Here is a 65,175-nt window from a genome sequence, read left to right on the forward strand (position 1 = left end):
TCTCAACAGCCAATAATTATAATTCTTATAAAAGCTTAGACAAGTGAAGATAAAATATCTCAACATCATTTTTTTTTTTTTTGTAACTTCAGCAATTATGCTAGGGTGTAACATAAGATTCCAACACAAGGTACAACACAACAACGTCGGAATTTTCATTATATTATAATTTGTTGGAAAAACTTTATAGTGTGAGGGTTGAAGCAAGCAATATATCTTGCCGGAATTGGAATAATATGTGAAGCTAATTTATGTAAAGAACTTTAATATAAGCAAAATATAGGAATAAAAATAAATAAAAGAACAAAAACTTGCTTAATCATATTAAAGAGAAGATACATACCAAATATCAAAAAGTTTACTTATTCTTCCAATAATTCTGCAATAATTTTTACAAAAAGCATTAGAACTTCTGTATTTTCAGTGAATTATTATGCAGTCCACGATCTACCTCATCACAGCCATTTATATGATTTTCCACTTGCGAAGATGTATTAATAAATATTTCCCCCTTCACAACTCATAAAAAACTAGAGCTTTACATGCTTATCCTTTAACTATGTGTACAACTAAATCCTTTTTCTTAGGCTTTAAACAAAGCTAACCATTGCCTTTTGTTTGCTTGAATTAATTGTTTACTAAATTAATTAAATTATATTAATGTATTTAATAAAATAATCATGGATAATTTTAAGTTTTAATTATAGTTTATATGTCATCCAAAAAATTATCTTGATCGGGCACGAATCTCGAGGCAAAAATCAAGTTGGAAACTTCAAAAATTAAACAAGGGACCATTTGAACTCCGATTTCAGCAAACTTATAATCGAATTAAACGTCTCGGAAATGCAAACCCAACGACACCAAATTCGACCCAATCCGAGCTAAAATAGGTCCAAATCAAATACCCAAAGCCCATTTGGAAGGTTCAATCCATAATTTGGATTACCAAACTGTTTCCAAATGTGACATGCTTATAGTCAAATCAATCTGCTCGATGAGACAAATCCAACGAGCCAGAGATTGTCAAATTCTCACATCATTGAGACATTAAAATGCCTAATAAACAGTCAATGATCAATGAATTCAACATCGGTCATCCATTCAAACCACTCCCAATGTAGTCTTGATCTCCCTCCTATTTACTGGTCATGCCACTCTAAAAAAACTAGAAATAGACCCCTCATTTCTCATGAGAGGGGATCTCAAGAAAGAAGAGAAAAGAAGGAAGCAAGGAAGCAAGAAGAGAATGAAGAAAATGGAAGAGAAGGAAAAGAGCTATGTTGCCACCAGACTCCTCCACGACCACCGCCGGACTTCCACCCAGCAGCTGACTAATGTAGGAGTTCTACCTGATAGCCAACTAACACTGGAGTTCTCCCTGGTCACCGACTGACAGTAGATTTCTACCTGACAGTCAATTGAATCTGGATTTTTGCCCGACCACTAAAGGTCGCCAAATTTTCGATTTTCGTTTGTAACTGAATTTCAACATGATAGTTGATTTATAATCTAATCGTCCTCAATTTTAGGGACGAGTCAGCCACTTATAATCTAAGCAGCACTAGTATAATCCTTTTAACTGTGTGTGGCCCCGTGGTTTTCCCTTTTCCAGGGTTTCCACGTAAAGATGCTGGTGTTACATTCTTCTTTTATTTATATGTTGGATATCCATATAATGCCGAGATTAAAATCTTCTAACTCTATCTCCGCTTATATTCTAGCCCACAATAATTTAACACCTTCTGCGAGAAAAATTCCCATTATTCTAAGCATTTCTTCAATGGGCAATAGACGTACGTGCATAGCAATCTCATCTTGGGAGCCTCCCGCTCCAACACCCATCAATCCAAGAATCAGTATATGAATCATGGATGTCAAGTATCTATCTCTTTTTATTCTTGGGGAGGTGTCAAATATTGCTATTGAAGGAAATTTGGGACCTTCCATAGTAGAATGTATCTGAAAGAAGGAAGAATCTCAAAATGGGATCCTTCAACTCTTGGAGAGACCCGGCAACTAGCGCTAGCACCATAAGAGGATGTTCTTCTCCCTCAAGATTTACCACTGGCCGAAGATGAACAATTGAAACATCTTCATGCAGAGATCCCTCTTCCTCCACCAAGGAGGCATCTGCAATCACATCAAGATAACGAACTTGCAGACACTATAAGTTCTACCCATCCTTCACATACAAGTCGGCAACCTCCATTCCTCCAAACACCCCTGAAGTCTTGGTCCGACTGAACATTGTTGAGATCCCTCATAATGTCCTACAACATAAAATATGAAGATTAGTTTGAGAAGAGTATCTCGTGGGAGGTATAAGACAACCTCTTAGTTAATGTGACTTCCAAGAGTCATCGCCCATGACTAAAGTCATTCTTCAACATCCCATTATGACAAGATTGAAACTACTGAGCACTGACTCCTATGATGAGACATCGAACCCTAATGAGGGTAACGATCACTATAAAACTATCATGCATATCCAACGAGCCTCAAATGCACTCATATACTAAGTTTTTCCTACTACCCTTAAAGGATAAGCTCAAATGTGGTTTTATTTACTTACAGCTAGAATGATCCCAACTTTTATCAAATTAGCCAAATTGTTCGTCAAACAATTCATTGTCAATCGAAGAATTGCTAAGGATTTTTCTCACCTCTTCAGGATCCTCTAAAATAAAGGAGAATCATTGAAAGGAGTATTTTCAATGATTTACCACTGAGGCTCAGTAAATTCAAGGAGTAAATCCTGAATTGCTGAGAGGAGTCTTTCTTGGAGGCCTCTATTCTGGCCCCTTTTATTTGGCACTCAAGTGAGACATGGTTCATTCATATGCTGACCTAATCCATCACATATAGATATAAATCTCTATAAATGAAGTCATAAATGTTTACATAAAGCAATTTGAGAAAATAATTAGAAAGCATAAAAGTGCACCTGTGATAGATAATTCATTCTCACAATAAAAGAAATAAGGGAAGAATAATCTACCTCCTAGGCCTCCAATGTCACGACGGGAACCTTGACAGGAGAAGGAGTATACACCACTGAACGTATCTCGAGCAAATGTGTTGATGGTCATCCGAGATCAGGAGACCGTGAAGTGGCCTAATCCTTTGAAGCTGAATACAATAAATCAAGATCAATATTGTCATTTTCATCATAATCGTGGCCACACTACCAAAGCCTATAAGCAGCTCAAAGGTGGAATTGAAAGGATTATCCACCAAGATTATCTTTGACAGTTTATTCGAGATCCACTTATTTGATAGCAAGCTTATCCCACTAGGGGGCAAAATCAATAGCAACTGATATAACCGTTGCATAATCGTCTAATAGTTAGTGAGATTGAGACCATTGCAAGAGGCCTCTTATTATCTAATGATGTCTTATTGGTTGTATATGAAATTCCGACACCAAAGAAGGCTCATATATATCATTCTATTAGTTTTGACGATTCTAACTTGGATGGAGTAAAATCCCTTCATTAAGATTCACTTGTGATTAATGTGGGGATACGTGACCCGTGTTATAGTTTCAAAAGAATTCTGATGGATAAGGAAAGCTCCGTGGATGTCTTATTCTACTCATTTTTTCTTAATATGGGTCTCACTAGAGAAAAGCTTCAGCCTACTGTAGGTCTGTTATATGGGTTTCACAATCAACCTATACGAGCGAAAGGGACAATCAATCTCCTAGTTATACTTGGAGAATTTTCTCCACAGATTGTACACTCCATCCAGTTCATTATAGTAAAATCGAATTCGATTTACAATGCTATCTTTGGAAGGACACTCCAATCGATCTTTGGGATTATCGCCTCTATCCCTCACCTTAAATTGAAGTTCCATACCATTGCAGGAGTCCATGTGGAGATCAACAAGTAACACAAACCTACTATCTTAGGCAGGCTCAACCACGTCCATCAGTTACCCTGAGCATTGAGGATTTTGATCTCCGGAGTGAGTATATATATCAGAGGGCTTATCCTGTAGAAGACCTCACTATTGTATAAATATCAGAAGAACACTCTTTAAGGATTATGCAGATCAAGTCTCTTCTCTCAGACGAGGAGAAGAAAAAAATACATAGATTTTTTACGAAGGAATCAGGATGTTTTTGTATGGAGTCCGACAAATATGTTTGAAATCGACCCTGATGTGATCGTGCACTCCCTCAAAGTCAACCTGATGTGCAAGCAAGTAATCCAGAAGAAATGAAACTATAATTTGTTAGTATTTGAGGAGGAAGTTGATAAGCTTTTGGAAGCTGGATTTATACTAAAAGTGCACTACCCCACTTGGTTGGCGAATGTCATCCATGTACAGAAGGAAAGTGTAGCTTGGAGAATATGTGTATACTACACATATCTCAATAAAGCCTACCCAAAGGATAATTTTTTGCTTCCTCGTATTGATCAGTTGGTCGATATCTCCTCCAAAAAATAAATGTTGAGCTTAATGGATGTTTATACAGGCTACAATCAAATAAAGATGGATCCTGCAAATCAAGAGGTAATAGCTTTTTAGACAGATAAGGGTTATATTATTATTTGGTTATGCCATTCAGGCTCAAAATGTCATAGCAACATATCAATGTTGTATGAATAAAGTTTTTAAAGATCTTATTGGGTGTACTAGGGAAGTATATGCAAATGATATAGTAGTGAAATGCCTTGAAAAATCTTAACATATATCTAATTGGAACAGTGCTTCCACCTACTATGACGCTACAACATGCAACTCAACCCAGCTAAGTGTGCTTTTAGAGTCGCCTCTGGAAATTTCTTAGGGTTTATGGTAACCCACAGAGGAATTGAGGCCAATACTAAAAAATCAAGGCACTAAAGGTCATGGTGGCCCCGAAGAATATCAAGGAAGTCTTAAGACTGAATGGAATGATTCTAGCACTATTTCATCTTCTAGCCCATTTAGGAGATAAATTTCTGCCCTTCTTCAAGATACTTAGAGGTTCCCATTGCTTAGGATTCTAATTGACTGATGAATGTCAAGAAGCCTTCGTATAATTACAAAAACATTTGGCATCTCTACCACTACATTCTAAACTAATACTGGGAGAAAAGTTGTATCTGTACATAGTTGTTTCTGCCCAAGCTACCAGTTCGAGATTGGTATGAGAAGAAAAAATTATACAACGCCCCATCTATTATGTCAGTTAGAGAATATTTGAAATATATAGACGTTATCCACTAGCAGATAAAAACAGTCTTGGTGTTAATTTACTCCGCTAAGAAAGTGCACCCTTACTTTCAAGCCCATATAATTGGAGTCCACACAAATCTATCATTGAGAAGTATCTTATAAAAGCCAGAAGGATCTGGAAGGCTCATCAAATGGTTTATAGAACTGAGAGAGTTTGAAATCCACTATCTACCTAGGCTCGAAATAAAATCTCAAGCACTTACAGATTTTGTAGTTGAATGCACCATCCTCATATCTAACAAGTCATCTAGTGCTTATGCCTCTCCCCCGTTTTGGGTATTATATATTGATGGAGCTTCAGGAAGTTCTAACACCGTAGCAAAAATTTTGTTGATCTCTCCACAGCAAGTTACCTTGGAGTATGGGCTCCTACTTAAATTCTCTGCAACGAATAACATAGTAGAGTATGAGGCTCTTATTGCTAAATTGAGGCTGGAAATCAATTGTAAGGTGAAGAACTTGGTAGTCCACATTGATTCATAATTACTCACCTCTCAGGTGGAGGGGGAGTTTGAGATCTACAATCCGCAACTGGCCCAATACTACAACATCATAAAGTCGCTCTTAGCCCGTATAAAAGATCATCAGATCATTCATAGTCTCCGAGGGCAAAATGCACAACCATATGCTCTTTCTAAACTTGCTATAGCAATAACTTAAGATGTCTATAACATGAAGCATATCTAAGAGATCTGTTTTCCAAGTATCCAAGGTCCGTGGGTCATACAATAAATTGATAAACAAAGAGATGCTTCTTGGATCGATCACATATTGTCCTTTAATAAGATGGAGTGCTGTCTGAAGACCACATAGCTATAACACACCTTCAGAGACAAGCATCAAATTTCACTATTATTGGTGACGAGTTGTATAAACAAGCCTTTATTGGACGATAAATCAAATGTCTTTCACCTTCAGAAGCTGATTACGCACTCCGTGAAGTCCATTCAAAAGTATGTGGAGAACATATGGGAGGAAAAATATTAGCCTATAAGTTAATGAGGCATGGATTCTATTGTCCTATAATGAAATATGACGCACTTGAGTTCACGCAAAAGTGTGAAAACTATTAATTGCATTCCAATCTCACCCATATACCTGTTTTGGAGCTTGCAAAACTTAAGGGCCCCTAGCCTTTCACCTAATATGGAATTTATATAATGGGACTCTTCCCTATAGTCACTAGAAGACAAAAAAAATTCATTATCTTGGCTATAGATGTAAAGGCCATTTTTCTCCCAGGATCGTCCGGGACGAAGTTGGATCGTCCCGGGACGATCGGTACAGGTTGTGCGGGAACTGTTTCTGGCTGCATGGTTCGTTTAGACGAAATTTGGATCGTCTGGACGAAAATTTTACAGAGCCAAGTCATCCAGGGACGTTCATTAATCTCGTCTGGACGAAATTCGTCCCGAGCCGAATCGTCCCGGGACGAAGTTGCGATCGTCCGAGACGATCCGTCTGGATATATATAGAAATGAGATATTTTGAAGAGAGAGAAAAGCCCAGGAGAGAGAAAATCAAAGGAAAAAGAAGAAAAAGTAATTTTTGGGCGACTCCGGTCCGTTTTCGTCCGTTGCTGTAGTTAAAGAAGTTGACCGACTCGAGGTAAGGCACATTCTGCCTTTCTCAATTTTCATAAAGGAGGATTTTGACGAGTTTTCTGTTTTGAATTTTGTTTCCGTTAATGAATTTTGGGTATTATTTTTGTTTGACAAAGGTTTTACCGTGTAACTTTTGATATGTCTTTGAGATGATAATTATGCACGTTTTGATTATTTTCTGGAAGATTTTTACCGGATATTTTGGATTCTGTGATGTTTTAAGTAAACTACAAATTATCAGGATGTTGAAAAATATTTTGTCAGTACAATGAAAGTCTTATAATGTTGTTGTGAATGTTCTGTGGTAAATTGGTAAATTTCTGAATCTGTGAATTTTGTGTAAATTCCGTATACTACCGTTATGCCGCTGAATTTTCGTACGATTTCTGAATTTTCTGAAATAAGATGATTTGAATATTTGATGTGTTTGTGCTATCAGAAGGGAGGTATAAGGGGCCAGAATCCCATGTGATTTCGATGTCTGGGTCAGGAAATTCTGAAATCTGAAATGAGCTCTGAAATCTGAAAAATGTTCCGGGACCTCTGATATATGTTCTGTTCTGGTGCTATAAGCACAACGGGAGACATAAGGGGCCATAATCCATTGAGATTCTATCTGTGTCAGGGAGGGAGGCATAAGGGGCCAGAATCCGTTGAGATTCTGTCTGTGTCAGGGATATCTGAAATCTGAAATCTGATGTTATCTGAAATCTGTTGTTTGATATTTGATAATCTGTTCTGTAACTTATCTGATCTATTTTATGAATTATCTGAATCTGTTCTGTGAATTATTTGATTTCTGATTTCTGTACGACTCTGATTATTCTGTACGATTCTGTCTGCTTTGTGATTTGAAAGCTTTATGATATCTCAATTGGGGATCTAATTCTACGCAGCATCGAGGCAACTGGAAAGGATTACTACAACTAGAGGCAATTGGGGATCTAATTCGAGTCGATGCATATCACAAAAGAGTTACCCATTACTACAATTGGAGGGTGAAATCTTAATGTATCTCAATTGGGGATCTAATTATACGCAGCATCGAGGCAACTGGAAAGGACCCTCAATGCAACAAACTCTCTCCTCTCTGGAGATTCCTTTTTTGGTGGCAGCCATGGTCAAGCCTGACACCTTCAAACTGAATGATGCTAATGGGAAGATGCTCTCTCGAACTTGGAATGTTGGAAACCTTCAAATGTATTATCAATAAGTGATGATAGTACTATTTGTCTTATGTTATGTGTTCTCTCCCAAGTTATTGTATAGTCCACGTATGGCTTTTCTTTGTGTTGGGTGTGGTAAAACTCTTATAGCAATTATATCCCTAAGTTATACTAGGGAACTACTGTATTATCTTCTATAGTGCAGTAATGTGATATTTACTTTGTTCTAATATTGTTTACTCATGCAAAAGGATAAAAAAATTAATAAAGAATCTATCTTCTTTATCCATGATTCAAGAAATACATAATTTACATTATATCTAAATCCCTAGATGATCAATCCCAAGGTGGTTTGATCCGACCTCTTCCATACATGTTAATGTCATCAAGCAAATGCTTTAACTAACAATCTCAAATATGTCAAATATCTTATAATCAAGCAAATGCTTTAACTAACAACCTCAAATAGGTCAAATATCCTATAAGGATGTCTTGAATCTTAAATAACTAGATGATCAATCATAAGAGCATTTTATCTGACCTCTTTCATATAGATTTAAAGTCATCAATCAAATGATTTGACTAACAACCTCGAATAGGTCAAACATCTACGGAGGATGTCTCTCACATTTGCTTAAGTCAAAAGAGCCCACTAAAATATTTCTTATCATCTAAATTAAAAAAAAAAAACTAAGTAAATTTCACATGCATATGAGAAAGAAAAGAAAAGAACATCAATAACTTCTTAATATTTCATCAAGCATATTATATACATTATATGAAACCATTAACATCAAATACATGTAACATGTAAAATAATACAACCAACAACAACAAAACACTACAAAATCAAAATATCAACATCCTCCTCGAGGGAAAAGGCCTTCTACAACTCACTCTTTATCTCATCACCATCATGATATAAAGAAGAGTCACCAAAAGTCTGGCTTGGTGTTAACCCCTCGATCTCAGCTCTAGTCTTACGCTGCACTTGACATACATCCTTTAGAAAACCTCTAATAAAGCCTTCTTCAAAATACTCAAACTCCAAGGCCTTCACCTGCACATCATATATGTGATCATGAGCTTCCTGAATCTAATCATGGATGATTATCTTGAAGGCAAAAAACTTCTTAAATTCTTCTATGACTCTAGAAGGTGACTCTAGAAGGCAAAAAACTTCTTGAAATCTAATCATGGATGACTCTAGAAGGTGACTGTTTTGACTTAGACCTGACTTCCTTCTCAGACAACAAACTCTGAAGCATATTATTCTCATTTTCAATGGTTGCAATATTCTCTTCAAGACACTTTCATCACAAGAAGCTTGGCTAAGTAGAACTTTTTCCTAAAAATAATCAAGAAATCATCAGTTATGGTAGATAAAATATCATCAGCTTTGGCCACTTTTTTAGTCTTCTTTAGACTCTCTGATTGGACAACAGGACGATCTCCTTTGGCTGGAGGGACTTTGGTGGAGATGTGCTCACCCATTTGAATTTCTACACTAATGAGAGGCACAGAATTTGAGTAGGTGATGCCACCTACCAAAAATAGTGGAATGCCTCAATAATAAGAAGAAAGATGGGGGAGAAAGAAAGGTTAAGACTAAAAAATTCTAACTTATACAAAAAAGAGGGGAAAACTATTTTTGAATAGGGGATGCCGCCTACCAAAAATAGTGAATGTCTTAAATATAAGAAAGTTAGAAGGCAAAAGGAGAAGAGGATTAAATTCTTCATTACCCTAGGGTTATTTATAGGAACAAAAGAAAGGGAAATTATTTAAAGGGGGGGGGGGGAATTTCCCTCCTATTTTGTTTAACAATTTTTAAAAATCCTTCTATAAGCTATTTCTAAATTTTTTCGGCCCAAATATGACAATTTATTTTAAATTAAAAACAAAAAATTACACAAAAAAAAAATTAAAAGAGGGACGGTTGGAGCAGCTGCCCCTTAAAAAATTAAAGAATTTAAACTACCGACAGTTATAGTTATGGCCCGCCCAAAGAGGCGTGTCAAGAATGATGTGGCAGCGGCCAGCAGGTCCAGCCGCCAATGCACATTCGGGCAAGATTTATTGGTCCTTCAGGCAAAATTGGACATTTTTTGGGTCCCAAAAATCATTTTTCGATATTCTTGGTCCAATTTTGGCACTTTTAGAGCTTAACGGAGCAACTATGATCCAGTTTGAGCAAATTTATATTTTTTGGAACAAAATGTTCTGACATTTTTTTATGATTCAAACAATTTTAAATGTTGTGATACATATTTTCGAACTTATAGTGCTTCGACGTCCGAAGATAGAGGGGCGACTAATATATTATCCAAAATTTATATTGATTAGACACAAATCTTGAGGAAAAAATCAAGTTGGAAACTTCAAAAATCAAATTTGGGACCATTTGAACTCTAAGTTGGAACTCTAAATTTATATTGATTAGACACAAATCTTGAGAAAAGAAGAGAAGGAAGCAAGAAGAGAAGGAAGAAAAGGAAGAGAAGGAAGAGAACTCTCTTGCCACCAGACTCCTCGACCACCATTGGACTTCCAGCAGGCAACCGACTGACGTGGGAGTTCAGCCCAATCACCAACTAATGCTAGGGTTCTGTCGGCCACCGACTGACATCGGAGTTTTGCCTGACATCAAACAAACGCTGAATTTCTACCTGACCATCAATTGAAGCCAGATTTCCACCTGACTACCAAACATCACAAGATTTCCAATTTCCATTTGTAACTGAAATTTGAAAGTTTGTGAGGGTTGTTAAACCCTAAAGAACTAGTCCCGAGGCTAATAAAGAGGTGGAGAATTGGATATTTAAAAATTCTTCTTTCAACAAAAAGAAAACCCCCCATCTTAAAGTTTTTCAACATCTAAAAATAGATAATCAATACAATGTAATAACAATCACAGATTTTCAACCAAGTAGTTATATCCAAAAATAAATATGAAAAATAAAGTGAAAAAAAAAATAAAATCAGAAAGAACACACTAGATTTTATAGTGTTTTGGTCAACTTGACCTACGTCCACTCCTCAGAGGCACCATCTGAGTATTACACTAAAACTATAGTGACTCTAGCTCCATTTGGCCCTACAGCAAGGCAAAGAAGCCTTTATAAAATCTTTCCACCAACCTGGTGAGACAGAAGAGCCAGGTCCTTTGACACAAAATAGATCTTCTTCTTCCCAAAACTTCCCTCAAGACAAATCTTGAATATGATGGTAGTTAGGCGTAAGCTTGTTGGAGCAACTGTGTGAAACCCCCTCCACACTCCCTTGAAACCCATTCCAAGGATCTTCTCCCTCTCTCAAACTCCACCCTTTTCTCTCTTCCTTTCAAGTTATCTTTTCAAGTTTTCTCAAAAAAAAAAAAAAGTTTCAATGGCTGCAAAAGACACTTATCAAGTGCCTTGTTAAAGCTTAAATAGAGGAGCTCCAAAAAGCCCTAATTTTCAATTCTGCGCAACCAATAATCCAGGACGAACGGTATATCATCCTATATGATTAGTTCAAAATACCCCAACCATCTTATATGATTAGCCTTGCCCTGTACAATTAGTTCAAGAATTTACACAGATCGTCCTAGACGATTATGCGATTGCCAGGACGATTAGTTCAAAATGGGTAGCAATCACGAAATCGTCCCACAATAGTCTCGGGACGTCATGGACGATTGACCTGGACGATTAGAGGAAAATCATGGTTTTCTTCCTGGACGATGGGTATTATCCAACAAAAATATAATAGACCGTCTAGGACGATCAAAGTGGATCTTCATGCATGATCGTATTGAATAATTTAACAATAATTACTCTCCTAATTATCAAATCAATTTAGGCATGATTGTCTTGCATCGTTCAGGACGATGTAGATCATCCGAGAAGATTAGACAAAAATTGCAATTTAAAAAACATGCCTAAAATATGATTGTCGGTTGAATTTCATACATATAACTAATCGTCCTAAATTATCTAGATAGTCTAATATGATTAGTTAATTATCTCATCTTAACAGAATGCCCTAATTAGAGTTTTAATTTTTAACTAATCATCCAAGATGATTTTAAATTGTCCTGTATGATATGATCAAAAATAGAAAACTCTAACTCATCAAATTTTTCCTAGAGTGTGTGTGTGCAAGGTTACTTAGCTAACAAACACCCTTACAGGACTTGACTCAAGAAATAAAAAATACATCAATAAATATTACAACTTTATCCAAATTTAATGAAATTTTACTTAGCTAACAAAGAGATTAACAACTTGTGAAGGAGACATAAAGTTCATGATGAGAGTTTCTTGGGAAAAAAAGCATCGTTGGATAAGTAAAATTTGTTGAAACTCTAGATTTCTTAGGGGTTGTTTAGCAATAAGTATGATTTATTAAATCCTCTAAATCCAAATTTAATAAATCCTAAGTGAGTTAAATCCCGAAAAATGTTTGACAAAATAGTTATTAAATCCTGTCAAATCCTATGAAACTAAGATTTAAGGGAGCTAGTTCATTAAAAATTTCAAATTTATTTAATATTTTAAATTAAAAATTGTTTATTAATTTTTAATTTTAATTACCATAAATAAATTATAACTTAATTAGATTAGTTCCTAATTAAAAAATTAAATTAATTTAATTTCTTCCAATAGGTTAAGAGGCATTATTTTTTTTGGAAATTAGAGACAAACATACCCAATTTCATTCAAAAAATGAACGGTTACAAGAGAAGAACAATAAATTTGTAAGAAAAACTTACAAATCTCAACAAACTAACAAACTCCTTATTAAAACGAGAAACAATAAAAAGAACATAGATTACAAACAAAACTAATCCACAATAAGCCAGGTCCAAATGACACCAAAAATAGAGAAGCAAAGAGGAAGATCCTCCATATCAAAAAGCAGCTCCCATAATATTCTCCAGAACAAGAGGTTGGAACAATTCAGATAAACAGAGCCACAAAACAATTAGCCAGCAAAACCCAGTCCACCAAGATGTCTTAAGATCACCAACTAGAAAACAACGAAAAATCACCTAAGCCACCAAACAACTACAAGATAACAAACAAATGAAAACACCAATACAGAAACCAAGCGACAAGAAGCTTCCAAACAAACCTTCCAAACAAGAGCCCCATGCCACCAACCATCCGCCAACCAATCAAAGAACAAATCAAAGATGAACAACCAAACATCAAGCAATGCCATCAAACATCAGAAGAACAACCATCCACAGTTCCAATCAACCTACAAACAGAGCCAACCAATAGAACTAGAGGAAAAAAGAAATACCACAAAAACCAACACCCCTAAGAACCTAAAAAAAAAATAAGGAGCAACTCAAGACCACAAATAGAAACCAACCCAAATGCAAAGGAGAACCAACAACAGACCCAAAAAAAAAAGAAGGATAGAAGATGAAAAAAACCCCAAAGCAGCCCCAACACAAAGGACTCGGAGAAAGGGAAATCCTTTAATAGTCCCCTAAAACCCAAATACCATTAGTTGCTAGATCAGATCATTGAGAAAAAAACATGGTTACCAATCCAACCTTCTAAAAATAGAAAGATCAGAAGGTGCCAAAACATCATGGTCAAATGAAAAAAAAAATAATAATAATAAAATAAAACCCACTAGGAAGGAATACTCCCAACCAGAACAAAACAATAAAATAAAAAAACCAAACCCAAAAATATAAAAAACCACATTAAACAAATAGATGTTGGATGTTGGGAAAAGCAACCCAATTAAAAACTTTAGCTCGAACAGCAAACCTAATAATCTTACAAATAGAATTATGACAACCAATTTTATTTTCGTTCTTTCTGCATTTTCTTTCCTACCAAATGTAATAAAGGGAGCAGCAGGTGTATAGAAGAAACAAGTATTTACCATCAGTATACCAATTTGAGTTCCAAATAAATTCAAGAATTTGGATTAAATTTGGTCTAAGACAAAACGAAATTTAACCCAAGCACAAATTTTGATATGATATTAAATCACATTCAAAGAATAAATGACTATAACATTCAACCCCTTTATCACAGAGGATATAATTTAAAGGCACGTTAATATTCCTTTTAACTAAAAGATCTGCTGTTTTCAAACCATTTAACATAGCCATTAAAGAAAAATAAGTGAACCTTAAAGCATACCTTTTATGTCAAATATATGAATGCCAATCTACTCTAGAAAAATTCTTATAAAAAGCATTAAAAAATTCTTGAAAGTATGATACTTCACCTTATCTCAAGATATAAAAGATAAGACCTGATTATGAATAGAAATGCTCAAAATAGCCAAAGCTATATCTTCCATAATATGCAAGGGAATTTCCCAATTATCAATATTAATCCACTCCAACAGATCTAGAGTTATGCAAACTAACCCTAATTGAAAAAGGACCTTATGAAGAGCTTTCCCTTTAAACCAAGGATCCCAATATAGAGATAAAGGATAATTAGTAGTAATATTAAAAAGAAACATTAACTTTAATATCCCTAGCAATACCACAAAGATCTTTTCAGAATTTTGAATATTTTTTAAAGCAAGGCTTCCAACAAGAGATATAATAAAATTTAACCGAAATAGTATGCCATATAAGGGAACAACCAAAAGCAAAGCTTAAAGCATTCAGATCTAGAATCCCTAAACCACCAACCTTTTTAGGCTTACAAACTTTCTTCCATGCCATCATATGAATTCTTTTGATACCAACTTCACCATAAAATACAAAATTAGAACAACCTTTCTTGATAAAATTGAAACAAGATTTCGGCAATGAAATCCCTCTAATCCAATACGAAACAATATTATAAATAGTGAAATTAACATATTGAATTCTTCCTACAAAAGATAAAATCCTAGCTTTCTAACCAACAGGAACAACAACAACTTTGTTAAGCAAAGGCTGAAAATATGAAATTAAAAGCCTTTTGCAAGAAATAGGCAAACCTAAGTCATTCAATTGGATAAACTGCAATTTTGAACACAATAAAGATGCAATCAACTTTAATTTATTTGTAATTCATCTTATGTTATTGTTGTATTTCAAATGAAACTTTGTTGTATTTTATTTGAACTTATCTTGTTCTACTTTAATTATTGAAGAAATGCATATTAAATCTCTTATCCACCTTACATCTTGACTTGTATAGCCAAACAATCACACATGATTTAACTCTATTTATCATGAATGTTACCAAACAGTTTTAAGGATTTAACCCCCCCCCCCCCCCCCCCCCCATTTTATAAATCCAGATTTGGAGGATTTATGAAATCATACTTAAATGAAATCCTAAATTCTATCAAACAACCCCTAAATCTGAATATACAAAATTTATTAAATCCCCCTAATTTCTAAACAACCCCTAAGAGAAATAGTTTGACAAAAACCTAAATCGAAAAAAGCCCCCAATACCTAGAGGTCGACCGTCCGCGAATGTCAAGCCATAAGTGGCATGACCTAATCTACAACCCTAGTTCCAACTTCCTTTATCCCCTTTGATCCGAAAAGCGGAGTAGATCAGTTGCGACACCCCAAATTAATTTCTTAAACCTCGACACCAATTTTCTTCTTAGAAGGCATCTCAGATGGTTTTCTTTTCCTCTCCTCTATTTGGTGTTGCACAGTTTGACATCGTTACTGCGCGTGAGGTAGAGTTTTGCATGAGTCGCTTCTTCGGCTTCTTTCTGCATTGCTGGTCGACCTCGCTGCAACGAGTCGCTTATTCACTTCCTTCGACGACATTCCCTTCCTGTTGGATCAGAAGTCACGACATTTCAACGACGTTCTTCCCACTGGATTGGAAGTAACGATGGATGCTCGCTCGTAGTGAAGGCAACTTTCTTTCTCCCTTTTGTGTATTTCTTCAGCCAACTCTCATAAATCCATTATGCCGTGAGATTTACTGGGTGCTCAAATTCCGTTTGGCTGGATTTTGCATAAATCCTACTCAAATACTGCATAAATCTTTTTGCCAACAAGTGGGATTTATCTTTAGTGGGATTTATTAAATCCTTTAAATCCGGATTTAGTAAATCCTGAGGGTGTTAAATCCTGAAAACTGTTTGGTATGACAAATATTGAATCCTTTTAAATTTTGAGAAACTGTTTGATAACATATTTGAGGATTTATGGCTGTTAGAAATTTAAATGTGAAGAATAAAATTATAAATAAATAACTAATTAATTATAATTAAAAAAATATCGTGTTATGAAATTAATAACATGTTAAGTAGGAGTTACTCATTAATTATTATTTACTATTAATTATATATTTAATAATATATATTTTAAGTTATATTAATTAAGCATATTATATAATATTTAATTACTAATTATATTATTAATTAATTAATTAATTTACTTAATTATAATATTTAAATTATATTAATTAAGTTAATAACTAATAACTTAGAGGCGTCTAGGTTTGCCTTCATCTTCTCTTTTCGTCGCTGCTGTTCAGCTTCGTTGCTTCGCAGGAGGTGTAGAGATTGCACTCCTCGCTTCGTCGGCTGTTCGACTTCGCTCCTTCGACGACTTTCCCGTCCTGTGGGATCGGAAGTTACGACATTTTGATCGGAAGCAACAACCGGAGCTCCCTGGCTGTGAAGGTAACTTTCTACCTTTCGCGCGCTTCATCGGCCAAATCCCATAAGTCCGCCGAACCGAGGGATTTAGTAAATCCGGGATTTAAGCCGTAAATTTTTAAATCCCGGATTTACCCATCGCCGGGATTTAACGAGCGCACAAAAACCGTTTGGCTGGATTTAGCGGAAATCCGACTTAAATCCCGCTGTAAACCCGATACCAAATAACCCCTTAAATTCGTATAATACGAAGGAGAACGGGATTTAAGATTCTGTTGGTTTTAAGTTAATTTTGACTGTTTGGCAACTCCCGCTCAAAACCTTCCATCAAACAGCCTCAGGAACCCAGAGTACGTGGAAGGATGAGGCAGTCGGTGGCTGAGGCTGAAGCGGAAGCTTTGATGGGAGTGAGTTCAAAAGGGGAGCTTAAGCGCAAGCAGAAGCAGCTAAAGAAGGCCAAGTCTGGGGGATTTGAATCATTAGGACTCTGCCCGGAGGTTTACCGGGGGGTTAAGCGCAAGGGTTACCGCGTGCCGACACCGATTCAACGCAAGACGATGCCTCTGATCCTAGCTGGTGCAGATGTCGTTGCCATGGCGCGCACTGGGTCAGGAAAGACTGCTGCTTTTCTTGTACCCATGCTTCAGCGTCTCCGCCATCGAGTACCCCAAGCGGGGATTCGCGCTCTTATACTCTCCCCAACCAGAGACCTTGCTATTCAGACTATGAAATTCACCAAAGAGCTTGGAAGATACACTGGTTAGAGTTTCCACTCTCCCATTCTTTCTTCCTTTAGTCAAGCTTTTTTTTTCCTTTATGGTTAGCAAATTTGTCATGTTGGCTGTGTTGCAATTGTATGTCAGCTCCTGTGTGAAGGGGATGAAAGTCTTTTATTTAGTTGACTTATCTTGATCGATTGATGAAAATTTTATGTGGAGACCCTTCTATGATAATGACTAAATAGACATTTTGCGGCTGCTTGTTTTGCTGTTACTGAAATTTCAGCGTTATTTAGATGTAAATGTTATTAAATGTTTGTTCTATCTATAAAATACTATGTGTTCAATTCAATTTTATTGTATTGTATGATAAAATGATAAATTTTTATATACGAATGAGTAAATAATATATAAAACATAAACATACACAAGATATGAAGTGAAATCAAAATATCACAATAATAAGACAACATGAAATATAGTTCAACTCAAACTCTATCTTTCCCAAATCACAATATTCTTTTCATTAACATATAATTCCAAAAATAAATAGCAATGACATATCACATAATAACTCATAAGTCATCAGCAATGTCATCACTAAGGTGGTCTTCATTTGAATCATCATTATGATGAACTGCTCTCGCCCTTTCCTCACATAAAAAAAATAACCTAATTTATACGCATATCTATTGAGCATCTTATACTTTTTATAATGCATGCCTAAACCACATGTCCACATAAACATAAATCTAAAAAAAAGAGATCTAAATATTACATAAATAAAAAGTCCTATTAGTTTGATTTTCATTTTCTTACACTATCAATGACAGCCATTCAATCAAATGACATTGAAAATTGTATATAAAATATTTTGCCAAAAAAGAATGAAAACTAAAGGAAAATATCGATAAATGCAATGATATAACAAAAAAATCACATTTGAGTGAAAAGAAGAAGAGGAAGTAAATCTATTTCACCTTTGTCAATAAACCCTCAACTCCAACCACGAAGAAGAAGAGCTTTCAATGGTCGGTCGAAGGAGACTCCAAGCTAACCTGCGGTAGAAGAGAACTCCAAGCAAGAGGCGAAGAGCAACTCTCGGGGTGGAAGGAAGACGTTGTCGGTCTTGAATGGAATGAAGAGGGGGAAATGTCGCTCGAAGGAGAAAAAACCCTCAGTTCGACGGAAGATGAGTGAGGGGGTCTCGAACCGAATAGATAAATATTAGGTTAGGTTTTGTTTTTTTTTTTAATTTTAAGAGGAGAACGCCAAGGCGCACCTCATTAATTGCTTTCATTGCGTAGGCTTTGAGGCTTAAAAGATCGAAATTACGCTGAGGGGCGCCTCATGCTTAAAAGACCGAAATTGCACTGATGCGCGCCTCTTATTGCGCAATTTTAAACCATGATTGCAACTTGTTGGCTTCATGTTATACTTGAAATTACGAGATGCACCAAGAGGGAGGGGGTGAATTAGATATTTAAAAAATTCTTTAATGAAAAGAAAACTCTTTTTATAACTTGATGCGAAAGCGAATTAAATTCACAATAAAAAATAAATTATCAATTTCACCCACGCAATTAATCGTAATAAAAATGAATGCGGAAATAAAGTGCGGAAATAATAAAAGAAAGAACACATTGATTTATAGTGGTTCGGTCAAACCATGACCTACGTCCACTCCCTGGAGGCACTCTCCGAGTATTACACTAAACCTTTAGTGATTCTCCTTTAGCCCCCATAGCTAGGCGGAGAAGCCTTTACAAAATCACTTCCACCTTCCCCGGTGCGGCGGAGGAGCCGGGTCCTTTGACATCAAAGAGATTTTCTTCTTCCCAAAACTTCCTCAAGAAGAACCTTGAATTTGATGGTACTGAGGTGCAAGCTCGCCGGAGCAACCGTATGAAATCTCCTTCACGCTCCCTTGAAATCCCCTCCAAAGATCTTCTCCCTCTCTCAAACTCCACCCTTTACTCTCTCTCTTTCAAGTTCTCTCTTCAAGTTTTCTCCCGAAAAATAAAGCTTCAATGGATGCCAAAGACCCTTACAAAGTCTTATGAGAGTGCTTAAATAGAGGGCTAAAAAACCTAAAAAAAAACTCAATTCAGCAATCAAATATCGTACTGTACTATCGCAAGATCGTCCAGTACGATGTGCAAAAATTGACCTGTTAGTACTGTATGATGTCTAGTTAGTACTGTACAAACAGTTCAATTACAGTTCGTACAGTACGATGTGCTGTATGAACAGCTCAATAAAAGAACATTCGTCCAGGACGAGCATGGACGACCAAAATCATCTCGGTTGATCGTACAGTACGATTTAGTTCGTACAGTACGATCTAGTTCGTACAGTACGGTCAAAATATCAAAATTAAGCTGTTTTGATTGAATAATCACAGGAATAAATTAGGCAATATTTTAAACATCGTACAGTATTGTATGATCGTACAGTACGATTAGAACAACTTTCAAATTCAAAATTTTGCCTAATTTAATAGACGGCAGGCTTTCTAATTATAACAGATCGTTCAGTACGATGTGGTGTTCGTACTGTATGATTAATTATATTTTAAAAATAGTTTTTTTAGGAAAATAAAATATTTCAATTAATTTATGTTACACTATATCGTACAGTATGATACAGATCGTACAGTACGATGTACATAAAAATTAAAATATTTTAAATCATTTTTTGCTCCCTCTGTGTGTGTGCACGATCAACAAACTAACATACATCATTACAAGACTTGACTCAAGAAATGAAAATTACAGACTCATTTAATACAATCAATTCTACAAATCTTGTGCCTTGAATCTTCAAAGAACGGTGTATGATGTACCTGAAATATTGGTCAACACACAAACAAATGTGCACTACAAATTCTAGGAGAAATAAAAGATTAATCAATATTATTTGTTATCATCAAAATCATAAACTCGAAAACCGAGTTGCAACGATATCCCCCTTTTTGATGATGACAAATAATATTGGTTGAATTTGCAAATTGAAAAAATTTTCTCTTAAACTCTCCATCACTAAAAGAATTACATTAAAAAATAGGGGAGAGTTTTTTTTTGAAGCTAAATAACAGAAAAAAAATACAACCAACTTCAATACATTCTCCCCCTTTGATATTATAAAAAAGAAAACTCTTTTTATAACTTGATGCGGAAGCGAATTAAATTCATAATAAAAAGATAAATTATCAATTTCACCAACGCAATTAATCGTAATAAAAATGAATGCGAAATTAATAAAGGAAAGAACACATCGATTTATAGTGGTTCGGTCAAATCATGACCTACGCCCACTCCCTGGAGGCACCATCTGAGTATTACACTAAACCTTTAGTGATTCTCCTTTAGCCCCCACAGCTAGGCGGAGAAGCCCTTACAAAATCACTTCCACCTTCCCCGGTGCGGCAGAAGAGCCAGGTCCTTTGACACCAAACAGATATTCTTCTTCCCAAAACTTCCCTAAAGATGAACCTTGAATCCGATGGACTGAGGTGCAAGCTCGCCGGAGCAACCATGTGAAATCTTCTTCACACTCCCTTGAAACCCCCCTCCAAGGATCTTCTCCCTCTCTCAAATTTCACCATTTCCTCTCTCCCTTTCAAGTTCTTTCTTCAAAATTTCTCCAAAAAAATGAAGCTTCAATGGATGCCAAAGATCTTTACAAAGTCTTATGAGAGTGCTTAAATAAAGGGCTAAAAAAACTTTAAAAAAAACTCAATTCAGCCATCAAATATCATATCGTATGATCGCAAGATCGTCCAATACGATGTGTAGAAATTGATCTGTTAGTAGTGTACGATGTCCAGTTAGTATTGTACAAACAGTTCAATTGCCAGTTCATACAGTACGATGTCCTGTACGATGTGCTGTACGAATAATTCAATAAAAGAGTAGTTCGTCCAGGACAAAGCATGGACGGCCAAAATCATCTCGGTTGATCGTACAGTGCGATCCAGTTTGTACAGTACGATCAAAATATCAAAATTAATCCGTTTTGATTGAATAATCACAGGATTAAATTAGACAATATTTTAAACATCGTACAATACGATTAGAATAACTTTTCAAATTCAAATTTTTGCCTAATTTAATGGACAGTGGGCTTTCTAATTATAACAGATCATTCAATATGATGTGGTATTCGTACTGTATGATTAATTATATTTTAAAAATATTTTTTTAGCAAAATAAAATATTTCAATTAATTTATGTTACACTATATCGTACAATATGATACAGATCGTACAGTACGATGTACATAAAAATTAAAATATTTTAAATCATTTTATCCTCCCTCTGTGTGTATGCACGATCAACAAACTAACATACATCATTACAAGACTTAACTCAAGAAATGAAAATTACATACTCATTTAATACAATCAATTATATACAATCTTGAGCCTTGAATCTTCAAAGAACGGTGCATGATGTACATGGAATATTAGTCAACACATAAACAAATATGCACTAAAAATACTAGAAGAAATAAAAGATTAATCAATATTATTTGTTATCATCAAAATCATAAACTTGGAAGCCCGAATTACAACAATACTTTTAAGTTATAACCCACAACAACTATCTATGATAAGATTACTGATAGGAAACACTATAGATCTCAAGTATTTCCTATCAATCTTAAGAAAATAGTGATAATTCTTCACAAAAATCCACACAAAAATAGGAAAACAGTAGATAATTTGTATTATTTGATGAAAAGGAAACGAAAAATAACAAGATACAATTGATACTCTATTCGAGAGGTGGATCGATCTCTCCCAAATCTCTAGACGCCTCTAGAGCCCAAAAGAAAACCTAAATCTAAGAGATCTCAAATTTCAGCTGAATTCAAGATGGCCTAACCCTAGGAAAACAAACTATTTAATGCATACAAATCAAAAGTAAATCTCTAAACAATCCCTACACTCAAGTTTTCCTCCTAACTTCCTAAAACAGCTTATGCATGCTATGTGTGCGTTCGGTGCATACAGGATGGAGAAATTTGCCTCTGTGTTCACGTATGCCGGTCCCGTCGGACCGGCTGGACTGGCCCAATAGATCGGTCTAACAATACTCCCCTCCCAAAGATCCACCTTGTCCGCTAGGTGGAAAGACGACACTCTCCTCTATTCCTTCTTCATCACAAGCGGTAAGAACCCGAAGAGTTCGGTCATTATACTTGTGCCTCGACGTATACCTCTCGTCACATCTGAAACAGAGTCCCTTCGCCCTCTTCTCATGTAATTCCATCTCTGTGAGCTTCTTGAAGTTGTCCCTAGGTCTTTCTCCTGCAGTCTTTTCCTTCGAAGTCCCCCGAAGAGTATAGCTCCTTGGATTTTAATAAGGTGGTGGTCATCTTGTATGGGCCTTCTGAGCTGCTGCCTCATGTCTCTCTTTCAAAGTGCCTATGATCTTCTACCAATTGAGCTAGCTCCATGGCCTCACCTAAGTCATGAGGCATCATTACTTTAATCGTTGCCCGAATCACTTGTGTCAATCCCTTCATAAAGTTCCCCTCTAGTACTGTCTCAGAAAGGCAGTCCAATCAGCTAGCAAGGTACTTGAATCTCTCCCGGTACTCTATCACTGATTCATCCTGCATCAAGGCGAACTGCTCGTAGAAGTCTCATTCCCTGCCAGTTCGGAAACGTTCTATCAAACAATCCTTGAACTCCCTCCAACTCCGTGTGGGTCGTCGCATGTCCCTCTATTGGTACCAAGCCAAAGCTTTCCCTTCCAAACATAGGCCTGCTGTCGTCAGTCTCTCCTCCTCCGTCAACCCATTGACGGCGAAATATCTTTCAACCTTGTAGAGCCACCCATGCGCATCTTCCCTCTCAAAGATTGGCATCTTCAATTTCCTCACCCTCGGATCACCTCCATTCCCTTTGTTCCCTTCATAATTTCATATCTAAGCCTTTCATCAAATTCTTGCCTCCTTTCAAATTCAGCACCTCTTGGATCATCACAAACTCTTCTTTTCAATTCAGCTCTCCTTTAGTCAAGATTCCCTCTTTCCCTTTCAAATTCAGTACCCTTCCACTCATGTTCAACCCCCTCACGCCTCCCCACATACCCTCTGCGGACTCCTCCCTTGGAATAGGTCCTAGGGGAGGCATTTTTTGCTTTCCCTTCAAAATCTCTACCTCTTGATATTCCTTTCGTCTGATTGGCTTCGGATTTTCACCACTTCCCTTCAACTATTTAATGCATACAAATCAAAAGAAAATCTCTAAACAATCCGTACATTCAAATTTTCATCCTAACTCCCTAAAAAAACCTTCCTAAAATAGCTTACGCTCGCTGTGCGTGCTTTCGGTGCGTATAGGAGGCGTGCGTTCGGTGCATATAGGAGATGGAGAAATCAGCCTATGTGTTCGCGTATGCTGCTCTCATCAGATTGGTTGGACCGGTCCGATGGACCAGTCTAACAATTACCCTCTTATTATTACTATCATACCGTAAAGCATTTTTTCGCTGAATTGGAAAAATATGTATTGATCACTCAATAAAGTGCACCCTGCAGAAGGTTGAAAGGAAAAAAATAAATCCTTCTTGACATGGATTTTCTATTCTGCCATTTGTTTTCATGCTATGTCAGAAATAAGAGGATTTTAGAAGTTAATGTTTTTCGGTTTTATACTTCTTATTTGAAGTGCCATCCATGCTTTTTATTTTATGATATTTTTATCAATGAAATTCTTGCAGACCTTCACATTTGTTTGCTGGTTGGTGGAGATAGTATGGAAAACCAATTTGAGACATTGACACAAAGCCCGGACATTATAATAGCAACTCCGGGACGCCTCATGCATCATCTATCTGAGGTGGAGGGGATGTCTTTGCGGACAGTAGAATATGTAGTGTTTGATGAAGCTGATTCACTATTTGAAATGGGATTTGCGGAACAGCTACACAAAATTTTGCAGCAATTAAGTGACACCCGCCAAACTTTACTTTTCAGTGCTACATTGCCTAGTGCCCTTGCAGATTTTGCGAAGGCTGGCTTGCGTGAACCTCAACTTGTCCGGCTTGATTTGGAGACTAGAATAAGTCCTGATCTTAAGGTGAATTTTTTCACATTACGGAATGAAGAAAAGGTTTCTGCATTATTGTATCTAGTCAGGGAAGTGATAAGTTCTGACCAGCAGACCTTGATTTTTGTTTCAACGAAGCACCATGTGGAGTTCCTGAACTCTTTATTTCGAGAAGAGGGCATTGAGGCTTCTGTTTCATATGGGGATATGGATCAGGATGCTCGAAAGATCCATATATCCAAATTTAGGGCAAGAAAGACCATGATGCTCATTGTGACCGATGTTGCTGCCAGGGGCTTAGATATTCCCTTACTTGATAATGTGGTGAATTGGGATTTTCCTCCAAAGCCTAAAATTTTTGTTCATAGAGTGGGCCGAGCTGCTCGAGCAGGAAGGACTGGTACTGCTTATTCCTTTGCAACAGCAGAGGATATGCCTTACCTGTTAGACCTCCATCTCTTTCTTTCAAAGCCTCTTAAAGCTGCTCCGACGGAAGATGAGGTTATTCATGATGTGGATGGGGTTTATTTGAAACTTGATGAAGCAATTGCTAATGGAGAAACAGTTTATGGTCGATTTCCCCAGAGAATTTTGGACCTTGCTTCTGACAGGATAAAAGAAATTATTGAAGGGTCTGCAGAACTTACAGCTTTGCAGAAGTCTTGTTCTAATGCTTTTCGGTTGTATTCAAAGACAAAACCTTTACCTTCAAAAGAATCCATCAGGAGGGCGAAAGATTTACCTCACGAAGGTCTTCATCCAATTTTTAAGGATATACTGGGATCCAATGAACTGATAGCTTGCGCATTTTCTGAACGTTTGAAAGCATACAGGTTAGTACTATTTTAGATGAACATATTTTGTTTTTGTTGTTTTTTATTTAATTTATGCATGATTCTCTTAGTTATATACTTATTTGCCATCACTTTTTTTTTCTTTTTCATTTGTGATTAGTTGTTACTGATTTTTATGCACTGCTTTCTGCATCAAGATTTTTGAGTTTTTTTTTATGAACGAATTATTGCAATACAGGCCAAAGAAAACCATTTTAGAGGCAGAAGCAGAAACTACCAAATTAAAAAACTTGCAGGTATTAATAAATTGTATTTTTTTTTCTTGTGGATTGGTAAATTGGTTTGTCTTCTAACAATTCACTAAATTGTTTCTTTATTTAGCAGTGGCTTCTGTCAATGCTCTCAAATTGTACCCAAATGCAATTCTCAAGTTTTTCCCTTATACCTTTTTCATGTTTATAATTCCAAATCAAATTTGATCATCAAATATTACATCTTGAAATTTATGCCGCCAGAGATTTGATTTGAACTAATTATTTTTATTTTTATTTTTCTCTACATGAATGTCTTGGCTTAATTGGGGATTTGATTTTGCTGCATTTATAAGTACTTTTGGCGGTTTAATAAAATTGTATGGTTCAACTATTTAGTCTCTTGTTATATTCTTCAGAATTCTCGGAATGAGAATACTATGCAGATGCAATGTAAGATTTATTTGGTTTTGTTTTATTCTTCTTATTTATCGTGTTATGGCCATATAACATCTTTTATAGGTTTTTCTGTTGCTTAGAGATCAATTCAACTTCACGTTTATCTAATGTTGTATCCCTGTATAGTTTTTTTTTTTTTTTGAATTTGATTTCTATACTAGTCAGAGGGGATAATTGTTGAGGATGGTGCACTTAATATTTGACTCTAGTAGTTTTATTGTGAACTAGAACTGAATAAATTTTCATGATGTGCAGTTGAATTGAAGTGCAAATTTATGCTTAAGAAATAGGGTACTCACATAAGTTAAATCTTGATAGAGGAAAACTGTGCAGATGATGTGGGCACTAGGGAAGCCAACTGCAATATTGGTGGACTGCACGCCTATGGGTAGAGTTTAGAAATTCAGCGACAATTCAACGTGTTATCAAGTGTCTCCCTACCATTATCGTTATAATTACCAATATCAATAGATGATGCACCTTACTTTGACCAAATTTGCCAAGTTAAGCTTATGTAGTTCCTTTATCAGATACCAACCTAGATAATATTTCTTTAAAGAAAAATTATTTGAAAAGTATCATTGATTTTTTTTTTTTTTTTAAAGTTTTTGAAGTATATGTGAGCATCATCTATTGATGTAGTCGTAGAAAATAGTTTGAGATGTTTTATCTTTGTAAAGAAGAGTGAAGTACTGATCAATTGTTGAGTTAGACTTTGTCACGAATATAACTTTTGACAATATAAAATTACATATGATATTGGATCCATAAAGTTATCTTAGAACAGTTAGATAAGGCAGCAATTGTACTGCTAATGATGTAGAACGGAAAAAAAAAATCTGAAACTATTTCTATGGGAAGGAAATAGAAATAGTTCAGATTTTGAGAAATTTAGGTGAGATTGTGAGGATTTTCTTTTGAGTTTGGGAGGGAGGCCTTGAGAAATTTCAGCCTTGACGGAGAAAAGACAAGCTGAGAAAATTATGCCTACAGGACTTAACTGGACCGCAAATTATGTGAGGGGATTTGAATTATTTCCTCGAATACTTTGATGGAAAATTAAGGATCTAATTCAAATTTAAAATCTAATGGGAGAGAGGGGCCCGGCTGGGTTGAGGGGGTGAGGGGAGGAGTGAGGGAAAGATTTCCGGTAATTGGCTGAGCATGAGAGGGAAATTCAGTAATTAATTCCAACGGGCAGATTTCAATTAATTTGGGATTTAGAGAAAGGAGGGAATTTCGGCCAATGCAAGAGGAAATAGTTTCCAATGCAGTAATGGGAGGATATGAAATAAAGAATAACTCAAGATGGAGGTGACAGGGGGGCAGCAGTGCAGGGAAAAGAAAAGGGGAGAATTAATTTTATTCCCAAAAGTGGAGTTCCACTTAGGCAACAAATCAATCCAAGCAAGGTGAGTAGGAAATTCGGTCCAGAGGGATTTATGGGTGATTTCAAATTATTTCCTAACTAATAGATGAGATTAGGAAATAATTCAAAAGGGTTAATGGGATAGGGAAAGAGGCCGGCGGCATGCATGGGTGAAATTTGGGTTTGGTGCCATGTGTGCAAGCTTGCCTAAAATAGTTTTAGACTTAGGAAATTAATTAAGTAACTCTATTTGAATTTGAATTCAAATATTGTTAACTTAAGAAACTTACCTAAAATAGATTCGCTAATTTAGGAAAGATTTTCAAAATTCAAAATGTTTCCTTAAATAGGATTAGGGAATTTAGGAAGGTTTATTTGAATTTCAAATCAATTGAGTTTGAATTTCAAACTATTTCCAAATTCATTCAAGCCTAAATTAGGAAACTTCAATGGGATGATGAAGGGAGGTGGCCGGCGGGTTGTGAAGAGGTGGCCGACGGGTTGTGAAAAGGTGGCCGGCGGGATTGTGAAGAGGTGGCCGGTGGCTTGGGTGGAGGATGAGGATGTCGACAAGGAGAAAATGAAAAGATAACGAAAAGAATAAAACCACGAACCCGGCCGTCTCCAAGGTTGGTGGGTGATACGATTCTTCCTCTCCAAGGGATCTCAAATCACGAGCCCGGACCCATCCTGCGGCTGGTGACAACTTCGATTCCTCTCATAGGAATCCCACTAACGCTCTCTCACAAGAAGAACAAATGTGGAACACAAATTTTCATATTCATTAACCATCCTATTACAATAGCTAAAGGCCCTATATATAGGCCACAACATGAGAAAATAAAAAATTACAAAATTGCCACTTGGGCCACAACACTCAAATAAATTAACCTAGGGGTAAAATAGGAAATAACATAAAATAGAAACTAAAATGCAGAAAATAATTCATAAATGACAACTTAAATTAGAGCCGTCGATTTACGACGCCTCCTGTGATAGATGCGCCAGATTTTCGTGCCGATGTCCGCATCAGCTAATGCTCTTATTTTAACATTCTAGTTACTGGTTTATGTTTTTTATTCCTGTTTTTGTTGATACGCTTAGATTAGTGAACTTGAAAAGTGTCCTAATTGAATAACCGGCTGTACGTTGATATCTGGTTAGTTTGCAACAAGCGCTGGTAAACATTTATCAAGCTGATAAGGGATATTGGTTTTATGAAACTTGTAGAACTCTTTTCGTATTTGCTCCTGCACTAAATTATCTCACTTGACTATCACTTTTTCCTTCAAAAATGTAAACACCCTTATTAAATGAATAGATGTATATTATGTTGTCCTTGATGAATGCTACTAGTGCTTATTCTGCCATTTACTTGTTTCTCATTCTAACTTTTATATATTTTTTATTCCTATTTAGATTTTGCGCAATGCAACTTTTTTGCTCAAACCATTCTTTTTTATAACATTGTGATGCCACTTTCTTCCCCCTTCTAGAAGAATTTGTATTAGTTTGCTTTATACGAGTACCAAGTATCTCTAATTTGTTTTTGCGTCATCCAATCAGCATTCAATTCTAGTATTTATCATTATCATTTGACTAAGAATAATGTAAATACTGTAAGGATATAGGACATGACATGAGTTAGATGTGTGGACTGTACAAGTTCTGCAGAAGTAGGATATGGATACATATTAAGTGAATGATTATTTTTGATGATGTTACTTCTAATGACCATCAGGTGTCACAATTTTAATGCACACATTGTATCCCATATTTACCATATTCCATACATTTACTCCATCCAACTGTTGTGCTGCTATGAATTATGGCATGCATAAGTATACTTTGTCTTTGGAAATTTAAACCTATACCCATGTAATTTGCCTTGTCTCATCTCAGGAGGACTGATTTCAGATTGTTTTTTTTTGCTCCATGCCTTAGATTTGGGTTGGGCATTTACTGAATTGTGCTGGGGCTGATGAGCTTTGGATTCAGCTTGTGCACCCATGTCATTTATTTGAACGTATATACTAACATGCGATTGTAATGTTGCATTTGTAGGTTTTTGAAAAATTGTCATGTATGTGATATCATATGGTGAAAAGTATAACCTTACTAATCATTTCGTTTTAGACTCACTACATTCTTTTCCATGAGTAATTTTTGCTTCTCTCCAACCTCTACTTTGCCTTGCATTGGCCTTTTCTTATGTACTCATTGAATTAGATCCTCTCTTCTTCACACCATTTTCATCTCCATAGTTTGTTCTCTCCATGGACGAGGTATCACCTTTCTTTCTTTGTGGTTATTGTTTTGTGACACTTATTCTTGTTGTCGAAGCCATCCTATAGTGGTTGACACCGCCAAGCTCTTCTCTTTATAAATGTGGAATGACTAGGGGTGTCAATATTTGACCCGACCCGAAAATTTCGGGTTCGGGTCAACCCGAACCCAAACCGGGTCGGGTTTTAGGGATTTCGACCCATTTGTAAAACCGTGTCTGGTTCGGGTTGACCCGGAAACCTGAAATCAACCCGTTTTGAACCGTTTTTAATTAATTTAGGAGGGTTTTAATGGATTTTTATGAAATAAGTAAATGATATTTCAAAATATTATAAGCATTTTTGGCCAAATTAAATTAATCTTGATTTAATTTAAATTAATTGAAGTAAATCTTACCTTAATTTGATTTAGATTTAAATAAATTGAATTAAATAAAAAATTTTAATAAAATATACCCGAAGCGGGTCGGGTTCTGGTTCGGAAAACCGACCCGTTTGCAAAAACGGGTCGGGTTGAACAGTGTCGGGTCAATTCGGGTTGGACCCGAACTTGACCTGTGACCCGGTTTTGACAGCCCTAGGAATGACTATTTCTGTTGTCTCCTGCATCTTGTTATCGTGATTTTTCTAATCTTTTTTCCGTCATGGCCCTTGTAGCTCTCTTTTTGAATTTTATCACACCTAATCATCTTCGTAGTTTACCTTTTTCTTATCGCCATGTCATCTCACCGTAATTTCTTCTCATTCTGCTTGTAGATGTGAGAGCATTTTATTTCTGTTAGGGGTGGGTTATCAATATGATGTGTTCCTTATTAAGACCATTATAAATCCGCTATGCTTACTTTTTTGGCTGGTTTTAAGGTTAGTGTTAGGCTTTACAGGATCAATTTGAGTTGTACAACCCATCATAAGCTGGACTTTTGCTATTTATAATTTGATGTAGATGGCATTATGCTAGATCTTAAAAAGCAAGGTGTAGTTAGGGTGAGCTTCATCATATATATAGAGATACGAAATAATGCATGCATGCGGGTGCAAGGGTGCTTATCAGATTGTCCATTGGTGTTTATCCTATACATGTTTTTGTGTGTTTATATGTACGTTAGGCTTATTAATGGTACAATAACAAAGCATTTTTTTGCTTCACTTAAAATCTTTGCCATGAAGCTTATCTTTGATGTTTAATTTTCTTATTTCAATATACTTTTTTGTGTTGATTCATTGTTTTATCTTGGTTCCTTTTACTGTGGCATTGCTTTGATTTTTTTATTGCTTTGGCATTTGGGTATGCTTTTGCTTTTGGTTGTGTTTTACATGGAATGCAAATTTCACCATCTATCTTTTCTTGAAAGAAATTGTGTTGCTTTGTATTATTTTCTTTTAATCCTTTTCATATATGCATGAGGATGTATTTTATGCATTATTCAATGCTCGTTCTTCTTTGGTTATTATAATCACAATCATCATTCACCATATTCCAAGTATTTGGGTCAACTTGATGAATCTTGTTCCTGGATGAGATCTCAACTCTATTTTGTGTAGGTTTTTTACAAAACTTCTAATCATGCTACTTTTGGTATACACCATTTCCTTTCTAATTCTTTCCGATTAGTCCTATCTACCCATTTTATTTTTGCATTTTCTTCCTTTTTTTACATGCAAATCTTTGAAGATAATTTTTCACTGTCATATTATCAACAATTGTTACTGACACTCTCTAATCATTTCTCACTCTTTTCCAGTAATGCTACTCTTCCAGTTAAATTTTCTCTTTTTTTTCACACCCAATATTTTTGTAGGTGACTTTTCAGTACTTCTGCACTCTTATCAAGTGTAGTATATTCCATAATATTAATGTTATAAAATAGAAGTCTTGATTATATTCTCATGCTTCTTTGGTGCTTGATACTGTTTGCTTCTTTTTTTATGCTTCTTTAGTCCTATCTAGATGTATTGGATTTGACTTATGTTATGAAAGGTTGAGGTAGATCTAAAAATATTTGGTTAGAAAACATTAGAAACGGGTTATTAGAATTAAATGAGAATTTGATTCTTAACTGGACACAATGGAGAAATAGAATTCATGTAGCCGACCTCACATAGTGGGATAAAGGCTTGATGTTGTTGTTGTTGTAGTTGCAGCATCACTTGATAATTCTCATTATAAATTTTGTTTTTTAATCTATTGCAGGGTTCCAATCAATGTCTTGACATAATGAGGAGAAAAAGAGCTGTTCATGAAGAAGTCATCAATCTAGTACATCAGAAAAAGATTACTGGTGCAGTTCCCAAGGTAAAACTCTTATTTAGTAAATATTGGTCTATTACAATATGTTTCCATTTGTTTATTAGCATGTTTGCCTTTTTTTTTTAAATTTATGCTTTAGCGTCACTCTTTAATTTGTTTTTAACAGATTAAATACTCTTCTCCGTTGACTGTTGCATATTTTGATAACGTGTTATTGATTAGTTCGAAGAGCAATGCCACATGTTGAACAGATACTTTGTGGGAGTTTTTCTAAGAAATACTAGCCTTTTAAATGATCTGGTTATAATGCTTGAAAGATAATACGAGCTCCGAATATTTGCATCTTAAAATCTTTTTGCTCAGGAAACGCCTAAACTCGAAATTCATGTGTTTTATGAAGACGCCTGGAAGTTTTTGTGTATTATTATTGACATATCATAGAATTATAAATTTACTTTACATATACCTATGGAATTTGTGCATTTATTATGCATAACTTGCATTGTTATTTAGGAATATTTCTTCTGATAAACTCGGTATAATGTGCTAGCAGATATTTGGACATGTGAGGGAACAAAAAAAAGCTTATTAGTTTGTGCGTTAGAAATCTTAATCTCGTAGTTTTTTCTCCTTAGTTTCTCTCACATCAATAATATGTTGTGCATAGGGTTTGTAAACGAGTCGAGTCAAGCTCGAGTCACATCAAATTCAAGCTCAGCTTGTTGGTCAGAAAATCGGCTTCAACTCAAGCTCAAGTTTGAGTTAGGCCCCAAAAATGAACTCAAACTCGGCTCGTCCTTCAACTCCCCTAGCTTGAGAGCTTGACTCTAGCTTGGTGGGAGTTCACTCAAGAAGCATGAGGGGTGAACTGGCAAAAGCTCGGGCAAAAGACTCAATTGACCGTTGGAGAAGAAGCACTAAAGAAGATACAGCTTTTTTTTGGGAGAATTAACAACAGCGGTAGCAACATAGGGAAAAAGACAGATTTTTTGGGGAGCAGTAATAGTAGCAGATGCATTAATGATATTAAATGCAATAACTTTTTCAGTAAACTTTTTTTGGTATACTAAAACATTTTTTTTTTCATGTTTTAAATGCAAATGAAGTGAATTTACTTCTAAATAATATAAATTAATAAATAAGGTGATTTTTCTGCCTCTAAATATTACCTAATCAAGCAATCTCGCGAGGTGATGAGCCGAGTCTCATCAAGCTCGAACTCGAGCTCAAGTTCTGGCTCGAGGCTCGATAAGCTTGACTTGCGAGCTCGTTGGCGAGTCTAGTTTGAGTTGACTCACGATCCATCTTGGCTCATTCATGCCTCTAGTTGTGCATATTTTATGAGAGCACTGTTTCTTGAATGATCATATAAATTGCATGGGTGGATGAGATATATCATTCAGATATGTTAAATGCATCTTGTCAATACTTCTTACTTTACATTTTCTTTTATCTACATTTTTTTTTTAATTTTGAATTCCTAGCCTTTTTAATATCGAATTAATTTTTGTATGCCATTTTTCTCCTGTAATCTTTATGTTGATTCCTTACAATCCAATGGTTAATTTTGTAACCTTATTAAACAGAACAATGAAATCATGTCAAGAGTTATTTAACTTCAGACTTTGACGTTAGGGATGTTTTGCTGTTGTTATTGGATGCCTTCATTAGGATCCACAGGCTTCCTCATTAGAGAAGATCCTTTAAACTCAAACAATGAGATCATGCCAAAGTTATTAGTGTTGCGGTATAACCTTGGCTCAATTTATTGGAAGTGGGGTTGTCATACTGAGTAGATTGAGTGGTGCGAAAGCACAAAGCATGTATGATTGTGCTTGATTTGGAGATTAGATCTAGTTGGTGGTCAACTAAACTTTCTACTTTCATGATTTTGATGTCAAATCATGAAAATATCAAAGAAATCTTGTTCTTTGAAGTTTTAATGGTCTTGTTTCTCTTTGAAACTTGTCAATTATGTCAATTCATATTATGCTATTGAGATCAAAGAGGGTGTCTCTTGGAATTCGTATGCTCAATTAAATATTTAATCATACATCATATTTGGGGCAAGGCTTATGAAGATGGAATGTTTGATCAAATTTCATATTGTAGCATGATAATGATGATTTTGATTTTTTTAATTGTTCGGACAAGTTTGTATATGAATTTAATTTCAGATTAGAATAATTTTGGAATGAATTTCATTTTTTTTAACTTATTTGATCAACTAGACAGATGATTGTGCGTTTGGACGATGCGTGCATGCATTTCAATGCATTTTCATAGTGCACTCACACGATTTTTAATGTATTTTACTTAATAAATTTGCATGCATTTTAAAGCAATAGTGCACTTCTCAAAGTACTTGCATGCTCTTTAGGCGATAACATCCTTCTCGAGATTGCACACACTTCTATAAAATTTGCATTCATATTGCTTTCAATCCATGCAACATTCTGGGGTTCCAAATTTAAGTGTTTAGCACGGTCGTCAGAGCACATGTAGATATTTCATTTTTTTAATAGAGATTTGAAATTTAAAAATTGATTGTGAAGTTTCATCATATTTGTACATTTTCAGAGTGAAAAATTTAAAACTCATTATTTTTTAGTTCGCGTAACAATCTTATAGATTATGTTCTCGCACCTTTGTCACATTTGTCGAAGCACATGCTCATTTGAAAATGATATATTTAATATTTAAAATTGGTAGTAAAATTTTTATATAATCAAACATTTTTTTCAAAGCTTGGAATTTAAAAATATAGTTATTATTCAGTCCACATAGCATTCTCAAATGGCGTACTTATGCATTTGTTACGTTCGTTGAAACACATGTAGACGTCATTTTCTAGAAATGGCCTGGTTCCACAATTTTTAGTGCACTTGTGTGTGCTTGTGTACGTCATTTGGTGCGCTTAATGCATTTGCACATTTCTTGAGGTATTAACGAAAATTCAAGACTACATCGTGATGCCTGCATATGACTTGAAAATATATAAATTTTGTTATTTTGCAAACCAACACAATTCTTACGTGAATTTCAAGATGTCAATATTATAATTGGAGTGCTTAGGAAATAAACGTAGATGTCAAAATTATCCAAAATTTGATTTTTGCATTTATATTTTGCAAATATGAATTTTTTAACTATCATCTTTTGTTCTCTTGCACAAAAATGTTACAGGTGAAGAAGGAGAATTTAAGCCTGGTTAGAATGACACATTTTTTACATGTCATCATTTGATCATTTTAATATTGTTTTTTTTATAATTTATTGTTACGGGTCCACGAGAACTCACTTCTCCCTTTTCACTATTCTCGAGTCAATTGAGTTTATTGGTTCGATTCGTTGAGGGCTTTGCTTGTAGCGTTGAGGTTCTGCTTGCATTCTTAGCAAGCTAGCAAGTGTTTCATGGTTCCCTGTAAGTCTTCAATTTTGATTCATTATTCAACATTTCGCTATTTTAATATTACTTGTATTACATTTTTTATATTTAATTGTGTAGTTTATTGCACTCAGATGTGTTTTGCTCATTTTAAGTTCCATGAATGTAATTTTTAGAGTTTGTTCAGTTCAAATTCTAGCAGCCTTGTGACATCTCCCTCGCACCAAGAATGGCGTGTGCGGGGTATATGTACGAGAATTTCCAAAAAGAAATTTTTCGGTCGCTTCGTGAATGTTGTTGGCAAGTTTTGTTTTTGCCACACTAATAAAAGGGTATATGGGGTTTCACTCTCTACGTTAACCACACCACAAATTGTATTCTCTCATGACGTTGCGAAATTTCGCTAACGAGCTTTCTTCACGCTAAGAAAAGCATTTATGGGGCTCCTCTTGCAGCGTTAAATCCATTCCAACAGGGTTTTGGTGGTTTACCCGCTACATTGTGAATGTTGCTAACGAGTTTCTTCTTGCCACTCTAAGAAAAACATGTACGAGACTCCACTCGCCGTGCCATATTTGTCACGAATTGAGTTTTTAATATATATTTTTTTAAGTTGCATTTTATATTTGTGTGCATGGAGGCATTGATGGTATCGACGCCGATGGGACGAAGTTGAAAGTGGGCATGGGAGTCCACAAGCGGGAGAGGGGCTGGTATCGTGTGTGTGAACATGAGAAAGTGGTTGTGTTGTTGTGAGGATGACTGTGTGGCTGTTAGGGATTTTTAGGTTTTTTTTTTCCTTTTCCAAAATTTATTTTAAATTTTAAAAAAAAGTTGTTCTTTTGCTACTATAAAAGTATAGGGTACTATACTATGAGATTCCAAATTTAAAAAAATTTGATTTGATTTTTTAGGTTATTTTTTAATCAATTAAAATTTAAGATATTGGTTTAAAACCTTTAATGAGAATAAATAAATATTCATTTTAAAGTCGCTAGCTAAATTTTCATAGCTGGCATGCGTCCACATTTTGCAGGCACCGGTGGATTTTGTGCCAATTTTCTCATGCTGGCACTCTGTCAATATGAGTTTCCTTTCTTAGTAATTTTGTTGCTCTTGAAGGGATGTCATGGTTTTTTTTGCAAATGGGGGAAGTTCGAGCTATTTCGTGCAACATCATGCTTGTAGCTCGTTGTTTATATCTGTGTTTGCTTGAATCTAATGCGAAGGTTCTTTATTGATAATTTCATTGTTTCGGGCATGATGGCGTGATTTGTTTCACAAATGGATGACGTCTGGGTGATTTCATACAATGTCACACTTTTGGTTGTTTTCATTGTTGTTCGACCGAGTCGAGCATAAAGGTTGTGGTGCATCTTTGATAGGTTTTATACTCTAAGCGAGTTGATAGTCTATTTGCAAGTGGATGTTGTTTGAGTGATTTTGTGTAGCATTGGGAACATTAAACCTCTTTCATGCAGTGTTGTGTCATTCGACCTGTCAAAATCTCAGTCATCCATTGGCATTTGATCCCACGGTCAGGATGAGAATCCGTGGGAGGCTTACCTAGATCACGCTAATATCCTTCTATATTTGGGTAGCTGAATTACGAAGGATTATATTGAGGCAATTATGTATCAATTAGAAGTTATTTATTTCTTTATTAAGACATCTTGTATAGATCTATAAATAGGGATAATTTTGTATAATAATTAGAAGGTATTTTTACCTTTCTCCAATTCTATGAATTGTAACACGACCATTGTTCTCGTCAGACACGTTCAAATTGATCGTGAAGCGCATATTAGGGTTAAAAAATAGTTAGCTAAGTAAGATTTTGAATAAATAGGCTAGCTATTAAATAACAATTAGGTAATACATCAGATGCACTATATTTTTTACAAAAAATTTCTGATAAGTAACAATCATTTTCTGGTAAATATCTTAAAGGTTTAGGTTATGGGGATTCAATAATATGGCTGAATACGTTTGTCGGACTACATTTACATATATTTACCATTTTCCTTTATTCTTACCATATAGCTTCTTCCATTCTAGATCATTATGTTTTATTCCTATTGTTTGAACATCTGCGTCTATAATTGGGAGCATTTAATCTATTCTGTTTATAATATGGTACCTTCAACTACTTAAACGTCCTATGTGGTTATGCGTACCTATGATCTATTACTGACAATTGAGGTTGCCATTTTACTTGCAGAAATCATTTTTTTCATTGTGTTTTTTATTAATGCTTAATCTTCTCTGCAGGAAACAGATGTAGAGGGCACATTATCAAATGACTGGGAAAAAAAAGGTTCTTCCTGTCCTCAGATATTCTCTTTGTCTGTACATGATCTTTACAGAATCTCTCTATTCATATTATGTAATGAGCCCACTCCTTTTTAAAAGTCTGGCAGTCACATAAAGTCAAATTATAATCAGTTTGAGATAATTGATAGAATACAAACTTGCGTAGAGGTTGCTAAGGACTTTTAACCTGCTTAGAGGTTGCCAAAAAGATTCAAGAACTATGGATGAATAAGGTGGGCCTCACGAAATCTCAAATAGTTAAGATAGAACTGACAATGATGACGGTGTGCTATTAATTTCTTTTAAGTTCTGTCCCAAGTATTAAGTAAGGACATAATATGAAAATGCTATGTTGTTCTATAAATCTTCCTAGGAATGCAAATTTTGCATCATTAGACTTCTAATTTTTTGTTCATCATTTACTTTTCATAATGTAATTATCTTTTGCATATCACGGCACATCTTTTTTTTGCTTAGGATAGTGGGACTTTGGCAGCTTGTTAAGACATGCTTAGCTGTGCTTAAAATCGTAGTATAACTTTCCACCTGCGGATATTTCTGATTTCTAAAACTGACATATTTACCCCTTTATCCCACTTCAGTTAAGGGTTGGTATTCTAATATTCAACTTGTATTACTGATCTTTATGTTCTTTTTATCTTTGCCGCATGGTTGTTATAATAATTCTGTAGTATAGTTCTTTTTCTTTGTTTGGCATGTTATACTTTAAAGTCAATTTGTTAAATTGCATAACCATGCTTTCTTTAGCTTTGACCTGTAGTTGAAAGATGTTGTTTTCCGTCTACTAACATTTGACATCAATTGTAGGGCCAAGCGGTTTGAAGAGGAAGAAAGCAAGTTTTAAGGATGAAGACTTCTATATAAGTTCTGTACCAGCTAATCAGGTATACAATCTGATAAGCTTATAAACTGTGAGAGTAAAACTTCTGCTAGTAGTTATGTTTAATCTTATTCCATCTATTTTGGCTAGCTTTATGTGTCCATTCATTCCGGCCAATGACCATGTAAATATTGATAACTATTATCATCACCTCGTAAGAAACCTCCCATACATTTTGATCATCATTGTTATCAGCATTATAAAAAATTTGCTGTGGTTTGTTGATTTTAATCTCTCTTTGCCTTGCATTGTTGCTTAGCTAATACTGTTTGGAAACATTTGTTTATTTAATGCGCTAAGCTTTATCTTTTTTTTTTCATGAAATATTTTTCCTATATTCAAATGTTATAAAGTTAATATTTTCCAAAATTGGGCTTGCTAAACTACTGATTTGACTTGTTTTTTTTATTAGCACCTTGAGGCAGGACTATCTGTCAAGGGAGGCCATGGCTTTAGTTCTAATAGGTAAGGAATTGCTTAGATTGTCTTTCTCTTTTCATTTTTATGTTTGAGTTGAAGCCAACGTTAACATCATCATCAGTACCTTATCCCTGTTAATTGGGGCCAATTTCTGAATCCTCTTTCTTTTCAACCAGTTGTTGCGTTAGATGCTAAATTATAGTTTACGTTTTTTTTTTTCTGAAACTTTTTGACCTGTTATAACTTATAAGTCGTGTCCAATTTTTCATTTTTATTATTTACACCTTCATTTAATGTCCCCTTGTTAAATTATCTGTCTGCAAAAAGTGAATTGGACTTTAAGGAACTCCCTGGAGGGCTGCTATCAAATATGTGCACGAAGGAGATAAAGTTTCTTTGACTACATAACCCTGCTGTTTTTTTTTTGTAGTGAACTGTACGATTGTAATGATGGCATCCCCTTTTTCCATTGCTCTTCTTTCCCTAAAATTCATTTTAACTCATCAAAATCTTCACTAATTTGATGGCATTTGGTTGGGTCACTTCTTTATTTTTCATTATCTTATCTTGATGTTTATGAGTGATTTTGTTTACTCGTCAGCGTGGTTTCTTGACTATTATGATCTGATGGTGATAAATATCTGTGGAAACATGGCTGGCTAGTTGACAAATTGCTTGTCTAACATTTTGAAAATTTTTCTACTTGTCTATAAGATGGTAGTGAGGCCTGCAATACTTTATGGTGCTGAATGTTGGCCATTAAAAGAGAAGCATAATACTAAGTTAAGTGTGGCAGAGATGAGGATGCTGTTACGCCGGCCCAGGAGGGGCCGGCTGGACCGGTCCACGTCTATACTAGACGACGGGAGAAGGGGCGGAAACCCCATGGGGCCCATGATGGGCTTAACGCATGAGTGGGAGGGAAAAATTTGAATGCAAAGGTTAATTAGGTAATTTGTAAGAATCCATTATGGTTAATTAGAGGAGGAGGAGGAAATTGGAGGGATTATCTTGAATTTGAATTTTGCTTGAGATCTAGGGTTGTTCTTGGGCACTCGGCTTTGCCGAAGATCGTGGAGAGTACTTCATTCCTCTCGAATTGAAGGAAAATTTGTATCTTGCAAGTGCTTTTCGTCTACTATTGAAATAAAAGTGTTTGCTTTGATTTCCTACGAATTTCTATTGAGTTTTTCTCAGTTTTCCTACTGTTTGGGCTATGTTCTTGCTGTGGACAGCAGTTTTTCTTTGCTTAGGTACTTAATTTGGGTTAGGTTTACTTGTGCATACAAGTATTTCCTATTAGATGCTCAGGTGGATGAGTGGCTTTACCCTTAGAGATAAGATACAAAATGAATATACGTGAAAAGGTTGGAGTAGCTCCAGTAGAAGATAAGATTAGAGAGAGTCGCCTTAGATGATTTGATCACATAAAACGGTGGCCTTCCAATGACTCGGTTAGGAGAGTAGAGGTATTAGATTTGACTTATGTTAAGAAAGGTAGAAGTAGACCTAAAAAGACTTGGTTAGAAAATATTAAGAATGACCTTTCTTTATTAGATTTAACGAGAATTTGACCTTTAATAGGATACAATGGAGAAAAGGATTCATGTAGCCGACCCCACGTAGTGGGATAAAGGCTTGATGTTGTTGTTGTTGTTCTATCCTCTTTGTTCTTTTTGTCCAACTGATGACTAGGCAGTTGGTCGCATTCTTTTTATCTGACACAGCCTTCTTAGATCTTAACCCTTTGAATTTATTTTAATAGTTTCCTATTTAAGTCTAGGTTTATGGGAAGCATGAAGTTGATCCCTGAACATGTATAAAGAATTCTGGTTTCTTGTTTTTATAATAAAATTTAAAATCCACCATTAAATTGCTGGTGCGTTTGTTTTACCTGATGACGGTTGAGAAGTTTGTAAGAAAAAAAAAAAGCCTAAATCTATTTATTTTCTGCTTTTATTTTTAAGACTGCTAAGTACTTTGTTTAATGGCTCCACTTTTTCATTCCATGGAATCGCTTTAAAATAAATTGTAATTGTCAGCTCACGTAAGTTTTAATTTACGTATGGCTCTTGTATTTTCTTCGTGATTATGAACTTTTCGAGAAGCATTTTAGCATTTCTTTGTTTTTTAATTTTCATTTTAATTTACTGCAATTTTGTGTAGCAGAAAAAAAGATGTTTGGTGGTTTAGGCGAAGGTAGAATTTGCTACTATAAATTGGTACATATAATCAGTGCCAAAGGATCAAATGAGTAGACCGAAATTAGTAGTTGTAGAAGTAGTGCAACAAGATATGCATGAAATAGAGTTAACAGCGCATGTAAAATTCATTCAAGGAATGAATGGAGGATTGATGAAGCTGGTGCCATTTAATTGGGATATGGCTAATAATAATTAATAAGGATGATGTTGATGGAATTTTGGGCTATGTTAATTTATGTATTTGCAGATTGGAGACTGCTGTCCTAGATCTTGTTGCAGATGACAATTCTGCAATGCGGAAACAAAAGTCTGTATATCATTGGGATAAGGTATTTAAATGAAGCAAGGCCCAGAAAACAACTATTTTTTCTTTACTCATCGATTGTTGTAAAAAAAAAATCTTTTTTCTTTTTTGACAGAGAAGCAAAAAGTACATCAAATTGAACAATGGTGAACGTGTCACTGCTACTGGAAAGGTAATGTAGCACTTTGCCAGCTTTGCTATGACTAGTTCTACTGATGTAGCATGCATAAAGCTTGTGTTGAACTAGTTCGCTTTGAGAAAACCTAACCAATCAGAATTCAGAAATAACTAAGTGAAGCTCCATATATATGGTGTCAATGTCATATTTATTGAAGAGTTCACTCCACACTGAATTTTTTTTGAAATTTTCATTGAATGCAAGATTATTATTCTGGATTTCAGTTGTAGAAAAATAAGTAGTTGAGTTATGAAGGAACACGAAAGCTGTTTGTGGTTTCTAACCATGGTTGTGAAAGTTTTATGATAAAAATATAGTTATATTTGTTATATTATAAGATAAATTTCATCAGTTAAGGGTTCAACATTTTTCTTATATTCCTACCCCTTTTCCTTACTAAAATATATTTATATTAGCTACTAAAAATTTGTATGACCCCGTTCCTGGTGTTCTATCTGCAGTTCTCCTTATAGAAGCTCGTGTTTTACTATTTCACTGGAAAGCACCTGTCATTTTTATAATTATCCTTTTTCATAATCGGCCTTACTTCTTAAAGGCACTTTATGATGAATTCAAAATTATATAATTTACTATTGTGATTTAAAATTGTCTAGTAACTTGACAATTATACTAATTATACCTCTGTAATACATGTTAAATTCAGAGAATTGATGAGGAAAAAAACTTAATTTTATTGCACAAAACTAGCCCTATTTATAAATCTATATAAGATATCTTGATAAAGAAATAAATAACTGCACAATCATGCATAATTGCCCTAATATAATCCTTCTTAAATTAGCTACCCAAATATAGAAGTAGATCGACGTGATCCAGGTGAGCCTTTCTTGGAAACCCACGATGTCCGTTGGATCAAGTGTTAAGGGATGTTTGGAATTTAACAATCGTCCCACGGATCCCCATGTTGGCCGTGCGATCAAGAGATAAGGGATGACTGAGATTTAACTCTCCCCCTTAAGCTGGGGAATACAGATCTACATTCCCAGCTTGGTAATCAGTCCCAAAAAGGTATAGTTATCAAGTCCCTTGGTAAAACTGTTTGCAAGTTGATCTTTTGATGAGACATGATAGATACATATAATACCACTGTCTAATTTGTCCTTTATAAAATGTTTGTCCACTTCTATGTGCTTGGTCCTGTCATTCTGAATTAGATTGTGAGCTATGTTAATTGCTGATTTATTGTCACAGTGTAGCTTCATGGAACTTTCTCACTTGATCCTTAGGTCTTCTAGAATTATCTTGATCCATATTAGTTCACATACTCTAAAGGCTATAGCTCTGAACTCTACTTATACACTAGATCTTGCCACCACATTCTATTTCTTGCTCCATATAATAAGGTTTCCTCCAATGAATGTGCAGTATCCTGAGGTAGATCGTTTGTCTACTGGTGATCATTTGTAATATGCATCAATGTATGCTTTTGAGATTATTTAATATTCTCTTTTGAAGATAATTCTTTTTTCCTGGATTCCCCTCAAGGTAGTGGAATATTTTGTCTACTGGTTGCATGTGAGTCTGCTTTGAATTGTGGGAACTGGCCGATCATGCTTACAACAAATGCTATATATGATCTGGTGTGGGAAAGGAAGATCAATTTTCCCACAAGTCTCTGATAAGCTCCCTTATCTATGTTTGGATCCTCTTTAGCTTCTCCTAATTTGAGATTTGATTTACTAGTGTCCGTGCTTTCTTATAAGCTAGTTTACCTTTTTCTTTAAGAAGATCAGTAAGTAGTAATGTCTTTCTATTGTAAAATGTAAATTCCTCTATTGGAGTGGGAAAGATATTTAATCTACCAAGTTCTTTGATCTCTAATTTCTTGACAAGATAATTTTTTAAAATCATTTTCTCCTTTTCATCATTCTCAGACAAGATGATATCATTCACATAAACTAACAAAATTATGACTCCCCTTGAGTCTAAGTGCTTGGAGAATAGTGTATGGTCCCTTTGGCTTTGTCGATATGCATTGAGTTGCATGACTCTGGAGAATCTTCCAAACTAAGCTATAGACGACTGCTTTAGCCCATATAGTGCCTTTTTTAACCTACACATTTTGTTACCCCCAAAATTTTTCTTGAATCATTGTGGAATCTCCATAAATATTTCTTCCTCTAAGTCCATGTGTAGGAATATATTTTTGAGATTTAGCTATTCTAGATGTAGTTATAATTAGTTGCTAATGAGAGAAGTATCCTCACAGTGTTCATCTTGGTCACATGTGCAAAAGTTTCCTGGTAGTTAATGTTGTACGCTTGAGTGTACCCTTTTGCAACTAGTCTTGCCTTATATCTTTCCAATGTACAATTGGCTTTGTATTTTATAGAGAACATACATTTGCACCCCTTTGGTCTTTTTCGTACTAGTAGGTCTATGATCTCCCAAGTATTATTCTTCTCCGGGGCCTGTATTTCATCTTTCATGATACTTTTTCAATTCTTATTAGATAATGCTTCAGAAATATCATTAGGAATATAAATATCATTTTTTGTAATTAGAAAATTTTATGTTAATGTGAAAAATCGTGGAAGGATACAAAGTTAGTTATGGGGTACACGAGAGGTTTTTTAGTTGAACTTGTATTTACCTCAATTTCAGTAGACAGTTTAGATTTTTTTGATATGCTTTGGAGTATAATTTGGATTTGTATACCTGGATTATACCTTTCCAAACCTCATGTTATTCATAATAGCTTTGTCCATAGTTTCTTTGGCTTTGGTTTTAGACTTAGGTGCAGCCTTCCCCTTAAGATGAGGTTAGTGAAATATGATTTTTGTTCGCCAAAAGATATGTCAATAGATATATAGATTTTCTTGGAGGTGAGGCGATAACATTTATAATCTTTGCATGGATGAACATCCGATAAAGACACATTTGAGTGCTCTTGGATTTAATTTTCCTCTATTTTTGTTATGAATGTGAATATAGGGAGTACACCTAAAGATTATTGGTGTGAGGTTATTATGGGTTCAAAATTCAGGATAAAAAGTAGATATATTCATTGGTGTTTTTAGTCCCAAGATTTTTTAAGATAACTGGTTTATGAGATATGTGGCAGTCAGAAGGGCTTTCTTCCAATAGGATTTTGGAATATTATGGCGGAATAGAAGTGCCTTGGTGGAGGCAAGAAGGTGGGCGTTTTTTCTTTCTGCAACTCCGTTTTGTTGTGGGGTGTGAATGTAGGAAGACTCATGAATGTTTTCTTCCTTTTAAAAGGAGGATAGGGTTTGGCTAAAGTAGTCTTTGGTATTGTTGGAACTAAATTATTTTACTTTGACCCCAAATTGATTATGGATCATATTGTGAAAAATGGGTGGTGCTAACATCAGATTTGTTTTTGAGGAGAATTATCCAAAAGACTTGAGTGTAGTCATTAATGAAGGATACAAGCCATCTGGCCCCAAAAATGTTAGAAATTTTTTAGGATCTTCAGATATCACTATGAATAAGGTAGAAGGGAGTATAACATTTCTCATTTTTATTTGGAAAAGAAACTCATTTATATTTGATTAACTCACAGGTTTCACAATAAAATAATTCATTTTTTAACTCATTAAAAAGTTTTAGATACATGTTTTTTAAGATATCAAAAGATGGATGTCCTAATCTAAAATGATGAAGTCAAATAGTAATTTTTTTATTAAACAAAGATAACATAGAATAGCTATTATTGTCAATAGTGAATTTGTTCAGCTCTTTCAGTTAGTATATTTCATCTTTCTCCTTAGCAAGTTTAATTTTCTTCCCTGAAACCTTGTTTGAAATAAACAAGTAGGTTTAATTAGGAATTGGCAATTATGGTCACACTTAAGTTTTTGTATGGATATTAGGTTTGTGGATAATTGAGGTATGTGGAGCACATTTTTGAGAGTAATAGAGGGAGATAATATTATATCTTCTTGGCCTTCTACTGTGGTAAGAGAACCATCAACAATGATTATTTTCTTATTACCCAGGAAATGAGTATAGTTGATGAAGTGAGTAATGTAGTCTGACATGTGATATGTGACTTCTGAGTTAATAATTCATAAACCTTTCAAATGATTTCTAGAGATATTTAATTCGATGGATATAAGAAACTTACATGAAAGAATAAATAGAAGAAGATAAATTTTCAAGTGATACCAGGAGTTTTTTAACCTTATCACCATCTTCTTTGTTGAGTTCTCTGAAGCTGAACTGTTTTTTTGGGTTGGGATGACTTATTTTAGTGTTAGCTTGTGATATCCCCTTTTGGCTACTTCTTTGATTCTACTTCTTACTTGGGGGCTTTCCATGTAACTTCCAGCAGGTCGTCTTTGTTTGTCTTGATTTCTTGCAATAGTTATGCCAAATGGAGTCTTTGTTTTTAGGTTTTGAGGAATCCTTATCTCTTTCCTTATATATCGCCTCTTTGGTTATCACCATTGTTGAACCATTAATAGCCTTTGATTCCAGCATTACCCTTTTGTTGGCTTTCCTCAGCCTGATAGAAATGATCTCATTTAACACTTTGCCATGGATCCGAACTCTAATCTGATCCGTATTTACTCATGCAAGAAAGTCTTACACTTTATCTTTCTATAGTTGCCAGTAAAATTTTCGGTTGTTTTGAGTGCTTCTAATGAAATTAATGAATCAATTATCTTGTAATCTAAGGCTATCATTAGGGTGTTATTTTGTATGCTTTTTTTGCATTCTCAAATCATCTTGAACTTTCTTAAAATTTAGTTTTACACTAATTTTAATAATGAAGTTTAAGGTAAATAGTATTGATTTTTTTATATATAGAAGTTGTAGAAAAAGGAACTGGCCCGAAAGCTTGCATTGTTTATTCGCCCCATGGTATTTAGACACAAATGATGCTTATGGCAATTGGGGATGTTTACAATTTATAACTTGACAAATAATTAATACATATTGAACGACCGTCCTCCCCACATAATAAAATATATAGGTACATTTCTTTCTTGCTTGTTTAGTTTCGTTCAATTGAAGTTTCACATCTATTGCAATCAGTTATTATTATTATTGCTCTAAATATGTCTATAACATATTTTTATTAAGCCATCTCTATACCCGTGAAGTATTTGTTCTGGCCTAGTTCTTTGATTTCAAATTCTGCAGTGAGTTTTTTCTGAGTAATTCCATTCATTCATTATCATCACCTCTAATAATTATATCAACATATAAACAAGAATTAAAAAATTTCTATTAGTGGAATGTTTTATGAAGATCCCATGTTTTGTTTATATCCCATTTCTTACATGTCTGTTATAAATTTGCCAAATCATACTGTTGGGAGCTAAGGTTATATATTTCCTTTTTTTTCCAATATGGACTCCTTATTTTAGTGAGAGTTGTTGAATCAAGGTGGAGGATTTATATAAACTTTTTGGTAAATATCCCCAAGTAAAATGTCATTTTTTTACATCATATGTTCCATATCCAAGGTTAGCTGTCTAAGAAATAAGGATGTGAATTTAATTCATTTTAGCAACATGAGTAAAGATTTCTTGATAATATATTTCATAGGATTGAGTATATCTTTTTGCTAATATCCTTATTTTATATCATTCCAGACTTTCGCCTTCTTTATATTTTAATAAGAAAACTCACTTGCATCCTACATATTTTTCTCTTTTGGTCGCTCAATGATACCCCTTGTGTGTGTTTTTTATGGGCATTCACCTTCTCTCTCATAGCATTATTTCAATTCTTATTTTCTAATGCCTCAAATAGGATTTGTATAATTTTAATACTGGAGATGATATTTATTAGGAAGACTTTATGTGTAGGAGAAATTTCTTGAAAATATGTGTACTATGTTTTGAGGCATAAAGGAAAATGTATGATAAAAGGTTGATAATTGTTGTAGGAGTTACATAACAATGATTTTGAGTCTTGAGGTTGCTGTGGAGACTTTGGATGGCCTTTGTCTTTATTATATAGACTTGAATAGGTTTAGTGATAGGAATACTGTTTTGTTCTTGCGTTTGTGGCTGGAATATTGAGAGAAGAAATTAAATTCATCATACTTTTTTTCATTTGGTTCTTTCCCAGGAGATAATTAGAGAAGAAATTTATTTTGTCATCGAAAATGATATCTTTTGAAATGAAGAATTTTTTCATGATTGATAATATTTATACATTTTTAGTGGATGAATATCTTTAAAAAAACTTAAGTGCCCTCGTAGCTTATCTCGCCATTGTTTGTGTAAGTGAATTATACAATTGAAAATTTTTGGAGGAAGTTTTGAGAAAAAAATTGTTTGTGCGAAAAATTTAACAATATAGTTCATGGAAACTTTAAAATTAGTCACTCTTAAAGGTTTTCTATTAAATATTGATTAGATATGTGAAGGTTAGAATATCTTTCTAATATCTTTTTGGGAACTTGATTTTGGAAGAGGAGCTATGGTAACTTCTAGGTGGTGTCAATTTTTTCTTCCTGCCATCCCATTTTATTGTGATGTGTTAGATAAGTGGATTGGTGACTAATACATTTTTTATTGTGGAAAGAAGATAAATATGATTAAAATAATCTTGATTATTATCAGTTAAATTTTTTTAAATGTTAACGTCATATTGGCTTTTTATCAAAAAAATAAAGATCTGAAGAGTATGATTGGTATCTGATTTTTATTTGATAAGATAAGCCCATGTCATTCGAGTGCAATCATTAATAAATGTGATAAATCCTTTAGAGGTCTGTAAATATCGAAGTGAATTATCATAAAAGGAGTAGAGGATTTGAAATTACTTCTATGAATGAGAACAAAATGATGTTTAGTAATTTTATAAGTTTCTTAATGAAAGTTTTCAATATCAACTTTTATATAAAAAGTAGAAAAAATATGTTCTAGGATTTTAGAGGAATGTCTTATCCTATAATGAGATTTAGACACACTTTATGGGTTTATTCGTCCTATATGAGATTAAGTAAACTCGATGAGGGCCATCTAAAGTGTTAATCAAGATTGGATAGTTGGAGAAAAGGATCGAATTGGTTCTTTTCTTTTTTTATAAGTCCAAAATAGTCTCATATAATATAAAAGTATTAATTTGGTCTCTTGACTCTTTAAAGAGGGACCAAATTGATTTTTATGTGAGATTATTTAGGTTATATTTAAAAAGTCAAGGGATAATTTGTTCTTTCGCAAAGAATCAAACCATTTTGGTCCTTATCTCAGATAGTTGTTATTCAAGCCTTAGAATAATTCATACTTTTTTGTTTATTTGGGCAAAATTAAAGTTCATTTTTTTTAATTTTAGTTTAATTATTAGGTGTTTACTGGTAAGGCTTTTTTTTTTTTTTTAAAGCTAGTCCTTATCTTTTAAATGACCAAAGTTATAGTTGTATTTTAGGTATTTGTGTGTTTGTCTTGTAATATGTTAGAAGCCTATTTAAAGGCATGTCAGGGAATGAAATATCAGTTTTTGGTTGTTAAATTTTGAAAATTATCTTAGTTCTAGGAGAGAATGAGAACTCATCGAAATTTGTTTAGGGTGCTCTTTCCTGACTTATCAACCAAACTTCTATAATTGGTTGTGGCGTGGTCACATACCAAGGTTACCGCTTTGTCATAAGCAATGTGCTGCGGATTTTTCTTCCACATTCACTTCCTCTCATTTGGTTCTTGCAAATCCTACTTGCTGGAATCTGCGAAAGGTCCAGAGAATTTATTAGGTTGTTTTTGTCTTTTTTTTTTTCAGGTTGTTTCAGTTCTTGTAAATCATTTACTTCTAGTTTCTTTGATTGTCATGGCCAACATTTCATATTGGGAGTGCAAAGTATTACCATCCTTCTTTCTTCTTCAGTACACATAAACAAGAAGTCCTCATTTAGGGATAGTGAGTTCTTTTGCTGTAAATTTGAATAAAGTTGGCCGAGTTTGGCGACAAGTCTTGCAATTAACTCGAAACCCTTTTTCTTTCTCATATTATCTTAGAACTGCGATATCAGAAGTATACTTCATTTTGAGATCTTGTTAGTGATCTAATTCTAACCAATAAACCTTTAATGCATTTTAATGACAGAGAGACTATCTTGTTTGATTGTTGAGATCTTCATCTTGATTTCATATATGAGAGTAAGATTTTTAACTTTTGAGTGAGTCTATTTAAGAGCTTCCCAATTTTTGCTTGTGATTTTTAGGAATATATATGATCCAAAAATTTTAGGCATTATAACATTTCCTAACCCTAGAGTCTATTTCATTCTGAAGTGCAAAATTTGGGTCATTATGATTTGAAGGAGGATTAACAAGTACTGAATTTTTTCCCATTTCTTTTTAAAAGATCTTCACAATCTGAGATCACTTTAGTTGCTTTTTTTTTTAATTCATATGATTCACTTTCATTACCATGTCCCAAGTCCTAGATGAGAAAAGTTGAGAGTTGCGTTAGGTAATCAACAATCAATGTAAAATTTGTCAAATAATCATGACATGAATCTTTTAATACATTGTGTTAATGCTAGGGCATTTCTTGGAAGCAACGCATTGTATGGCCTGAATATAACGACAAGTGAGCAAGGACTGTTGCATCGGGTGCAGTGTTAATAGGCAAGGGTTCCCACATCATGGACGGATGTGGGCTAAAAAGCTAGTCCATGAAACTAAATTTAGGATAAGAACTTGAAATATAGGTTCCCCTTATAGGCAAATTAATGAAATTAATGGATATTATAATCCATAGAAAGATAAATATTCTTTGCATTCAGGAAACTAAATAGGTTTGCGAGAAGGATTGACAGTTTAGGATTTAAACTATGATATTCTGGTAGGAGTCGTACTAGAAATGGTATAGGCGTGATTCTAGATAAGAGGTTGAAATATAATGTTGTAAAAATTAATATAATTGGAGATAGAATTATAGCTTTAAAGATTGTTATTGATGCTAAGGTTATTAATATTATAAGCGTTTATGCTCCTTACGTAGATTTGGATATGCGTTCAAAATTAAAATTTTGGTATGACCTATGAGAATTAATACAAATGATACATCTTTAAGAAAGAGTTTTTATTGGAGGAGATTTAAATGAACATGTTAGTAGAGAAGTAAATGATTTTAAAATCATTAATGATGGTTATAACTTTGGAGCAACAAATGAAGGTGGTAAGATCATATTAAAATTTTTTTTAGCTTATGATTTTGTAATTACTAATACATTATTTAAGAAAAGAGATGAGCATCTCATCACTTATAAGAATGGATATAGTAAAACTTAGATTGATTATTTTCTTATAAGAAAAAAATAGATCGTTTAGATTGCAAAGATTGTAAAATTATTCCGAGTGAAAGTTTATGTACCTAACATCATTTATTAGTTTTTGACTTTAAGATGATGGGGTAGAATATTAAAAATAAATTAAATCATTATTCTAAGATTAAATAGGGGCATTTAAATAATATTAATAAAAATACTTTTGGGAGTAAGATTCTAGATCTTAAGATTTTTTTTATGCATGAGGTAACTAATGTTATGTGAGAAAAAATAGCTAATGGCATTAAGAATGTTGCAAGAGATGTACTTAAAATATAAAAGGGAAAAGCTACTAATAGTAAAAATAATTTGTGGTAGAATCAAAATGTGAAAGATAAAAAATAAGAAGATTTATTATAAAAATTGGTTTAACTGTAAAACTCTAATAATTAGGAAAGATATAAAGAGGGTCCGTAAGGAGCCTAAGAAAGCAATTTGAAGAGAAAATATTTTAACTTTTATTGATTTATATAATATATTATATACTAAGGAGGGTGAAACATATATGTATAAGTTAGCTAAACAAAGAGATAATATTAGTAAGGATTAATTCAAGTGAAGTGTATTAAGGATGAATATCAAAAAGTGCTTTTATTAGAAAAGGATATTTAACAAAGGTGGATGAGATATTTTGCTAAACTTTTTAATAAAGATTATGAGAATGCAATTGATTTTAGTGACCTTAGCACCCTAAATAAAAATAAAGATTTTTGTTGTTATCGACATATTAGTAAAACCGAATTGAAAGAGGTTTTAAGGAAAATAAAGTGTGGAAAAACTGTTGGACCTGATGATATTCCAATAGAGGTGTGAAAATGTTTAGGAGATGAAGGAATTTTTTGGCTTACTAAATTTTTAATATTATTTTGAAGACTAAAAAGATGCCAGATAAGTGGAGAATGAGTGTTGATTTCTCTTTTTAAGAATAAAGGTGATGCACAAGATTGTGCGAATTATAAATGAATCAAGTTAATGTGTCATACTTAAAAGCATGGGAGAGAGTTATGAAGCATAGGTTGTCGCATTATACTAATGTTTCTCAAAATCAATTTGGATTCATGCTAGGTAGGTCTACTATGGAAGTTATTTACATTTATTGAGAGGTTAGATGGAGAAGTATAGAGAGAATAAGGATGATCTACATATGATTTTTATTGATTTAGAGAAAGCATATGATAAAGTTACAAGAGAAGTGCTATGAAGAGTTCTACATAAGAAATGGGTTAATAATTCTTATATTCAAGTCATTAAGGATATATTGCAGGAGCTATTCCTTGTGTTTCCTTGTGTTCAAACACAAGATGTTTTAATCAAGTATTTTCCTATTTCAGTTGAATTACATCAAGGATCAGCCTTAAGCCCATATCTTTTTGCTTTAGTTATGGATGTTCTCACTAGACATTTGCAAGAGGTTGTACTCTGGTGTATGCTTTTTGTTGATGATATTCTTCTTGTTGATAAGGCTAGAGAGGGAGTTGAAGGTAAATTTGAATTATGGAGATCAACCTTAAGTCTAAAGGTTTTCATTTGATGCGGAGAACCATGAAGCAAGAGCTTAGGAGAAAATACCTCCCACCTTCCTACTATCCTAAACTCCTGGATAAGTGGCATAGACTGACTCAAGGAAGCAAACCTGTTAAAGACTACATCTCTGCCTTCGACGATTTCTTGATTCGTTGCAACGGCGAGGAGTCCGCCACCCCAACCCAAATCCTATCCATGTTTAGAGCTGGCCTTAGGGAAGATCTTAGAACTGAACTTTTTGCTAGAGGAATAGACACCTTAGAGGCAGCATGCAGCCTAGTACTTGACCTAGAGGAATCCAAGACCCACTCCCACACTAGACAGTTTGACTCTCGACCAAACCCATATCGTACTTCCACCAGCCAGGCCCAAAACCGACCCACGAACTCGATAGGTAGTCGACCCACTGCTAACCCGGCCCCACCCCGCCCGGAATCTAAAGGTAAAGCCCCCGAACGTGACGCACCCAAACCCAATTCTGGAACCAAATGTTATAGGTGTCATGGGTATGGGCACATTGCTTCACAATGTTCCAGCCCCTATAAAGTCACCATAATAGAAGAGGTGGATGACAACGAGGATGAGCCCGAGACTGACTTAGTTCATCATGTTGATGAAGAGGAAGATTCCTTCACTGAGGATGAAACTGTCACCCTTCAGGTCGTTAGATGCGCTTTGTCCCAGCCAAAACCAAGTGATGACTGGAGAAGGACTTCCATTTTTCACACCTTTACCAAGATTGGAGATAAGAACTGCAAGGTCATTATTGACAGTTGCATTAACGCCGTCTCCTCCGCAATGATTTCCAAACTTAGCATTAAGGCCACACCTCACCCAAACCCTTACAAGGTTGCTTGGATTAACTCGACCTCTATGGAAATCAAGGATATAAGCCTTATCCCTCTCGAATTTAATGGATATCAAGAGAAGATTTGGTGTGACGTTTTGACAATGGATGTGGGCCAAATTATTCTAGGCCGCCCTTGGTTGTTTGATAACGATGTCCATATTTATGGGAGAACAAACACCTGCGTGTTTGAACACAATTGAAAGAAAATTAAATTGATCCCCTCTCAACCTAAGACCGACAAGGGTGACTCTAAGACCACCCCACCTAAAAACAATAAGGACCTACACCTCGTGACGGCGAAAGAAATGGATATGGAATTTCACCAAGGATCCCCTATGTACGCCCTAGTAGCTAGGGAAGTTAATGATGATCAAGGGGAGCCTGTCCCTGATGAGATTAAGCCTCTTTTAGAAACTTTCGCTGATGTTTTTCCGGAAGATTTACCTGACCAACTTCTACCCCTTAGAGATATTCAACACGTGATTGACTTAGTGCAAGGAGCTTCCCTACCAAAGCTCCCTCACTACCGGATGAATCCAACGGAGCACACAGAACTTAAAAGGCAAGTAGACGAGCTCCTACAGCGCAGATTTATCAGAGAAAGCCTTAGCCCGTGCGCAGTTCCCGCCCTTTTAACTCCAAAAAAGGACGGCTCTTGGAGGATATGTGTTGATAGTCGTGCTATCAACAAGATTACTGTGAAGTATCATTTTCCAATCTCACGATTAGATGATATGTTAGACATGATGACCGGAGCAACGCTGTTCTCAAAAATTGACCTTAAAAGCGGATATCATCAAATCCGAATCCGCCCCGGGGATGAGTGGAAGACTGCATTTAAGACGAAAGATGGGTTGTACGAATGGATGGTTATGCCATTTGGTCTTAGCAGCGCTCCCAGCACCTTCATGCGAATTATGATCCAAGTCCTTCGACCTTTCCTAGGGAAGTTCGTCGTTGTTTACTTTGATGATATTTTGATCTATAGTAACTCAGTGGATCAACATCTGAAACATCTGAAGCAAATCTGTGAGATTCTGAGAAAAGAACAGTTATATGCCAACCCCCAAAAGTGTGTGTTTCTCACTGATAGTGTTACCTTTATGGGATTCATAATTTCATCTCGAGGGATTTTCGCTGACCCTGAAAAGGTTAGAGCAATTAATGAGTGGCCCGAGCCTAAAAATATTAGAGATGTTCGGAGTTTTCACGGATTGACCACTTTCTATAGGAGATTTATTAGGAACTTTAGCACTATAGTGGCACCCATAACCGACTGTCTCAAGAAAGGAGAGTTTCATTGGACACCAGGTGCCACTAAAGCATTTGAGGATATTAAAAAGAAAATGGTTGAATCCCCTGTTATGCGTCCCCCTGATTTTTCTAAAGTCTTTGAGGTAACGTGTGACGCATCAAGAATTGGTATAGGAGGGGTTCTTTCTCAAGAAGGACACCCTGTGCCATATTTTAGCGAAAAGTTAAACGACATTCGTCAGAGGTACTCTACCTATGACAAGGAATTCTACGCGGTCATCCAGTCCCTCAGATACTGGAGACATTACTTACTGCCACAAGAATTTGTGATATTCTCAGATCATGAGGCCTTGAGATACATCAATTCACAGAAGAAACTCAATGTCCGCCATGGTCGTTGGGTTGAATTCTTACAAGAATACACTTACACGATTAGACATAAGGCTGGATCTGAGAATAAAGCTGCGGATGCTCTTAGCAAGAGGCTGATGATTACTCAAGGAATGAGAACTGAGGTTACCGGATTTGAACGCCTTAAGGAGGATTACTTAGATTGCCCTGATTTCAAAGAAACCTATTCCCTACTGACTAGCGGGGAAGATGAAGTTATAAATGATTTTCTCGTAGAAGATGGCTATCTGTTCAAAGCGCAAAAGCTCTGTATTCCCAACACTTCACTTCGGGAATTTCTAGTTTGGGAGTTACATGCCGGAGGTTTAGTTGGCCACTTCGGGCAAGCCAAAACTATTGCTGCACTAGAAAATCGATTTTATTGGCCCACCCTTAAACGAGACGTCGGCAAACTCTTACGGAGGTGTCACACATGCCAATTGGCCAAACAACGTAAGCAAAATACGGGCCTCTACACACCTCTCCCCGTGCCCAATTGCCCCTGGCAGGATGTAAGTATGGACTTTGTATTAGGATTGCCTAAGACCTTGAGAAAACACGATTCTGTTTGTGTTGTCGTCGATAGGTTCTCAAAGATGGCCCATTTCCTCCCCTGTGCTAAAACTTTTGATGCCTTCTGGGTTGCTAAGCTCTACTTTGACGAAATTGTGAGACTTCATGGATTACCAAAGACTATTGTCTCTGATAGGGATGTTAAATTCACGAGTTATTTTTGGAAAACATTATGGTTTAAGATGGGTATGAAATTGCAGTTTTCCACAGCCTTCCACCCACAGATCGATGGTCAGACTGAAGTCGCTAACAGAAGCTTAGGAAACCTTTTAAGAACGTTAGTAGGCGAAAACCTTAGAGATTGGGATTCTAAGTTACCCATTGCCGAGTTTGCCTATAACAATTCTGTCAACAGAACCACGGGTCTGAGTCTCGCCGAGATCGTGTATGGATACCAACCTAGGCAACCTATAGATCTAATTCCCATGAGTCATAAGTCTAGGTCGTCTGAGTCTGCATCTGCATTTGCATCTCATTTACAAGAATTGCACAAAGAAATTAAGAAAAGAATTGAATTGAGCAATGCTAACTATAAACTTAATGCGGACCTCAAGAGAAGGTTCAAAGAATTTGATGTAGTTGATTATGTGATGGTTCGGATTCGTCCGGAGCGGTTCCCGCAAGGGACCGTTAAGAAGTTACACGCGAGAAGCGTGGGCCCTTTCAAAATAATTTCTAAAATTAATAGTAATGCTTATGTGCTTGACCTTCCCGAAGGTTTCAACTTTAGCCCCACTTTTAACGTTGAAGATCTTGTAACCTATGAGGGTCGAGAATTTAACCCACCCAACCCATTACTTGATGAGCCTTGTGAGTCCCCACCTGGTAAGATCCCTAGCCTACCTCCACTCCCAAAATTTCCCACTTTACCTACTGCGGAGAGGATTGAGGCAGTACTTAGCGATGAGATCATTTCTACTAAAGACGGTGGTCGCCGAAGGTACTTGATTTAATGGGCAGGAAAGCCGGAGATGGAGAACGTGTGGATCGACCGAGATGAGCTACAGAGATTGGACCCAGACTTGCTAGAGTGGTACGAGGCTTCTAGAGACACTCACTCGACGGGGTCGAGTTTTCTCCCACCTGGGGAGAATGATGGGGACATTAGATTTCGACACGTGTACCATCGCCGGAGACGCCGATCGACGGCCATGATTCAGAGCCTTTATTTTTGACGTTTTATTTTATTCATGTCATTTATAGTTCATGTTTTTCTTTTTGTACCCCTATGAGGGAATTAGTGTTTATTGTAGCCCAAGGGCGTTGTCGTATTTATGTGTTGTATTTCTAGTTAGCCTATATATATAAAAGGCTTTGTCATTGTATTGGGGATTATTATTGAATGAATGAAAATTTTCCATTGTGTGATCTCTTTGTGAGTTCTCTGTGTATTAGTTCCATTGATCTTCGCCTCACCCACAAGCGACGCCACCCACAATCATCCAATCGGAAGAAGTCGGATCAAAACCCCCTCTTGTCGCCACCCCTAGACCTCCTTGCCGACCACCCCAACTTCACCGGCCGGCCTCCTTGCCGCCGGTCCTCCTCCCCTTCCTCCTATTGCTATGAAAACTGAAAGAATTTCAGTTTAATCTCCCCCTCTCCCTACTCTTCTACCGCCGGCCTCTCCTCTCTCTTTCCCCAATAATTCCTAATTAAGGAATTAATTGCCCTCTCATTGAAATTCAAATTTCCCCTCAAAAACTCCCAAAACTGAAATTAATCTCAGTTTTATTTTATTTATTTTCTAAAACCAACCTACCCTCACCCCACCTCTACCGCCGGCCTCCCCATCCACTCTGCAACCCGCCGCCCACCTCTCCCCCTCATTTGAGAGTATCTTGCGGCGACCCCCCTTCGCATCTTCAAGAATGCATGGAGGAACCCGAGTGGAACTTCGGGTTTGAGTACGACAACCAAGGAAGAGTTAACATCCTCAAATCGCCCTTCTTCGACGTCGGTTTCGATTTCGACGACACCGTCGAAGAATATTTGGACTGGATTCTACCAACATTAGTGGATTCAATCGACGACCACTTTTTCGTCTACACGTGGATCATTGAAAGCCGTCCACCCGCCCCTCCGAATCTGGCTTCTTCCCCGGCGACAAGTCCTCTCAAGATCACTTGCCTATTAGTGGCATCGCTAAGTCTACTTATGGTCCTCTTCCGCTAGCCACCACTTTCAATATGAGTGATGGATCTCAAGGTGAAGGATCTAGACTTTAAATTTGGGACTTTGTTATCTTTCGCCATTTGCATTATTTAAATGTTTAGTTGTTATTTTGCAAGTCAATGTATTCTCTACATGTGATCTCTTGCCCTTGCTAAATCTCACATTAAATTTTTCTTTACCTAATCTTGAGCAAGCAAAGATTTATTTATTAGCAAGATCAATTTCATCACCTTTATTAATTTCACCAAAGCAATTCTTGTTCATCTCATTTTGTTTCACATCAGATAGGATACAAAATGAGCATATACGTTAAAAGATTGGAGTAGCTCCAATGGATGATAAGATTAGAGAGAGTCGCCTTAGATGGTTTGGGCACATAATACTGCGGCCTTTCGATGACCCAATTAGGAAAATAGATGTACTAGATTTGACTTGTTTTAAAGAAGGTAGAGGTAGACCTTAAAAGGCTTGGTTAGGAAATATTAGAAATGACATTTCTTTATTAGATTTAGATGAGAATTTGACCCTTAATAGGACACAATGGAGAAAAAGAATTAATGTAGTTGACCCTACATAGTGGGATAAAGGCTTGTTGTTGTTGTTTAAGGCTTGTAGCCCCTAAAATTCTCTTTTGATAGAATTAGTCTGTTTTTCATCATTCATGTCTTCATGATGATTGACTCTTTTGAAAATATGTAAAAAAAATTAGAGATATTGAGGGGAATAAGAATGAAAGAGAAGAGAAACAATGATTGGAATTAAGACCCTAACCATGTTCTGATATCATATAGAAAAAGAGATGTAGCTAGAAAGCTTGCATTATTTATTTATTTATTTCATCGGTTTCATACATAAAAAAATGCACATAGCAATTCGGAAATTATACAAGAGAAATAACTAATTAAAAAAATAGGTAGAGAAATAGTTACACAATAATCAAATTGAATGGCCGCTGACCACACATAATAAAATATGTATACATATATTCCATCTAGCTAGTCTCACTAGATTGAATGCTCTAAACATCCCTTCAAGCCACCAATCTGTTTGATCATGCCATCTTTTCTTATTTTTTGCCACATAGGAATACAATTATAGAATGAATGTGCTATTATAATTCATCGGACTCTACTTATTTCTTTCATGTTTTCTTCAAGTTAACAATCCATGGTATTTGTATTCTCAGCAAAAATCTGTCCCAAATATTTTATTGGTTAAAAGTAAAGCACCTGATTAGTTTTAGATGGTAGGCATAACACGGATTATTAAATGAATTCTAGACAAGGAGTTAGTGAATATTTAGTTGATGATGGGCACATGTCAGACTTAAACCTTTGACCTATATCCTCGCAACTAGGGTGCATATCATTTGAGCTTGAACTTTTAATGCCATGATTAGCCAGTTGGATGTTATATTGTTAAAAATTAATCCAAAATAAAATATGTGAGAAACTTCTTCTCCCCGTAGAAAAATAGTTTGTCTATATACACATTTTTTGATAGTAGAAAGTGTTTATCTTTGTCATTAATTTATGGTGAATTGGAAAAGAAGATACTTTTTATTATTTCTTGTCATCCTTCTAGTCTTATGTCTTATTATTTGTTTTCACATTTTTTTATCTGATGTTCTCTGAATAAAAGTCATTATTTATGATGAATAGGAAACGAAGATACATTTTTATTCCTTGGCTCATCCCTCCTCTCTGTCTTAATATTTGTTTTCGCGTCTTTGTATCTGATGTTGTCTAAATAAATGTCTTTACTTTGATTTCTCTCTTCAAACTGTCCCCCTTTCAATTTGTGATCGAGTTAACTACAATAATTTATATCCCTGCCTTCAGAATCCTCGACATAAAATTCAATAATTTAGCTATCAACGGACATTTGTTACTCCCATGCCATGCACATGTTGAATCTGTTTCCGTATTATGGATTATCAAGCTTGTTTGATGCGACTATTTGCTGGTATTTTAGGTAGAGGGACCCTATATTGTTCAGCTAAAGATGCTTGCTTGGACATTCTATATTTGAATTTCCTTTTTAATCTTCTTTCTTGTCTTGTCAAATTGTATAAAAAGTATATATAACTTATCAAACATCTTTGACACTAGATCAAGACTGAGAGTGGTGCAAAAGTAAAGGCTGAAAAATCTGGAATATACAAGAAATGGAAGGAAAGGTCACACAAGAAGATCTCTCTTGGTGGCTCTGCAACTGATGCTTCAGGACAGGATGCTGGTCATGCAGGTGAGCCTATATTTCTTCTTTCTTCCATGACAGCCTAATCTTACCATATTGTCTTCATCCACGCCATTGATAATGATTACAACAACAACACCAACATCAAGCCTTTATCCCACTATGTGGGATCAAAAAATGATTATATAACAAAAAAAATTAAATCGGTTTTTTTTCCCTAAATTTTTATCAAGAGCCTCAAGCCATTGGACTTATTTTTAGGATTAATTAAAATTTATATTATACTTATCTTAAAAGAAATATAATAAATTTGAGATTCATCTTAATAAAAAGTTTGATATGAATATACTTGTGCCAATTTTTCTTATTTAGTTGATGCCAATGCTCTTCATGTGAATCTTTTAGCTACTGTTCCTATCATAGTCGTTTGGTTGTTTTATTTTATGATTCTGCAATAACTGTTAGATCTTTAGTTTCCAGCTTCCATTTTATTTTTACTGAAAATTGAGAACCTTAGTTAGTATAAAGTTCCACATAAATTTTTGAACCAAATGTGTTTTGCAGGGAACAATCAAGCAAGAGGAAATAAGAGAAATTTTCGGGGTAGAAATAATCGACAATCACTGCCTAATGCGAACGTGAAATCTGAGCTTAGAAATCCTGAACAAGTGCGAAAGAGCAGGCAGCAGAAGGCTACCAAGATTGCTCGCTTCAACAGCAAGTCTACAAAGGGGAAGAAAAAATTTGGCAATAAGAGAAAATTTGGCAATAAGAAAAAATAAGTTATTATCTCAAAATTATTAAAATGATTTTGAGATTGATGTAATATTATTTTTTAATTATTTTTATGTATTGCACTTATATTAAAGAAATCCAATGATCTTGAGATTCATTCTAAAAAAAATTTTGTTTGAAGCAATTTTTTATTTTAAGAAATGTTCTTTAGTATTTGGCATAATATTTTATTTTTTGAAGTTATTAAAAAAAGTTTTCCATATATGATGACATAATTGTGTGCATATTTGGAAGGAAAAGAAGTTCATTGGAGAAGAGAAGCCTGAAAACATATAAAAAAAAATCAAATTATCAATACACATTTTAATAAATATATTCATAGAACTAATAAGTAAAGAAATATTTTCCAAAATCTTATCCAATAGCAAAAGTAGAAATGATGTATTGTAAAATATAGCACATTGGCACCTTAGTTGAATTTCAATGTCATGGTTGAAATTTCATTTGTATGAATTTTAATGGATTGAATATAAGCACAGTTTATATATATTATAATATTCATATATTAATGCGTAGGCCCCTCCGTGGGTTTTAACAAAAAAAAAATTATAATATTCCTATTAAAATATCATAAATTGAGTCCAAGTTTGTTACTGTTTTTTATTAAGATAACATTAATTTTGAAAAGGTCCAGAGGCAATAAAGCTCTAGTAGGGAAGAATGAATAATTTTTAATTAGCATTTATTTTAAAAATATTAGATTTATTTTAAGATGGGTGTAAAATAATTTTTGATTTATATTTTATGTAGTGCTTATTTTAACTATATATTTTTATAGTATAGAAACTTATTGAATACATTTTATAAATAAAAATTTTAATATAGGAGCTAAATGAAAATGCATTATTTTTTTTTAAAAATAAGCAATGGTTTGAGAGTTGTCAAGGACAAAGCTTAGTAATTAGGGCAATATTATCATCGAATTGATGTGGACTCTTATGATAGCCTTTATTTGAGGAACTTTTATTAGGTCCGGTGTAAGGACGTAGAGGAACGCCCGGTCGGAGGTAAAATCCCGCCAAAAAACTCGGTATTTGATCGATATTGTTAGGTATTATTTGATAATAATGAGGAATACCGCTTTGTGAAGGCCAATACCGAGTTATACCGGGCTATACTGAGCAATACCGAGTTGTACCTAGTTTTTTCTAGGAAAAACTCGGTACAACTTTTGTATAACTCGGTATTGCTCGGTATAGCTCGGCATAACTCGGTATTGGGTCTTCACGTGATGGTATTCCTCGTTATTGTTTGGTATTGCTCGGTATTTGCTTGATATTTCTCGTTTTTTGGCAAGATTTGGCCTCCGACCGGACGTTCCTATACGTCCGGTCGGAGGACGTAATAATTGTTCCTATTTGAGGGTAAGATGTCTTGCACATTCGTAATAACCCCTTCTTGTGGATTAAAATATTTGCAGCCGTGGAGAGTAAATTTTTTGCCTTAGTGATGCACATATATTCAACACACAAATAGAGGGAGAGAAGTAAAACACCTGAAATTTTTACGTGGAAAGCCCGAAGAGGGAAAAATCATCAGGCTTTTCCTAGGCGAAAATATTGAAAGTTTGTTAGGAATGTTAAGCCATTGTGAATTAGTCTAATAATTAACCAAGAGGGGTGGGGGGGGGGGGTGTGGGGGGTGAATTTGTATTTTAAAAAAAAAAATTAATAAAAAACACAATCTTAAATCAAAACAAAATTCACCACAAAAAAATTAAAGTGCAGAAACCAGTAAGAAAGAACACACAGAAGTTTATAGTGGTTCGGTCAACTTGACCTATGTCCACTCCTCGAAGCCTCTTCTTTGGGTATTGCACTAAACTCAGTGACTCTCCTTTTGTTCCCATAACAAGGAGGAGAAGTTTGTACAAACCTCCTTTTCACCGACATCGGTGAGGAAGAGAACCCAACTCCTTTTGCTTCTTCCTGAACCAGGCAAAGAACCCGACTCCATTCGCTTCCTCCTAAAGCAGGTAGAGAACCTTGACCAATTGCTGAAGTAGACCTCTCTCGAACCTCCAAGGAACTACGACGACAACTAGACAAGATGACTCAGATCCTTGCTTGGAGCAACCTTTGTGAAACCCCTCACAAACTCCCCCTCACAAGATCCTCTCTCTCTCTCTCTCTCCCTTAATCTTCCTCTCCTTTGGGCTCTCTTAGGTCAAGATAGCAGTAAAAGATACAATCTTGGGTAAACAAGAGGTCTTATATAGAAGAGCTTCGGATTTGCTCTTAATTGCAACAAACCGATATTATCGTATAGGACGATCAGTCGACGTCCTGTACGATCAGTTCAAAATTCAGCTCAATCAGCCCGGACAATCTGGGAGTGCCTAGACGATCAAAGGACATGTTTGTTTTGATCATCCAGTATATTGTCATGTACGATTAGTTCAAAAATGTTGAACATCGTCCAGAGCATCGCCTTGTTTGCATGTCTTGATGATGGAAAAATAAAAATATCGTCCCGGATGATTTCATGATCGTTCAGGACGATTAGTTCAAAACACCAAACATCATCTAGAACATTGTTCTTATTACATCTCTAGACGATGGAAAAATAACTGATCGTCCAGGACGATATAGGATCGTCTCGGACAATTAATATAAATCAATAAACATTATCCAGAACATCACCCTAGTAATCTAGGATGAAACTAAAGTTTGTTTAACTGATCGTCCTGTACGATCCTGAGATAGTCCAGGACGTTCAACCGACGTCTTGTACGATCAGTTCAAAATTTAGCTCAATCAGCCCAGGCAATCTGGGAGTGCCTGGACGATCAAAGGACATGTTTGTTCTGATCGTCCAATATATTATCCTGTATGATTAGTTCAAAAATGTTGAACATCGTCCAGAGCATCGCCTTGTTTGCATATCTAGACGATGGAAAAATAAATATATCGTCTAGGATGATTTCACGATCATTCAGGACGATTAGTTCAAAACACCAAACATCATCCAAAACATTGCCCTGATTTCATCTCTAGACGATGGAAAAATAACAGATCATCCAGGACGATATAGGATCATCCTGGACAATTAATATAAATCAATAAACATCGTCCAGAACATCGCCCTAGTAGTCTAGGACGAAACTAAAGTTTGTTTAACTGATCGTCCTGTACGATCCTGAGATCATCCAGGACAATATGATCGAGCAATGAAATCTTAATTGCTTTCCTAGTTACCAAACTAATTTAGACATAATTTTACTACATTGTTCATGACGATGTCCAAAAATAAAACATGCCTAAATAGATATGTCGACTAATTCTATCTGATTTGAGCATATCGTCCAGTACGATGATAAGATTGTCCATGATGATTTACTTAATTGCACCTGCCTTAACCAGGATGCTCTAATTAGGGTTTTTGTTTTTAATGGATCGTCCAAGATGATAATAATATCATCCCAAATGATGTGATAAAAAAACTCTAAAATCAGACAGAATTTTTCTCAGAGAGTGTGTGTGCAAAGTTACTTAGCATCATGATCCATTTTTATTACAATTGACTCAATAAAAGGTAAAAACATTTTAACAAATGTTTAGAAATAGACTATACCTAATCTTGAGCTGGCTTGATTTGTAATTTGGCCTTGTGGGCCTGAAACATTAGTAAGCAAGACAGTCGTAGAAAAATAGAAGTGTCTGAAATATTTGCTATCATTAAAATTATAATTCTTGAATCCAGATTTGCAACAATCTCCCTCTTTTTGATGATGGCAAACAAAAATAATTTAATCGGTTTAATAAAGAAAGTAAATAAGGAAGTTTAAATTTTATTTAAATAGAAAATATTACTACAAAACACTACTACTACTTCCCCTTTTGATATCACAAAAAGGAGGGAAAGTGAAAGGAAACAAAATATAAACTACCAAACAGAAGTAAACTACAATTAAGAAAAAATGACATCATTAAAACAAACTAAAAGAAGAATGGCCCCTGATCATCAAAAGGAGGTGGTGGTGGCGGCTGAAAGAAATTGGAAAGAGTAGTAAACTGCTCCCCAAATCTGGCCATGTCCTGGTCATGCTGGCGCTACTAGTGAGCTACGTTCGATTCAAAGCGAGCAACATCCTTTGCATATCGTTGCTCCTATGCAACAACATAGGAGTCAAATCGAGTCTCCCACTAGTCGAATTGCTCCACCAACTGATCCAGTTGTGAGTGCTTGCGAAATGGAGCAGGTGCAAGAATAGGTGCATGAGCCACCTCCTTCTCAGCTCCCTCATCTTCCTTGTACTCCGGGTGGAGATGAGTACTGTGGAAAACATGAAAAGAGTTGTTGGTGTAGAAGGCAGATTGAATGTTCGGAGGGGTAGGATATTGAAGGTTGTATTTGGTTCCAAAACATTTGTTATGATGTGACCTAAGGTAAGATTTGTCTTCCTTCTATATCCTGGATCCCTAATGCTAGGTAGTGCTCAATATAGCAGAAAATAAGATCAGCAGTATTGAATTCACGGTGGGCCATGATGTAAAAAGTCATGATCGAAAGGAGTGGAGTGATGTGGATGCGATCACCAGCTTTCGGAAGAACTGAAGTATGAAGGACATGTTGAATTGTCCTAGCTGAAAGTTCATTGGGGATGTTAAGCCCTATAGAACTGGCCCAAGCTAACCAAGAGGGGGGGGGG

At 35.3% G+C, this 65,175-nt stretch overlaps 1 protein-coding gene across 1 annotated transcript; it reads left to right on the top strand.

Annotated features, from left to right (window-relative positions):
• The first annotated feature begins 16,562 nt into the window (after positions 1-16,562).
• LOC110107157 (DEAD-box ATP-dependent RNA helicase 29) lies at positions 16,563-60,597 on the top strand. Its single transcript, XM_020837332.2, has 12 exons — positions 16,563-16,618; positions 16,930-17,353; positions 24,048-25,209; positions 25,409-25,466; positions 31,726-31,827; positions 37,442-37,487; positions 38,312-38,388; positions 38,797-38,849; positions 41,256-41,337; positions 41,428-41,484; positions 59,642-59,777; positions 60,294-60,597. The coding sequence occupies exons 2-12, from the start codon at positions 16,957-16,959 to the stop codon at positions 60,509-60,511; spliced, it is 2,388 nt and encodes a 795-aa protein (XP_020692991.1). The 5' UTR covers positions 16,563-16,618; positions 16,930-16,956; the 3' UTR covers positions 60,512-60,597.
• Positions 60,598-65,175: the final 4,578 nt, after the last annotated feature.

This window comes from Dendrobium catenatum, unplaced genomic scaffold, assembly GCF_001605985.2.
Source record: "Dendrobium catenatum unplaced genomic scaffold, ASM160598v2 fragScaff_scaffold_1029, whole genome shotgun sequence".
NCBI classification, from domain to species: domain Eukaryota; kingdom Viridiplantae; phylum Streptophyta; class Magnoliopsida; order Asparagales; family Orchidaceae; genus Dendrobium; species Dendrobium catenatum.

What these genes read in the sequence shown, in the direction of transcription:
- LOC110107157 (XM_020837332.2), top strand. Translation starts at nt 16,957, where the DNA reads ATGAGGCAGTCGGTGGCTGAGGCTGAAGCGGAAGCTTTGATGGGAGTG. An exon ending in CCAAATTAAAAAACTTGCAG is followed by an intron (nt 25,467 to 31,725) that starts GTATTAATAAAT and finishes AATCTATTGCAG; the next exon opens with GGTTCCAATCAATGTCTTGA. An exon ending in GTTCTGTACCAGCTAATCAG is followed by an intron (nt 38,389 to 38,796) that starts GTATACAATCTG and finishes TTTTTTTATTAG; the next exon opens with CACCTTGAGGCAGGACTATC.